Below are 72,089 nucleotides of genomic sequence, written 5' to 3' on the forward strand. Positions count from 1 at the left end.
AATATTCTTTGTTGCTTCGCAGGACGACAGCAAGGATCCACAGCGTCCAGTACCCCGGCCCTCCTCCCTAGTTTATAATTTATTTCTTGTTGATAGTACTAATAAACCACAAGTAGTAAGTTAGTAATATGGGAAGTTGGTCCATTGCATCCCTGCGAAATTCTACGGCATCCATAGAAGACACCTAAGGTAAGGGACGTCGTGTTCTTTGACACACTCCCTCCCCCCCCCCTCTCTGAGCAGGAAAGTCTCTTTCTGGCGCAGGGCTTTAGAATATGATGCACCTTCCATATGCATCACATTGTAAATATCAGGTACTATGGTACATCTTTTGCAACACCGCAGCATCACAAAAGTGACGGAAAAGATGTGTAAAAGAGGTACAAGGGGGTTGTAAATTTGCTCCTAACACATACAAATTTACCCAGGCAGTTTCACTAGCAGTGCAAATTGAAGTATAGACTTCTAACATATTTATATGGATGTGTTACATTGGAGTGCTTCGGAGGTACTACAGTATAGTATAGGTAAACACCTTATACATTTATGCTGTAGCACTCTCTTATACTTTTTGCACTTTCACATTCACCATACACTACTAATTCATTCGTTCATTTATGCACTACACATTCATTCTGACAACGTTTTACCCCCTAATATAGAAATATAGTTCTTTTTTAAGCCAGTGGAGGTAGTTCTGAAAGAAGTTTTTTTTTTCTTTTTAGTTATCTATTTTTTTTTATTTTTTCAGGAACTTTTTAGTTGTTTTTTAAACCAAAAAAATGAAACTGGAAACAAAAAAACTGTGGAACAGGAAGAAAAAGGAAACATAAATATTGTTTGTAGTCAACAGTGCTCTGCTTTGCTCTTCACAATGAGGTGAATAGACTGCTCATTGTAACAAAGGAGTTCTCTGCAAAATGTACAATGAATTGTAAGATTTGCAAACTGAGGTACAATAATAGGATGCAGAATGTTCGGAGGAGTGGTGGTGCTTTTGAGGTAAAATGAACTGCAGGTTGAGGGTTTTCCTGGAACCTTTGTGTTGGCATCCTTCCACAATCATTTGGATGCAAATTTTTGACATGGTGAACCATTGAGACTTACCCGAAAGAGTACTTTTTAGTGGGGTCAGCCCTGGAAAGCGTAACCTCACAGATCTTGCATGGTACTTTGGGTACATTCACGTTTTTTTTCTGTCCCTCCAGAAATGAAGAAAACTTCCAAATGAAAGCTTCTGTTCTCTTTTTCTGAGGTGACTTAGTAACAAAATGTTTCTTAGAGGACTGTATTGATGAAGTCTCTAAAAGAGCAGCCATTGTAGAGTTTGGTTGTAAAAGACTACAGCTCCACAGAATAGTTGTTTTTCCTGGGAAAGTCGAAGTAGAATAATCAAAATGAGAGGGGTCTTTCAACAGTTGGAATGGGAAGTATTATGAACTAATCAAAACTCTCCTTTTATGGTCAGATGATATTGCGTACGCTTACAGTGCTCTTACAGTGCTCTTAAGATGCGAGTATGTACGACGTACCTTTGCGATTTGCGTAATTGCTTTTAAAAGTAATATTTGCTTATTAAAAGTTTAAAAAAGTATGTTCATGTTTTTTTCCTAGATACTGTCTTCTCTCAATATGTACATTAAATACATAAATATATGTTATTGAGCAATTAGAAACTTTTGCGCCGTATATGACGTCACGCAGAAGCACTGATGCGATGCACAAGGTCAAAGTGTATCTGTAACGAGTGCTTGGCTATGCGCAGAGGACCATTTGACGTACAAAGTGTGGTGTGATCACTGTACGGGTACGGTGTGATTATCCCCAAAAATATGAAAAGGGAATTATAGAGATTCTAATTGTAAAAAATGGAGAAAAACATTTTGGGATTTAGGGGCTCATTATGATCGCGGACGAACTTGAGTCCGTCCGCGACCATCCCTCCTGTCCAATTAGGATGTGACCGCCACCCTGGCGGTCACATCCCCTATTTTTAACATTGCGGCGGGTGCAGCTTCAAGCTGCACCCGCCGCAATGTTAAAAATGCATACATTGCATTTGTATGCAGAAAGCGGCAGGCACCGCGCGGTGCCTGCTGATTACTGCATACAAATGCAGGGGGGTACCATAGGTACCCCCCATGTGCACCCCCACCCCCCTTCACCCAGGGGGCCCCCGCAGTGAAGCTCCGTATGCTTTTCCACGGCGGAAAACCCGCAGTGGAAAAGCATTTCTATTTGGGCATCCTAATATGGCTGGCGATGTCTGAGAGACACCGCCACCATATTAGGGCTTTTCCGCCGCGGTTGTAAGCCAACCGCGGCGGAAAAGCTGCAGACGTAAACCTGGACCCACCAGCCATCCTAATGTGGCGGTGGGTCTTTGGTGGGTCCGCTGCGGTTTTTCCGTATCCTCTGGGCCGGCAGTGGCTTCCGCCGGCCCGGAGGATATGGAAAGACCGGTATCCTAATCTGCCCCTTAGTTTTGTTAATATTTTACATTAGGAATATGAAATATAATTTAAAAAATAACATTAATATAAATATTTTTCATAAAAATTAGTATAAAAAGAAAGAAATGTAATAATTTATACGTTTAAAAATTATCATTTACTAAACCTTTGAAATTCACTGAAAAAACCATAGCTTTCAGTCACTTTATAGTTAGGAAATAGTATTTAAAAAACCTTGCAAATTCACTGAAAAACCATAGGTTTCACACATGTTATAGTTAGCTGGAGATTTCATTCATACAAAACTATTGAAATTCCCCCGTTATAGTTAGTTCAGCAAACTATAACTCGCGCGCCTGCAATGCACTGTTGATGACGTCACATATTACATCACTCATGACATGGTCAGTGACATCACTCATGACATCACTGATGACATCTCAAATGACATCACTGATGACATCACTGATGACATCATCCTTGTGAAAGAATGGCAGACCTCCTCTCACCCTAACATAACCTTTGATAGACACATTCAAAAATAGAAACTAAAATTTTCCAAAAAATGGAGATACCAATACCAGTTACAACAACCTATTCAGTAATTCCAACATCTACATACACATCCACTCATTCACCAACAGTTCTATATAGTCACTCATACATGTACTCACTCATCATATGTACTCATACACCTATATATCCTGTTACACACCGATACTCATCCATAGAGTTACTTACATGCATACTCACACATGCAAATAAACTATCAAACATCCATTTAGTTGCATATACAGCTATACTCACACGACTACACTTACTTCTACAGAAACGTACACATACTTACTCTCTTAAAAAATCACTTATAGAAACACATACTTATTTATACAGGAACGCTTCCAATCTCTCACACTCATATATACTCACTTATAAACATTAATACTCACATATAGTAGCTTAAAACATATGTACTTACTTATAAAGATAGTATTGAGAGTCATTCACTCACTAACACAACCATACACACACTCATCCACCCATACAGTCCTGCACACATGCTGTCTTCAAAACACATACAAACAGTGAGTCACTCATTCATGCATCTATCCGCTAAGTAATATTCCCCACCAAACCATACAATCATTCATACTGATAGTTTAAAAAACAACTAATAACCCATATAGACACTCATGTAGCTACTCACCAACCCATGCAGCCACCTATACACAGTGTGAGACACTGATACAGATATCTAAATATTTAAAAATGACTCAGTAATACTTGTATTCACTAAGATACACTTAATCAGTCCGTTATACAATCAATTTTACAAAAAAATCATCCATTTAGACACTTATATACCCATGTATTCTTCCATCAACCTTGAGATGTACATATATAAAACATATTTTATTTTCCGAAAAGCACACATTCACTGGATGATGTCATCAGTGATGTCATCAGTAATGTCATTTGAGATGTCATCAGTGATGTCATGAGTGATGTCACTGACCATGTCATGAGTGATGTAATATGTGACGTCATCAACAGTGCATTGTGGGCGCGCGAGTACAGTTAGCTGAACTAACTATAACGGCGGAATTTCAATGGTTTTGTATGAGTGAAATCTCCAGCTAACTATAACATGTGTGAAACCTATGTTTTTTTCAGTGAATTTGCAAGGTTTTTTAAATGCTAATTCCAACTTTAACATGGCTGAAACCTATGGTTTTTTCAGTGAATATATATATATACATATATATTCAAGACTAGTCCTAATCTTAAACATGCTAATCTTATGCTTTAAAACTCTGCTAGAAAAACATTTGAAATGAGCAGATTTAGAGTGTTGCTGTTTTTGTAGTTTCTGCTCTCTGCATAAATCTTGGGCACTACCAAAGGTTCCTTCCTCCCTTTTGTGCATAATTTATGTGGCACTCTAAGTTTGAAAGGGCATTGTTTTGATTTATTCTGGATGCACTCTTGTGCCTGGACTAAACTATAACTCTTTGATGAGCTCTAATAAGACTGAAACATGTCAGGGATTGCATTTATTAATTCCAGGTTGGCTTGACTGATATTTCTCAAATCCAGAACTGTGATACTCCCCCTGGAGTAATAAAAAGGCTTTTACCATTTTTCTGTTTGGTGTGGATAGTCTTTGCATTTTCTATGTCAAAAGTCATTGCTGATTGCCCATTGTGGGTGGTCCCACAACTGTTATGCGTGTCCTCTTGTACACCCCCCTAACAATCATTTCTGGAGATGCTGCTGGATAAATGTACATATTAGTGCTTACATTTGCAATCTCATGATATTCATTTGGCACATTATGGTATTGGAGCTGATGGGTGCAGCTTTGTAAAAGAAAGGTATGCAAGGATTACAAGACAATAAAAACATTCATACTTTGAGGAGAGGAAATCAGCCGGGTGGCAAGTAGGCATGGCGGTCTGAAAATGTTCAACTCCGTTTTACAGCAAAAGAATGTTTGTTCACACTGAAAATAAGTTTCTCCTAAAACGACTGTAATCAAGGTTGTACCAGAATTCCATCACCATGGAGCCTGAGTGGAAAGGGCACCAGCACTCAGCTTTCACAGAGTGATTTACCGCTTTATGAAATGGATTGGAGAATAATAAAAAGGGTAACATGAGGCGACACCGTGATGCCGTTATCTTGCTGAGCCAGATCAGAAGACTGCTGTGGGCTTCATCTTGGCGCATTCAATGCATACATTATCATGCAAATCTCCAAATGAATGCAGGCTTTGCTGATAGCAGATCTTGGAAACACAGGGCAGTGACTGTCTCTTGGTGTTTCCGAGTTTTTACTGTCAGCAAAACATGCATTTGAGTTGTTTCAAATTAATGTGTGGGCTACAGAAGTCAAAACGAAGTGCACAGATACCCTTCATCGCTGCGCAGCTGGGAAACCGTACCATCGTTAGTATGTAACAAAAAAAAGGATATTGGACCTACCTTCTGTCAGTGTATAAATACCTATCGACACAAATGATTTTAAGCAGCAACGTGAGGTAACTGCGCATCTCAAAGTTCAGCGTTTGGCACTAAAAAATACCGCCACCTGCATGCACATTTTGCAGAGTTAAAAGGAACACAATTCATGTGAGACTGTGGGGCAGGTGTAAAGGAGAACAGCAGGAAATGCCCTTTGGGAGTTGAAAATGAAATCTGGAAGTTTAGCTTGAGATACATGTGTTCTTTTAGCTTGAAGCAGGCTCGTGTACCTGTGTCATGTCCATAATAATACCTGCGAGATGTCATTTTGTGGTTCACTTTATGACAGTGTTTTTCCTATAATATTCAGTAATGCTGGTCCTATTTCCTTTTGTAAGCATATAATGCACAAGTAGCGATGTAATTGCTTCATAGGGAATGCCAATTTTTTAAACAAAATAAACCACTATAAACGACGCTAAGTATACGAGTGTACTAACGAAGCTCTCTTAGTTCTGCATTTAAATGAATACAGTGCATCTCAGTCTAATGCCAAATGAACAGCAGTAAGGCGAGAACCACGGTCTCCAGTAATTGGCACACATCTGTTGAAGTCCTCTTTCTGCACCTCTACTGTATTTCACACGTTTAACAATTATTCACACATCCTGTCATCACCACCATCACTGTCAAATGCATTCTCCACGTCCCCATCTGATACATATGCTAAAAGGCAGCGCTATTTTAGACTTTGCAGAGATGCATGGGTTTTACCTGCTGCCATCATGAAACTCTTATTGCAGATATTTCAGGCATTGCGGCAGGGCATCAGTGGGCAAATTGTGATGTATTCTTCTTGCCATCTGGCTGTTTTCACCTTGCTTCAATAGGGGCACGGGTATAGGGTTGTCAATGGATCAGATCTGGCAAACGGACTAATTGCTTTTCAGTTAAAAATAATTGAGGGTCGTCTCACTTCACAGGTCAATTTTAAAACAGGCTCCAAAATGGTGATTCCTTTTCTAAGAACACATATGTTTTAGCAATACCTTTACTAGCAGAGGGAAACGATGGAATTGCAACTGCCCCTCCCCAGCTCTATAAGATAATTGACATTCTAAATGTCCACTAAAGAAGGTAGCAGGCACGGCCCGTGCAGGGCGTTATACCCGGGTGGTGAGGTCAGGAGGGGGAGGGTCAGGGTGGGGGATTGTAAAATGCGGGATATGGACCATTACAGGTAAGTCCCGAAAAAAAAAAAAAAACGAATTTAGTTACCTGCGCTGCATCGCCAAATGTGATGCAGCGCGGGCAACAACATTTCTTTGAGGTCAGGATAGTTTTTGTGGAGTTACTCATAACTTTCTTGCCCCACAACTATCCTTTGAGGCAGCACAGATACAAAGTGGAAAAAATGAAGAAAAACTAAGATATGTTATGTTATGTTATGTTATGTTAAAAACGCTTATATAGCGCATGGCTACCCCAGCAACGGGGCGTCCCAGCGCTTGCGGACAGTTTGAAACAAAACATCTAGGCCCCAGGAGAGAGCATGTGGCGATACTTCGAAACCCTAAATAAGTCGAAACAGCCATGTTTTAATTTGCTTTCTGAATGACAGGTAGTTGTTAGTAGCACGCATCTCCAGGGGGATCGAATTCCACAACTTCGGAGCCAAATACCTCAAGGAACGGCCACCAGCTCTACTCCTTCTAATTTTAATGGTACATGCGAGATGGAGATCTGCTGAACGGAGAGCACGTGTGGGAACATAGGAGGAACACAGACCCTGCAAGATTGGGGGGCCAGAGCAGTGGAGGATTTTATGAAATAGACAGAGGGCCTTAAATTGAATGCGCTGTTGCACCGGAAGCCAGTGTAGATGCCGCAGAATGTGAGACACATGACAATGTTTGGGCAGAGCAAACAAAATGCGAGCAGCTGCATTTTGGGCCCTTTGAAGTCTATTGATAGCTGTCCAATTAGAACCCAACATTAGTACATTACAATAGTCTATATGTGATAAAACAAGGGCTTGGACTATTGTTTGTCGTACAGAATGGTCAAAAAAACCCAAAATGGGTTTAAGCGACCGAAGACGACCATAGCACACTCCAGCCACTCTTTTTGCGTGCGACTCTAGGGTGAGGGAATTGTCCATAGTCACACCCAAGTTTTTTACTTCTGTCTTAGGGATGGGGGAAGGACCTAAGATGGAGGGCCACCAGTGATCATCCCACTTGTGTGTTTCCTTGCCAATCAGAAGTACCTCAGTTTTTGATGAATTCAACTGCAGGCAGTTCGCGTTCATCCAACTAGAGATAGCCAAAATGTAATCTTGAAATTTGGTTAGATCTGTTTCGATGTCATTGGAAAAGGAAAAGATAAGTTGCGTATCGTCCGCATACAAAGTTAATTTAATATTACGTTCTCTGGCCAGCACTGCCAGAGGGCGGACGTATACGTTAAATAACGTGGGACTGAGGGCTGACCCCTGCGGGACACCGCAGCTCAATGGAAACCTGCTGGACGAGAACGGTGGAGCATGAACCTGAAAGGAACGGTCAGATAGAAAAGACGCGAACCAGTCCAGGGCTCCATCTCAAACTCCGATCTCCCATAGTCTTCTGAGTAAAATCCTATGGGAGACCGTGTCGAACGCCGCACTCAAATCCAACAGGACAAGAGCCGACATGCCACCCAGATCTTGTGTCAGCCTCAGTTGTTCAGTAACAGCCAGCAGAGCAGATTCCGTGCTGTGGTTAGGCCGGAACCCATTTTGTGACTCATCTAGAATCTTATTGCTCTCCAAATTGTTGGTCAAGACGTCATTCACGTGAGCTTCTGCCAACTAGGCCAAGTAAGGGAGCAGAGAGATGGGTCTAAAGCTTTCCGGCCTAGAGGAATCTAAGGTGTTTTTTTTAATAAAGGGACAACCTTAGCGTGTTTCCACGATTTAGGGATGGTGGAAGACTGAAGGGATTTATTAATCAGCTCCCGACCCTCCTCCAGAATGGAATTTTGAAATAGATTAAACATTTCAGGTTTAACAGGGTCCTCCGGGGACCCAGACTTGACTTTTACCGCCAGAAGTTCCATATTGTTCTGTGAGATAAGAGGGAGGGTAGGAAGGGAGTAAAGGAGTTCAAGTGAATCTGGAGTTTGAGGTGGAATCAAAACGGACTCTTCAGATTTAAAAGAATTATAGATCCCTTGAACTTTACTGACAAAAAACCCAGCAATCTCTTCACATTGTAGGTCAGATGTTATTGAACAGTTACATCCCACCGGTGACTTATTCATATCCTTTACCAAGGAAAAGATGGTCTTAGAACGGTTAGTACTAGAACTGATCAGTTCAGTATAGTAGTTAGCCTTAACTTTCTTTATAAGTTTATGATAGGCTTTAGTAGCTGATCTGAAATTGGCTTTTGCCAGGGGATCATAAGATCATCTCCAAGTACGCTCTAGTAGCTTACATTGCTTTTTCTGGTCAGCCAATGCCACGGAATACCAAGGATGGGATTGCTCTCGCTTGGGTCTGGACAGTTTCTTAGGGATAAAGTTGTCAAGAGACGAATTAACCCAGTCTCTATAAGCTATGTCGGCTTCCTCCGGGTTTTCTGGCCAATCTGGACGGGAATCAATCAGACTAGTCTCAAACAAGGCACCATCTAATTTGTGCCAAGGACGCCTCCAGAGAGGCGGAAGGGACTGCTTCTTGGAGCTAGCTGGGATCTTAATAGAGATTTGGACCAGAAAGTGGTCCGTCCAGCCAAGGGGACTAGGAATGGAGGCCAAGACACCAGGAATGTTTGAAAATACCGGGTCAAGCAAATGACCAGCTAGGTGTGATGGCCCTCTGACTAGCTGAGTGAGTTGGCAGGCTTCAAGATCACCCAGAAGCTCTCGTACAGTAGGAGACTCACAGCACTCGAGATGGAGATTCAAATCCCCAAATATGCTGAAGTTCGCAGACTGCAGCGCTAGCGTAGACATAGAAGAAACCAGAGATTCCTGGCAAGTGCTAGCAGGGCCAGGGGGGCGATAAATCAGAAGCCCTGTAAGGGTAAAAGTGTCTGAGACCTTTATTTTGAAAAGGGCGCATTCGCAGTTAGTTATGTTCATAGGGGAGAGCGAACAGGAATAAATGGATTTAAAGATCACAGCCAATCTGCCCCCTCTTTTCTTGGGTCTATTCTGGGTCTGGATCAAATAGCCAGGAGGCAATGTCAGGGTCAGAATGGCCGAAGAATCATTTGTGAGCCATGTTTCTGTTAGAAATAGTAGATCAGGAGATTGATCTACCAGAAGATCATGGACATCCTCATGATGCCTAACTAGAGACCTACAATTCAGGCTCTGCACCTTTAACTTCATAATCTTACTAGATGGCGAAGCCAGTGGAGCTTCCATGGCCGTATAACCACAGTGTGGACATCTTAGGCAGAGCGCACCTGGGTACCGTACATGGGTCGCACATGCAGCCACACGCCGAAGAGCCAATAGCTCCTCCCTGGCGTAAGAGGCCATGTGCTATAAAACTGACCAGGGGTTCTGGCAACGGGCAACGGTCTAGCGCGGACGGGCGCAGACGGGCTTGCCTTCGGTGACCCGCCGGCTACCCGCCGCACGCGTCCGCTGCGCGGGAAGGTGTGAATTAGCCTAAATAGCACCGTCCCCACCTCTGGCAAAGAAAACACCCTCAAGGGGCGTGCCCAAGGTCGTGACCGCCCTCCACAACAAATGGCACTTGCCGCGGTGGAACGAGGCGCCGACCGGAAAAGAACAGGTGAGGAACAGGTAATCCCTGCTAGTTCAAGTGAAGTGAAGTTTAAAATACACCCCACTTATACACAGGTAACAAATTCTAAGCTTTAAAAGCAGTGCGAACACGAGCGCACACTTCACCAGCAGCCTAGCGCCTTGTGATTCAAGCGATATAGCTCCTCAGTATGCCAACCTCGGGTAGGCTCTCTATGTTGAAGCAAACCCATGTTTACAAATCTTTGTAAATGTGGGTTTGCATTAACATTTTCTCTGCTAGGCCTGTCTCCCTTGTGCTAAACCTTTCTTTGGGCTATTTGGGGTAGTTTGTGCTTATGCCCCCAAGACGTTTTGTCCACATAAGTTATCCATGCAACATTTGGGTCCTTTTCTTCGAACATCCTGTGGATTCTAAAGGTACCTAGGGTGTGTGTATTCCCCTGGTGGTAATCGAGAAATTAGCCAAAATACAGATAAAAAATGTGGGGGGCGGGGGGTGAATGGGAAAAAAGTGCTGCAGAAGAAAGCGTCCAGTTTTTTTCCATACACATGGTAACAATGCAGGGTTTGTGGTGCTAAAATCATCATCTTCCCAGCTTTCAGGAACAGGCAGACGTTTGCCAGAAAACCAACATTTCCAACACAGTTGGGGCATAGCCTATTTTTCTCATTTTTCATGCTTTCAACCTTCTTCAAGTTAGTAATAATAATGAATGTGAAACCAATAATGGATACCAGAAAGCTACACATTTCTGGAAAGAAGACACAATTCATAATTCAGCAAGCAATCATTTTTGTAGATCTTTCCAGGTTTTTCCTATAGAAGGTAACAGTTGAAATAAAAGACTATTGAAATTGTGATGAAAATAGAAATATCCAATCGTGCCTAGGTTTTCATCTGTAACTTCTTCTAACTATGGCAGATTTTTTAAAGCAACATACAAATTACATCTGCTGGACCCTTCTGGTTGTAGGGATATTTAGGACTTGTAGTGTCACCAAGAGCCCGATGTACCTGGAGCAAATAAATGAGCTGCACCTTGCAATGGTTTTTCAGTGTGTACTGGGTACACAGCAATTTATTTGGTAAAATATAAAGAGTGAAAAATAGGCATCAATGAAGCCTATGAATTTCCGAAACGGTAACAACAAATGGAGTTTAGAAGCAATGCTTATTTGCACATCTCTGAATTTGTGGATACCCATACTAGAATGTGAGTTAGAGGGCATTTTTAAAAAATGACCTTTTTTACACACTGTCTTACATTTGCAAGGCAGAATTGCATAGAAAGACAGGTGGTAATAACACTTGTTCCATTATTCTGTTTTCCCCTTAATCTCCCCATAAAAATAGCAACTCAGTTATATGGTCAGGCCTAGTGCCTGTGACAGGAAACGTCCCAAAACGTATTTGGAGACATCACATTTTTCCACTGAAAATTGATCCTTTTTTTGCAGTGTGCCTAGACATGAATTTTGTGTCCTAGCTCAGCCGGTACCTAGCAAAACCTAGCAAACCTGTACATTTTTGTAAAACCAGATAGCCAGGGAAATCCAGGATGGGTGACTTGTGTGGCTTTCACAAGGTTCTATTACCCAGATTCCCTTGCAAACCTCAAACTTTGTAAAAAAAAATATTTTCCTCATATTTCCGTGATGGAAAGTTCAGGAATCTGTTGAAAGTCACAAACTTCCACCTACCCAGTATTCCTCCAAGTCCTCTGCTAAAAATGGTACCTCAATTGTGTGGGTAGGCCTTGTGACCACAACAGGAAGTGGGCCAAAACGCAATGTGGACACATTGTGTTTTTCCACTGAAAACGGACTCTTTTTTGCACTATGCCTTTCTGTGAATTTTGGGCCTTAGCTCAGCCGGCACCTAGGCAAACCTAGTAAACCTGCACTTTTTTTAAAAACTAAACACCCAGTGGAATCCAGGATGGGGTGACCTTTGTGGCTCCCACTAAGCTCTGTTACACTGAATCCCTGGCAAACCTCAAACTTTGTAAAAAAAAAAAAAACACATTTTCCTCACATTTCTCTTATGGAAAGTTATGGAATCTGTGGGGAGCCACAAACTTCCACCAACCCAGCATTTCCCCAAGTCTCCCAATAAAAATGGTGTCTTACGTATGTGGTTAGGCCTTGTGCTCGTGACAGGAAATGGCCGAAAACATACGGTAGAGACTTCAACATTCTCCATCAAAAGTGAGGTATAATTTGTATTAGGAGACCTGAGGGAACACTGGGCGGTAGGAAATCTGTGATGTGCCGGTGATCCCACTGCTTTCCCACACAGAAATCTGAGGTTTGCAGGGGATTCTGAGTAAGAAAACATTGGGTGTTCCACATAAACCCCACCTCCCCGGACTCCACAGGTGTCTAGTTTTCAGAACTATCTGGGTTTGGTAGGTTTCTCTCGAAGGCCGCCGAGCCGGGACCAAAAATGCAGGGGACCCCCTTCAAAACCAGGTCGTTTTGTGCTCAATCATTTTGATGCCTCCACAATCATTTTCGGGCCCTTCCCTGTAACTGGGACTTAGCCCACCGACACAAGTGAGGTAGCATTTTTATCGAGAGACCTGGGGGAATGCTGATTGGTAGGAAATTTGTGATGGCCCATGTGATCCCACAGCTTTCCCACCCAGACATGTGAGGAAACTGTGATTTTTATTAGCTAAAGTTTCAGTTTGCAGGGTATTCTAGGTATGAAAACGTTAGGGCAGTGGTTCTAAAACTGTGTGCCGTGGCTCCGTGCGGAGCTTTCAAACCTAGCCAGGGAAGCTGCGCACCAAACACTTTTAATGCATTTAATGTTGATGGGGTTGTTGGCCTCAGTTAAACAAATTAGACTTCTAGGTGTGATGTTAATGATTTTGTAAGCAACATCCCTAAAGCTGTAAACATAGTGCTTAATTGATTGCATGCCAAGGGAGCTGACCTCCATATTTCACTGAATCCCCACATTCCAACACTCCCAAAGTAAGTGGAAGACGCCTGATTTATTTTGTTAGACTTGTTAATAGTTTCTTTTTTTTCCAAATGAATTTTACACCAATGCAAGTTATCAGGAAAGTACAGCTGGGTTGTCTATTAAAAACACTAAGTATTATTAAGTATTGACATTTGTATTTGAATCATAGGTACTTCCAGTACACAATTCTTTCAGTACACAAATTTCCAGACTGTCCTGTTCTGTCCTTGAACACAGGGAAGTAAAAACCATATACAGCCTGATGCCAACATTTGGAGGCAAGAAAGAGGGACACTTAGAAAAAAGAAATCTGAGGAATTGATTTTACTTGCATTGATTTGAAGGCAATTTTAGGGAAGAAACAGCAAAAATAAAGCTGAATGTTGTTTAAAAAATTGTGAGTCACCATGCTGAGAGAGGTGTGTTGGCACGTATGACATGGGTAGAAATTGAAGTGCATGCAAATATTCTTCAAGGGCAGAAACACTTTGGCAAGGGGGCCTACGTGCATAGGGGTGCTACCTAGCACTGTAAGTGGTATAAAAATGTTTGAGAGGGTACTCTAAAAAAGGCATGGGCAAAGAAGTGCAACTAGGAATCTTTTATTAGAAGCACTGCCTTAGTAATAGGAAACACCCTGCGTATATGATTATAATACCTCTATCAGCTTCATCCCAATTATTTTCAGGGACGAAAATGCAAGTAGTCCTGAGGCTGGGCTTACATCTCCCCCATCCTCCAAAAAGAGTAACAGTCGGGAGCCACGGGCAATGGGTAATGGGTCAAGGGAGCCACGAGTAAAAGTTTTGGAACCACTGCGTTAGGTGGTCAATGCAAGCCACACCCAGACAGTGAGATTGCATTGTTATGGGGAGACCCGGGAGAACACAGGGTGGTAGGGACTTTGTGATGGTCCTGTCATCCCACAGCTTTTCCACACAGAAGTGCAAGGCAACTGTGATTTTATTTAGCAAAATTTGATGTCTGCAGGTGATTCTGGGAAGAAAAAATATTGTGGGATCCACTTGTGCCACACCTCCTGGACTCCCCCGGGTGTCTACATTTGAGAAATGTCTGGGCTTAGTTGGATTCTCTAGATGGAAGTCAAGCCCAGGACCAAAAACACAGGTGACCCAAAACCAGGCCGTTTTGTGATCAATGATTCTGAAGTCTCCACAGTCTGTTTTGAGCCATTCCCTGTCATGGCCACTAAGCTCACCCACACAAGTGAGGTAACATTTCTTTTGGGAGACCTAGGGGAACACTGGGTGGTAGGAAATTTGTGATGGCCTGGTGATCCCATACCTTTCCCTCACAGAAATGTGGGGAACGTGTGATTTGTTTAGCTAAATGTGAGATTTGCATTGGATTCGGCGTAAGAAAACTTTTGAAGATCTAGTTTTCAGAAATGTCTGGATTTGTTAGGTTTCCCAAGATAGCTTCAGAGTCCGGGCCCAAAACGCAGATGCCACCTTTGCAAAAAAACAAGTTGTTTTGTGATCGATAGGGGGTACCTGGCCTCGGGAGGTTGGGGGAGCTCCCAAGGCTAAAAAACAAAAAACAAAATCCCACTGCTGTAAGCAGCAGAAGGATTTCCTGGTTTTGTGCAGAGTATGGAATGGTTCCAACCTAAGTACACAGCCACCATGGCTGAGGACAGGACCGTTCTATCCTCAGTACTGAACAGACCCCCCAGGATATTGCAGCATAGATTTGCAAATTTAGCGGCACAAAAATGGAAATTTATCGGCACAAAAGTGGAAATTTAGCGGCATTTTTGCAGCACCCTATTTGATTTGTAATCATTCTTTTTCAGCCTTAAATCAATGTAAACTGATTTAACAGGGTATTCCACTGTGAAACTGGCATTGTTAAAGTGTCTGCGGCTCTACGGAAGCACAGCTCCAATCTGCACCTCATGAGAGGGGGCCCTATTTCTCCCTGGGATGTTCTAGCACCCATGTATGCACCCCTGTCGGGGCACCGCTGCCTTCTGGACCCGTCCATTTTAACAAACAGTAATTTCTATCACCCTTTTTAACATTGAAAATATATTGATAATACAAATATGACCCATAGAGGAAGTCCTGATTTGCTGCTAGAGCGCTTTACTAGACACTTTGTGAGTGGACAAAGACAAGGAAATTCATTAAAACACTTATCCTTTTATTCTGAAACCCAATGGTCTAAAAGGGGCCTTAAAATATCCCCAGCAGTTCTGAAGCACTGCTGCAGGGTACATAACTGTCAGGGTTTCAGATTGCGTATGTATGCCGTTCTCATGAATTCACTGTAAATAAGAGTGACATTCAATGACTATGAGTAACACTTTCTCCTGAACAAAATCAAGCAATGAAGTTTAAGGAAACAGATAAATATTAGAAATTACCCCAATTTGAGAAATTAGAAACTCTAAGAATATCTTGAAACTGCAGCAAAGTACCAGAAATGGAATGACTCTAGCCTAGTGCCTTTTTAACCTGATTCACGTACTTTGCAACAGGCATAATAATCCTCTCACCTATTTTATTATATATCACTGAGCTCATTGTCTGTTGACCAGTCTAGAGAAGTTAGTTACAATGAAGCATGGCTGTGTTGTTAGTAGATATGACATGTGGTTGCTAGTATTAAAACGAAAATTGCATTTGATTCAGGAAAGGCGCACACTCACGTGCCATGGGTCTGTACGGTTGGTGACCCCAGCAGCATCCAAAAAAGAATTGTCTCCTGATATGGGATGCTGTGATTGGCTCAATGGGTGTTTAGTGCCAGTGGAACACAGACAGAGGATTTGGCAAAGCGTGATGTTTACCTATCCGGGTCCTCTGGAAAGAAAAATGAATAACTGACCCAGCACTGGTAAATCTGGAAAAACATATAACTGAAGGTATTATATTTATGTAGTATAACTGACAACTATAGTCAGTGGCAGGTGTATCATCCTAGGTTGAAGGGGAAACAAGTATATTCTTGAAATGTTTTAAAGGTATTGTATTTTGATTCAGGACAAAGAGGACGAAGATGTTTTTGCTTCTCTCGCCTAACTGTGGTTTCACAATCCATGAAAGTAAACTCAGTGACATGATGAGCTAGGAAGTTTGTTTTACGTGTTAAAAACATACCTTATTTAAACAGCGGAGGAGAGACACTGACGTGCCCCAACTCTTACTATAGCAGATAAAACGGCCAAGTGCATGTTTTAGTGCTCCCACGTTATTGCCTTTAAAAGTGAGAGATTTGTGATTTAGTGCCTGGAGCCACGGCTGGAAACGTAATCCAACAAAAATGTCATTCATTCGGGGGGACCAGGTGTCTTGCATTCCTCTGGGACCACCTGTAAGAAAGTGCTCCCACCAAAAGCAGGGGAGATGATGGATTTGACCTCTCTGCGGATGCTGAACTTTTAAAGTCTCCCCCGACAAGTCATTCTATAGACTTCCACCTACGAATGAGGAATGGAAGCGCTGCGCTTCCACAGAGCACCTGGGAGGCTGGAGAAGGCCTGTTCAATAGCAGGAGAGACACGTGGCCTCAGGGATGGACCCAGCTGGCCCGGGCGCTCGTGCCTTCTGCGTGCGTGTCAAAAGCCAGCCGTGCAGAGGTCTTTGGGGGGACTGGTGAGTCTGGGCACCGGGCAATCCCCCGGTCGGCTGGAGGGGGTGGGGGGCCGGTTTTTGAAAAGGGGGCCGGTTTTGTGGCTGGGGGCCGATTTTCAGTCCGCTGTGACGGTCGGACTCCCCCGGCCCCAGCCACAACAGCGTGCGTCACTCACGTATGTCCATCATGTCTGAGAGTTCACTTTCAGTCAGACTTCCAAATAATTTACAGTTCCCGCCGGCCCCCGTATAATTCTAGGGCCGCCGCCAGCAAGCTTGATAGGCACAACAGCACTGCAGCAAGTGGTGCTGGCAGAATGTGCAACCTAACATAAACAAACGGAACAAACGGAGGAGGAGGTGCCTGTGCGCAGAGCGCGCAGAATTATGCCCTGTCTCCTCCTGTCCCCGCATGCGCATTGGGCATCTAACAGCGCATGACTGACGAGAGGAGCAGAGGTCAGGTGCGCACTTAAAGCGGTCATAATTTTATAGCCAGGCAGTGGCTAGCGCCGCCGACCGACCCCCCTGTGTAGTGTGTCTGCCACAGTCAAGAGTGCCACCCCACCACCAACAGCAGTCAGACAGCAGGCCTGAGTGAGGTGAGTCCGTTTTTCTGCCCCCGCCCCCCCTCCAAGACTGAAAGAAGCAAGCAGCGCGACGTGACCAGGCCTGGCCCTGCCCTGGTCTGGACCGTCGAGTGGACGTGACTAAGTTATAAACGAGTCTCGGCCCGCGACTGAGGTTATAACTTATCAGGTGGTAGAGGTACACCTGGTCACGCATGTCGTGCTGCTTCAGCTTGCTTCTTAAATTCAATTAGAATGCAATTGTCGTCGTCGTCATTCCCTGGCAGGCAGTCGCACTAGCAGAAAAAATCCCAAACATGCTTGAAGCTGCCTGTGTAAGCATAAAAAAAACGGCACTTGAAGCGGCCATAATTTTATTTTACTGGCTACTGGCACAGTGCCTAACGCCGCCTAGCCCGACCCCCCTGTGTCAGCCACAGTGCCACTGCCACCCCACCAACAGCAGTCAGCAGGCCTGAGTGAGGCGAGTCCGTTTTTCTGCCCAGAGGCCCGAGCGAGACTGAAAGAAGCAAGCAGCGAGACGTGACTATGTACCTGATAAGTTATAACCTCTCGGCTCAAGAAGACTAGAGGTTATAACTTATCAGGTACATAGTCACATCGCGCTGCTTGCTTGCTTCTTTCACTTAGAAATGCATGCACTTAGCTGATCATTCCTTTCCTTTTCGCACCAACACACTCGCAGACAAAATCCCACACAAGCTGCCTGGGCTGTAATAGGCATAAAAAAAACGGAAGCACTGCCCGCTGAGAAATCAGGCCTGCGTGAGAAATGCATTCAAACCAGGACACGACCTTGTGGAAATGCACACACACACACGTCTTCCTTTCAACTCCCAAAGCAGGTCCTTTTTAATCAGTGATGATTTCTTGATTAAAACATTAATACAGAATTGCTGGAAAATAGGTTGATGTTCAAACTCCTCTGAAGCGCAGGTAGGGAAAAAATGCAGATACTGACTTCGGTGGCCCGTAGGAGTAATGGGGGGTGTCCTTCTGCCTGGGAGGCAGGGGGGGTGATGTTAACCCCATGTCTCGGCTTTGCAGGGGCTGAATGCAAGTTAGACCCGGGCCACTTTAAACATTGTTTTTTTTGTTTGTCTATTCATTTTGTTTGTCGTTGTTCCATCTTTAGCTGGAAAATAAGGCCCAGCCGACCTTCGGAGGTTTGCTGATGTCACTGGTAAATGGATGGGTGAGTGGATGGATGGATGAGTGAAAAGGTGGATGATACGTGAGTTGATGGATGGGTGAACTTATGGGAGGATTGGTGAATTTATAAGTGAAAGGATGAATGTATGGATGGATGAGTGAAAGGGTGGATGTACGGCTGGATGAGTGAGTGAAAGGGAGGTTAAATGGACACAAGGGTGAATAGATGAGTGAAGGAGTAAAAGGGTAGATGGATGAGAGAATGGATGGAGGATTGAGTGATAGTGAAAGGGTGGATGGATGAGAGAAAGGATAGATGGATAAGTGAAAGGATGGATGAGTGATAGGGTCAATGGATGGATTCATGAGTGGATGAGTAGATGGAAGGATGGATGACTAAGTGTTAAGGGGATGGAGAGTGAAAGGGAGGATGGGTGGCTGAAAGGGTGGAAGGACGAGTGTCTGGGTGGATGAATGAGTAAGTGAAAGGCTGGCTGGGTCGGTGAAAGGTTAAATGGCTGGATGGATGAGTGAATGGATGGATGAGTGGAAGAGTAGATGGATGAGTGGATGAATGGGTAGGGTGAAAGGATTAATGGAGGGATGGATGAGTGAAAGGGTGGATGGAGGGATAGATAGATGAGTGGAATGATAGATGGATGGATGGAAGGATAGATGATGGATAGGTTTGCAACAGGTTGAATATGGTTATGGATGGTACATAGATAGGACAGAATGAATGGTGAAAGATTGAATGATGGGTGAAAGAATGATTACACCTTGTAACCCCCATTATCTTAAGTAACATTTCCTATACATTGACTTTCACATGTATATGGGTCATTGTCTCTATATAAGATGTGTGTGATGTAACACTCTCCAACACCCTGTCCTACTTACTTGGGATGAGTAGCACTATAAAAGAAATTAAAAACACATGAGAGAGGGTCTTTGTGAAGATGAGGGGCACCATTGGAGGGTGGTTGCAAGGCCGAACTGGCAGGACTGGATATCAGGCGTTTTCCTGGGAGGCTGGAAAGGTAGGGGCTGTTTTGTTAGCACAAAAAGACCTGCACATTTTCTCAAAGCTGCATACATACTCAAAAACCATGAAGTGCACAATTTTCTCAACCTAATATAAACTTATTTTCCCTTGTACTTAAGTGGTTGTCTGTTTACTTACTTATATACTATTGCGCAACCTCCTCTGATGTGTCTTTAAAACTTACCTTTTGTCCTGAATTTCAAACTCCCGTCCTGAAATTTGACCCTTTGTCCTGATTTTTTACACTCACAGTCCTGAATTTGTACCCATGCCAGTTGGTCACCCTACTCACACGGTTATTTCCAGGTCACTTCCTGTAGGTTGACTGGTGAACAGACGGCACACTTGCAAGGTGGCTGCAGTGAGGCAAGGACGCCCTGGGTGGGGGTGTTGCAGAATGGGGGCGTGGTCAGTAGCCAGGAAAAGATGCCCCTGGCTCGTGCTTCGGGTCGACGCCTGGACACTTTTAAGCAATCGCCGGCTACACTTTCCAAATTCCACACCATTTCCCCCTCAAGTGGCCAGCGTGCGCCTGGATGTGGCGTCCAGCCCAGAGCCTCCAATTTTCAACGGGTTCTTAATCTTTTCATAATGTGAATTATAAATGCCCGGCTTTAGTGTTCTGAATCTGCGCGAGCAGAGAGAGCGCGCGGGCATCTGATGGGCACCGCTCACTCACTCACAGCTCACAGAGAAAGTGGCTCCCTCCATTATTAATGCATGGCCAGTCAGGCGCATCAAAGATTAATACCTTTTAGGCCGGTGGTGCGTGCTTTGTTGTCGAGCAAACCAATAACGTTGAGCCGAGTGCCAGGCTGTGGCAGGGGGCACCCGCCCCGCAGCTGAACCCGCCTTCCACGTCGGCTCGCATCCATGCCACTTTATGGCAGCCATGTTATGGTAAAATAATGATGCAGCTTCGACTGCCATGGTTGCATTGTGATAGTACGCGTATATACGTCTAGAGATATTGTAATTGTATTTATATAGCGCTTACTACCTCTGGCGAGGCATTGAAGTGCTTTTCAGCGAGTAGCACGCTACTCCTGAACCCAAAAAGGATTATGCTGGATTAGTAGTGGGAAATATAATTTGTTAAGGCGAATGGTGGACATGAGAGTCTGTTAGTTGGATTGAGTAGGATAACAGCATGTCAACAATAGTGCATACAAAGTAGTCCCATTGTGAGCAATCCCCTAAGAAAGACCTCATGAACTTTGTTTGTATGCACCTTACTCTTTCCTGCACTAGAATGTAGGCTAGAGCCCTTCGTTCAAACATTTTCAGATTGTTAGTCACATTGCATTGGGTCTACCGCGAGCATACCATATGCCTGCACCACCATTCTGCTTGTCTGCTGATTCTCCTCCTGAATGTTCAAATCGGTAGATATTTGGAATACAGGCTCTGTTCACTGTGGCCTTTCCGAATTTCACCACCAATACCCTTGTCAAAAACATTTGATAATGCACAATCCCACAGCTACTTCGGTCTCAATTTATACCAGCCTATTATTAGTATGATCGCACTTTCCTTGGCTTCAAGAACAAAGGGAAACTCCCTACTTTTCTGGAGTGCCTGTCAACTATTCCCCCTTGTAATTTGACCACCCAGAGCACTACTCCCAGGCTAGTTGCCTGCCAAATAAGGAGCTATCCCACTTATTACTGGCGATCCACCATCCAGTATGATCTGTTTAGTAGCACACTGCACTCCTTGTCTTGCAGGCCAGCACTCTGTGAGAGGCTGAGCTGAGCACACAACCCAGGCTGAGGGGCTCGGGGCCCCCTCCGTATATGCACAGCTCTGTGTGTACATGCTGATGACAGGACCATCGCAGGTGCAGGCAATACATCAGAAATGTGTAATTATGATGATGAATCATTCATCATCATGATTACAATTTTTGATTTGTTGCGCTGTGAGCATGGCGCGGGCGGCCAGGCCGGCAGGCCGCGATGTAAGTAGGAGATCTGAACTAAGTTAATGCGGCAGGCTGACTGGCTGCTTTGTTCGTTCTCCTACTTTAATCACGGCCTCTGAGGAGGATAGCAAGTCAGTGTTTTTAGAACCCCAAAGCTCCGCCCCTTAGAGAGCCGCACTAACGGCTCTAGCCTTATAAATATCCAACACAGGGGCAATAGGCCTAAAGGACGATGACCTCTGTTCCTTAAGAAGAGCCCCCACCACCCTCTTGTGACTCAATAACATCTTTTGGATGTGAGAATCCCACCGCATGGTGTCACTAAGGCGAATGCCTAAGTAGTCAAACTCCTTAACCCTTTCCAGGGGCACAGAGTTTAGTGCAGGGGTCCGGCCAAGCTTTTTTGGGGGGTTCAGGACCAAATATTTGGTCTTATCTGTACTGTTTACTGTGCTTTGAAGGTTGATACAATTTGAATATTTAATGAAAATGTGCTGTAAAATTCACCATTTTGGTCTGTCGTTTATCAAAAATTTCTTGAGGGGAGAACCCCACCGAAACCCCACCTAGTGGCCGTCGGGCTCGCTCGCTGCGCTCGCTCGCTACGCGCCGGACGGGGGCTGGCTTGCTACGTGCCGGATGGGGGCTGGTATGGCTAAATTTGCCAGGGCTGCTTTCAGTTCCCAGTCCGGCCCTGATGTTTCCGGTATTTGATTAATGAAGCTTGGCCTGGGCGCGTTAATATAGACATACAGGCCCGCCTGCCGAGGATCAGGGTTAGATACAGGCACTGGAGCTCTAGTGCAGAGAGGACGTAAAAGCATCGAAGCGGAGGGCTTTGCCAAAGCGGAGTTGTGAAAAAGTTTATTAGCAAACCTCAACAAGATTGAGAAATTGGTCAGGAGGAAGCAGGTATTGGATGGCTGGACGGCGACACATAGTGACGTGTGCGCGAACAGCCAATTAACGGGCATTGTTTGTTTTGCAGACACTTTTTTGCAAATATCGCGGCAATAATTGTAAATATCGCGGCCATTGCGCTAGTCGGCCATCGCGCTAGTCGGCCGATTTCCTGATTTTTTCATGAATCACGAAATAGCGAAATTCTGGATGAGATTAAAAAATACATGGGTGGATGCAAAGGAACACCCATGCTCCAACAACGTAAAACCCACCAGATGTAAGGCGAGTTACATTTTGTCTTACAAAGCCACACAAAGCCATGCAAATTTAGTTTTGCATGGCTTTGTAAATCCCAAAATAGTTTGGAGTTGAGGCTGCACCAAAAAGTTACATAGTTAGAAAATCTGGGTCTTAGATTTGATTGTTGTTGTCATACTGTCTGAGAGTAGTCATAAGAACCTAAGCATGGCTGCTGGAAAAGCACATGGAAGCTTTTTAGAGTTTCTCAGCAAGCTGAATTTAAAATGAGGCAGCTTTATATTTAGAATTGGAGGGCACTGGTCTCCAGGCAAATTCGATTTTGAACACAAGCCAGTGTATCGTAAAGACTATCAGCAGGTGAATGGAGTCACTCAAAGGGCAGTCCCTTGAAATACTTCCCTAGTATGTCTAGTATAGCATACACTCAGTAAAAATACACATTTTTCCATATATCTAGAACAGCTCTGCAAGGACACAAGGAAAAAAATGTTTTTACATACTTAATAAATCAACTTGCATATTGTATGGTTTCAATTTTGAGCAGGCCCTCCTTTTCCTCACCTTGCATTTACTCATACACCAGCCAAATGATCATCTCCCTTTATGTCCATTTCTGGGTGCTTGAGACAGATATTGCCTCAGAAATTGATCCGGAGAAGTGCCACCCTAACCCCTTGAGGAACCACTGATTTCCTTTAGATCAGACTAAATAGCAAGAGTGCTTGCCCTTTATACCCCCCAAGACATTGAAAGAGATATTACAGATAACAATGGAGCTGAAACTGATAAGAAATATTCATTCATGGGACAAATGGAGTGTAGGTTCTTGCTGACTGTCAGACCGCCCAGTGAACTACCTGATCCATAATTCACTGCAGCTGATAATCTTTATCCCCTGCAGCAAATTCAGAGAAATGATGACCAATCCATATGATAAATAAAAAAAGTATCTGACACAAGTAAAGAAGAATGGTGTCAGACAGGGCCACCCCCACACCAAGGACGGATTCACTGAATCAACCGTGAATGGCTCAAAATAGGATGTGACAGGTAAGGGTGCAAAGTACGAAGGAGCAAGAATCATAGGAATTCTCATATAGGAGAAGGAATAAAGTAGAAACTGAAACAAGGTCAGTAAAAGCTGGAATGAATGAGCACTCTTGTGCTTAGAAATGCAGCCTACGAAGTCCTTCCAACCACAAAACCATTCTTTTCACAATGTTGATAATTAAGTGGCCAACTGCTACAGGGAACTTTGGATACATTTTACTGCTTTCGAAATTGAAGCATATGGCAAGCTAAAAATGCTTCTGTTCTTCACAGATCACTTTGATAAAGGTTTGTTAAACATAAAAACCCTGATAAATGTATGGGTTTTCCTAAAACGGACAAAAGGTTTTATTTAATCATGTTTTAATGTCTGGCTCACCTGTGGTATGGTAGAAGGTTTGTGTTTCAGTTAGAGCAGTTTGTAATTCTTCTTGCGAGCTTTTCCATACTATAAATATGTCATCTATATATCGTATTAATAATTTCAGATTGTCTTGCCACGTTGTTTTGGAAAAGATATGGGTTTCCTCATAGTCTTGCATAAAGATGTTTGCGTATGCCGGGGCTGCTGAATTGCCCATCGCAATTCCTACTAGTTGCTGGTACCAGGTTCCTTTGTATCGAAAGTAACTTTGGTATAGTGTGAATATCAGTAATTCCATTAGAAATGTTTGAAATTGAATGTCCAACTCTGTGTTGAGTGGGGCTTTTTCTACTGCTTCTAGACCTAGAGAGTGGGGAATGGATGTGTATAAAGAACAAACATCAGCAGTACAAAGTATTAGGCTTTCTTCTAGCTCAATCGTTATTTCTTTCAATTTCAACAAAAATACATTTAAGACCAAGGGTTCGAGACCAGGGTAATATACTCCTGTTTTGATCAGATTATCTCATCATTTTTTAGTCTTATCTAATTAATAAACACACAACACAATATAGACTGTAGTGTACAGTATTTAACTTGCACACAAGTTCAGCAGCCTAGTTTTTCTCGTTCGAGACGATTTAGTCACGTGATCGGAACGGTTAGAACCATAATGGCGGAGTAAAAATCATACCCGGCAGACGCCCACGGCGTTCCCACTTAGACGGAATTATACTGAGAGAAAGCTTTTCAGATAAGGTTAGTTCACAGTAAATGTGGAGAATTAAGACTGGTACAATACCGTACCACAATAGAACCCTCTAACTGATGCTTGATCATTTACGTTTTTTTTATAGCACGCACAGTGGAAAAGTACGAACAGATGATTAATTCAGATATGTAAGTGAGGCGCGGGTCGCCATTTAGATTTATTCATCCCATTTCTAGTTATAAGTTCTTACTGAGACAAATACAAGTTCTATTACTTCTCTATTACTTTAATTACCAGGTGCTGTTATATGATACCTTGTGCTTAACATATTTTTTTCGTAGGATAATGATGGTATGTAATGGTTTATTTTCTTGTTATTATTTTAGTGTTATTCCCTGATGAAGGGCTAAAGACAAAGCCCGAAATGCATTGGATGTTTCAGTTAACAATGTCGAATGTCACATATATGCAAATCAAATAATCTTGAATGGAATAAGATACAACGATTTAAACAATCAAAAGTGTGGAAAAATAAAAAATAAACAATAAAAACATTGAAGAACTTTAATTAAAACAGTGTTGGAACCCTCATTTCGCGCCGAGGGGAATAAGGAGTGCTCACAGGGATGGGTCTAGTGACTCACTAGAAATGCGAACCTTCTATTATATGTTGACGTCCTGGGGCGTTGGACGTTTCCTATGTAGCACCCTGAACTTGGAAGAAATATTATTTAAAGATATTTAATAAATCAGCTGTGCGTTTGCCTCAAATACATTTGTTACAATCACCTGTGGTATGGGACAGAATTGTATTATTTTATTTGGATAGCAAATATATTATGCACAAGTTATGGAAAATATATTTTTTGGCATAAATAACCATAAAAAGTAACAGTGCAGTGTTCTACTTCAAAATAATATAGATTATGGTTGCCACGTCTTTTTTTGGGGGTGGGGGGGCAAATAATGATTTTATAAAGGTTCCAAGTGATCAAGTGACGTGATGCATACAATTTCGGTAGACATAAATTCAATAGAATAACAAACACCCATCTTTTCTTCAATAGCCCAGAGTAAACACAAGAAACATTATACCATAACCCTGGTGTTAACCTATAACATACAGTGCCTCGGCTTATATCACATTTACAATTGTAATCGCATCAAAGTTATCGTGTCCTATTGGATGAACAGTTATATGGTTGTCACTTGTAAATTAAAATGGCACATACTGAGGTAAACCTGTAAAAAAGTAGCTGGCAACTCTCATATTAAATAGACCTCTGGACTGGAATGGCCTGTGGAGTTGCTGCTGAGATACCAAACATGTTTTCTCTGTAAAGAGTTTGTGAAAAGAAAATGAGTACCTTAATCAGCAATCTTTTGTAAGTCAGCTAACTAAAATGGGCTGTCCCCTATTTGTGAGTATAACAAAAGTATGGCTTATTAGGAGAAACAGTATGCCAGTTGATCAAGCCAATGGGGATGATGGCTTCGACTTTAAGGTCCCTTAATCTTACCTAGCACAAAACGTGCGCCTAGGTTTGGTTAACTGTCTTTTCCCAATGGGTGCTTTGCTACTCAGAATATGACTGTACACCCATGTGATTCCAGATCAGTCCAGACTACATTGCACTTTATCCTTTTTTGCAAATTGTACAAGCTCCAAGCTCCTTAGACAGAGATTTTTTAGGCATTACCGATTTTCTCAATGAAGACCTAGTTTTCATTTTTTATTTTTTGCAATGGTCAAACACAGCCCTTTAATATGTTTCCGTGTCTGTCGTGTTTCTATGTGCTACAATAAGGTTAGAGTACAACAAGTTGTTTTCTGTTTTTTTAATGATACTTAAAAGTTCACATGAGCGGATATTGTTTGATGATTTTATGTGAATACTTTTATGGAGTTTTTTAAAGCGATTAATTTATACTTATAATGATTAATGTTACTATGCCTCCAATGTGAGACTATACCCTGCATCATTTTATGATGGGCATACATAGGTCTTCTTCATATAAATAAAAAGAGCATCCAGTGGAGAACTTATAAGGCTGTCAAATGTGACGAATGAGAAATGGTTTGGGTTGTGGAGTGAACAGTTATTGAACATAATTCTTCAAACTCTATGATAAGATTTTATTCACTGGTTGAAAGACCTTCGACCATGTCTGTGAAAAATTAAGTGAGATCAAATGTTAAACCAGAATCTTTGCCACTTGTTAGTACTATAACTGGGTGTAGTAATTTAATGAACTAGATAGATTATGTCGAAGTGGTATCTTTCTGCTCCCTTAACCATGGAGGCATTGATCCAAAATTGAATTTTGGAATAAAATCAGTTAACAAAGACTATGCAAGTTTCCCAGCAGCAGGACAAGGTAGATAGACAATTCCCTTAATAATCATTGGAATCGAAAGGTGAACATTCGCTGGCAGTCCAAGAGAAGAATGAAGCGGCAGCGACCAACTAACTGGTGTGATAGCAGCGGGCGCCAAAAGTAGTTGGTCAAGAGGCATTGAGAAAAAATAAGCGGGTGCAAGCGGGTGTAAGCAGGAAAGCTCCTCTTCTCCTCTTCTTTCTGTCACGGCACTCAGGCTGAGCGAGCGAGTGGGTAAAGCAGAGCAGAGCAATTTGGGCCACTGTTGGTCCTGCTGAAAACGGGAGCACGTTCAAAACTCTGCCGCTTTTTGCCCGCAATTGCCCGGGGGAGCTGACAACAGGATGGGGGACTCCAACCCCCAGAGGGACTCGCTTCAGAAGGTACTCTGCAGACGCGTCACTTCCCCCCCATGCAGCCGCATCAAGACTTGAGTGCCCTGAGAAATGGAGGGGCCCCACACCGGTATCTGCCTCACCCCTCAAGTCCAGGTAAGACTTAGCGGTGGGTGCTAAGTCCCCGCGGGTCTTCAAGCACCAGGCGGGTTGAGGGCTTACCGGACCATGTGGGTCGTGACATTGAAGAGCGGGCCTGCCAGGGACTACTCGGGAGTACTTGTGGACCAGAGACCAATGTGGAGGCATTCATTTAACAACCATTATTTCTCTTTTTATATCTGCCCCACTTGATTGGTCACATCCTTACGAACTGTCTTCGAACACAGTGTGCCCTGAACAAGTACTCCGGGTCTTGCTATATATTAGCGATAGTAACCCGCTCACATGTACTTTATCGCTGAACATTGATTCCAAGCAATCTGCATCTCTGCCCACTGAACTGGCATATTTTTAGCCCTGTATTTCCTAGACTATGCTCATACCTTCTCTGTTTTGCTAATTAGTTTATGTATGGTGACCTTTTTTGACTCATGTTTGTATCTCCTCTTGACGCTTAAAACTGCTAGTAGGTTGCACTACTCACTCTTCTTAAGGGACAGGTTCTGCTGAGGACTGCGGCCACACAAACCTTATTTCTCCTCAATATGGGGAAGCATGGCTGTGTACTTAAAAAAATCCCCCGGTTCTAATGCTGGCCCCACTCCCTCAACCCTCTATCGATAGGAAGCTCCAGAGAGCTATTGGGGTAGTCCCAACAGAAATTGAGCTAACAGAAAGGCGGCTCTCTTTAACCACAGAACTCTTCCCTAAATCTACTGAACAAATACTCTCTGCACAATCTAGTCCCGGAACATCTTTCAGCCCAACAAGATCTCTAACCGGACATAGCGACCCCTTGACATCACCTCTACAACCTTGTTTAGCAATTCCAAAAACTGGTAAAGCTAGAACAACCACCACTCTACCTAAAGCTATGAGACAGAAAACGAGCAAAGGGAAAGGTCCAATTAAAATGACTAGTCCAGTAACCATCTCCACCCAGGGTGAAATAACTAGCCGAGGTTGAGAAGGAGATCCCTCCCCCCCCCAAATCTTGTAAAAATCCTGAATGTCCTTCCTGGGTGAGGAACCTGGTAGTGGAACTAGAGGCACAGATGAGAGCCATTGTTAAAGAAGAATTAGTGCTCCATCTTGGGGACCGTTTAGCAGCTTGACACCTGCCACGTGTGCATCAAACAATCCATTGGTAACTGCATTGCTGCCCCCAATAGAGAAGAAAGACTGCAGCAAGCAGACAATCAGAACAAAGCAATCACTATCTCCCAGAGATTTGTACCCTCCCGGCTCATTGTGTCTACCGCCTAAGAACGGTGAAGGCTTGGGGCTTTCAATTCCAATAAAAATCCCAACAAATTTACTGTAAGCTCTCATGCTGCCCCAAACCATGGAGGCTTATGTAGCAATGAGCCCTTAGATTCAGTCCAGACCCCAGTCATGACAGAGTCTGTCTAAGCACATTCTGAGCCCCCAGTCCTGGTTTCAACAGCTTTACCAATAATTAATTTAATTTACCTCCAGCCTCACTTCCATATGACATAGTTCTGACTGGTGTGCCTGAACTAAAAACCGGGAGGGAAGAAACACAGCTGGAACTTAGAAACAAATGCCTTCTTTGGCTTACCAGGCATGGTCAACTCTCTTATGACAGGGCGGGTGAGATACTATTGGTTAGAAGAGTGAGTTGGATGGGTGGGAAAACCAAGACAATCAATGGTAACTGCATGGTCATCAACTTTAGTAACCCACGGATAGTTCTATTTCTGGCCCATCAGTTTCACAGTTTCCATGTATCTCTCACAGGGATCCAATTACACACCTTGGATTTTTTCTATACCCGTAATAATCCACCACCCTGAACCCCAGGTACAAGAGCTCCATCACATTGGTCCCCTTTCCATTTCACAGCTGGCCCATCTACTCAAATGCAGTATAACGTTCCAGTAAATAATAGGTTTGGGGTTCTTGAGGATATGGACTGACTCTAAATCTCACTGTATTACACCCCTAGTTTGGGCACAGGGGCCACTTTCAGGCATTTTGATCGAAACACTATTGGGTCTCAGACTATGAACTTTGTGGGTGCGACCCATGCAGCCCCATTGGTGTCACCGCAAGAATCTCAGCTGGGACAGCAAGGCCCCATGGGAGTAATAGCAGCAATCTTAGATACCCACCCTCCTGAACCTATAATTACATCTGCAGCCAAAAACAGTTCTATAATAATAATAATAATAATAATAATGAATTTTGTAAAGCGCATGGTTACGCCATCTCGGTGTGTCCCCGTGCTGTAGTGAGTAAGGAGGGAGATAGCCCATCCTGCGTTAAATGGCGGCTGCAATAAATAGGTTTTAAGTCCCTTTCTGAACTTAGCTTCAGAGGTCTCCATCCGGAGTTCCTGCGGGAGTTTATTCCAGTTCTGAGCCGCCAGGACCCGGAAAGATCTGCCCTCCATTCTGGCTTTCTTTACTCTCTGTACTGTTAGCAGACCGATCCCACTTGATCTCAAGGACCTCCATGGAACATAGCTGGTAACAAGATCCCACAGGTAGGCTTGGCCAGATCCCTTAATAATACGGTGGCAAGTGCAGAGTCCTTTGAATATTACTCTTTTCCTTACTGGGAGCTAGTTCAAGGTGTCAAGGGCTCTTTTAGAGGCAGCCCTCCTTGGCTGCATGAGAACAAGTCGAGCAGTATCATCCTGCATAACCTGCAGTCTGCTGAGACATTTTGCAGTGGCACCCAGATAGAGTATGTTGCCATAGTCTATAAGAGATGTTATAAAGGCATGTACCAGCGTCTTGCGTGCCTCTATCGGTAGGAGATCCATTGTTTTGCGGAGGCTTTTTAGGACTCCAAAGCATTGCCCCACTACGCGCCTGGTGTGCCCTTCATAGGAGGGAGTGGGGTCCAGCCATACCCCAAGGTTTTTCGCCTGGGTACACGGTATAGGTGTCGGGCCCAGACTGGAGGCCACCACGCCAACGTCCAACCCGCCGGATCACCCCCACCACAAGTATCTCAATCGTGCTACCATTTTGCTTCAGGCAGTTCTTAGCCATCCAGGAGGCAAGCTCCTGCATGCATGCCCTGAAACTAGAGGCTGCCACATCAGGTGCCTGAGACAGGGAGATCACCAGCTGGGTGTCATCAGCATAAGAGACAACCTCCACACCAAAACCCTGCGCTATTTCCGCCAGCGGTGTTACATACAGGTTAAACAGGGTAGGGCTTAGTGCAGAGCCCTGGGGCACACCCTTCTCAAGTTTAAAATCCTTGGAGTAGTGTGCTCCCTGTCTAACCTGAAAGCTGCGATCAGTCAGGAAGGACTTCAGCCATTTCAGGGCCGGGCCCGAAACACCGCCCTTGTTCAGGCACTGTAGCATGGTGTAGTGAGCTACAGTGTCGAAGGCGGCACTCAGATCTAACATAATCAGGGCCATAGTGTGTCCTGCATCGGCCCCCTGCCTGATGGACTCAGTAGCACGCAATAGTGCGGTCTCTGTGAAGTAACCAGTGCGAAAGCCCGATTGAGATGGATGTAGGAGACTAGAGAACCTCAATATACGTCATGAGCTATTGGTTTACCACCTTCTAAGCTACCTTAGCTAGATAAGGCAAGAGCGAGATAGGCCTGAGATTCTCCAGTATATCCTGGCTGATGTTAGGCTTCTTCTGGAGTGGTAGAACTACCGCTCTTTTCCAGCTCACTGGCACCATATGCGATGTAAGCAAGGCTTCCAAAACATGCCTAATGTAAGGTTCAAGTGTCTCCATACTCTCGGCCAGCAATTTAGGTGAGGCGGGATCTCTCGGAGAGCCAGACTTAATGCTGAGACAGATTTTACTGAGCATCTCGGGGGGAGGGATGGTAAAATTGCTCAGTGTCTGACCCGTCACAGCTTCATCCATTATTTCCTCAAATTCCAAACCCCTCCTTACCGACCCAGGGAAGGATGAGTAGATTTTCTCCACTTTTCCCGAGAAATAGCTCGCAACCCGGTTGCAAGACTCCAACGAGCCTTCTATTGGAGTGGCCCTGGTTGAGTTGGAGGAAATCTCCTTATAGACTTGAAAGAGCTCTTTAGTAGTGTTCTCGGCTGTCCCAATTCTTCCCTGATAATAAGTGGCTTTAGCTCGTCTAATAACACCATAATATTTTTTCAGTGCCACCTTATACTTTGATCTATTTTGACAAAGGAGTCCCTTTCTCCACTGTCTTTCCAAGCGCTTACATTAAGCTCTTGCATCATGTAGAGCTGAGGTAAACCAGGGTGCAGATTTATGAGCCCTCCCCATCGATTTACTAGGGAGTAGCGGGGCCACTTTATTAAGAGCATTAGCTATCCACCTCTCTAGGTTAAGGCTGGCGGATTCGCTATCTAAGCCCCTGGGGGGCCTCCCTGAGTCAATGCCGTGTTGAAGTCCTTTTGCACAAACTGTTTCCATTTTCTGCGTTGAGATATTCAGGTAGCCTTTTCCTGCATTTCCGTCTCTGGCACTCTCACTAAAAAAGGGACCAAGAAGTGATCAGACCAAGGGACAGGAAAGGGAGTGGTTACTTTTATATTCTCCCAGCTGGCAAACACAGGATCAAGTAAATGCCCATGCTGGTGAGTCGGGGCATTTGATTTAAGGCTCAATTGAAACGCCCTAAGATCCTGGCATAGCTCTGAGGCCTTCATTTCCATGGGATCCTCCAAATGAAGATTGAGGTCACCTAATACTAATAGCTTGTCATGTCTTAAAGCTAGAGGAGCAATACCCTCCACCAGACTAGATAAGAAACATGTAGGGGGCCCAGGGGGTCTATATATCAGGAACCCTTTTATGGTGAGGTTAGGGTTAATTTTAATTGAAAAGAGGCCCGTCTCACTTCCACATATCGTGATAGGTTCGAGAGAACATTCAAGGGGGGGTTTAAAAGTAACCACTATCCCCCCTCCTCTCCCTGTCGCTCTATCTATTCTGACTATCATATAGCCTGGGGGGAATGCTTCAAGGATGTCAGGCTCAGAGTCAGGGTCAAGCCAAGTCTCCGTAAGAAACAGGAGATCCAGCTTTCTATCCAGAAGCAGGTCATAGATTTCACTTCTGTGTTTACTCAGGGATCTGCAGTTTAGTAACCCACCACAGAGTTCCCTGCTCTCTGACTGCCGTATGTTGTTAAAGTTCCACCTAAACGCACAGTGTCTGCAGGCTCCATCTTTGATAACCATCATACTGTGCCTGCAGTCCCTGGCTACGGGCGGGCATAGTTCATGTAGTTCTGCCGCATTATACTTTATTCTTGCTACTGTTAATCGACATGGGGTACTGGCCCCATCCCCCGTCCGGCCGCGGTCGGGCGCAGACGGGCTTGCCTTTGGCGCGCCCGCTGCTCGCGTCCGCTGTGCGGTCGTTTAAGCATCCGCCTTTTGTCCCTCAAAGCCTCTACAGGTCGAGAGCACTAGACCGCTAACCAACGTCCCAGCCCACCGGAAGTGTCTGTCTCTACCCTTCCTCGCCCTCCGCGCAACGGTGCTAATCACTGCGTCGTACCGGGGCGGGGAAGGAGGAAAACGAGAACAGCCTTCAGGACAGCTTTCAGGTACGTTTCCTAAGTTTTATAAAAAAGTTAAAAGTTAAGTGCCTTAAAATATAGCTGACCCCTGAAATTGAAGCCACACGCACCAAACAGTTATTTTAAAATCAAAAGCGTGATTAGGAATGAAGATGCCGAACGCAGCGGCTCAAAGACACTGCCACTGCCCACTCACCACCACCTATAATGCAGGTAGGAATTGTAGAAAAAGGGCATGCACCCTTACTAGTACTGAACCCTGAGGGTCCTATTGTGCAAGTTGGCACTGCAAGCCTGGGCATCCAGTTGACGGTGCAGTCTTGGAACATTGCCGGGATTAAAAACAAACTCCATAACCCTGATTGGACGCAATTCATGCAAAATTATGATGTATAAATGTTTCAGGAGACCTGGGCTAAAGAGGACAACGCAATGAGGGGTTTTGCAACATTTGAAGTGCTAGTCACTATGAGAGGTAGGGGCAGACCCTCGGGAGGGCCAGGCACCTGGCTTGCTACACATCGGGATTGTATTGTCGAACTGTTGGACACCTACTCGGATGATATCCTGTGTACCATTCTTACCTTTAGTGCCTTGATTAAGATTGTTTCATTAATATCTACTCCCGTCCAGTTATTACTGGTCAGGAATCAAAGACCATAGGTATCCTTTCTACACGTGTGCCCACATGCATCAAGGTAATTTGCATTCGCAAATGATGCGAATCGCAAAATTTGGGGGTTTGCGAATCCAATTTCCTTTTTTAGGATGCATTATTTTTTTTCATTTTTCGCAATTTAAGGAATCCCAATTATGTTGCAATTTCTTAAATTGCGATTGCATTTAAGAAATCGCAATTTGTGATTTCTTAAACGCAATGCATTACCATTTTTTTTTTGCGAATTCGCAAATTGGAAGAGGTACATTACCATGAAGTTGAACTTCATGGTAATTTGCGAAAACTTTCAAAAATGCACAAAAGTGCATTTTTGAAAGTTTCATTTTACACATACACATGCCAGTGCATGTGTTTGTGAAAAATGTTCTTAAAGTTTAATTTCAGGGGTGCAGGGGGGGCCTTTGGACCCCCCCTGCACCCTTGAAATAGCATTCTCATTTTGCGATTCCTTAATTGCGAATCACAAAATGAGAATAGCTTCCCATTCATTCTTATGGGCCTCTGTGCCTATAGGAATCAATGGGAAGGGATTCCTTAATTGCGATTCGCAAATTGTGAATCGCAATTAAGGAAAATTAAGAAATCGCAAAAAAAATGCGATTTCCTAATGCATACCATTTTGCGATTTCTTAATTGCGATTCCTTAATTTTCGCAATTAAGAAATCGCAAAATGTTACAATGATTTATGTGGCTGTAAGTGATAAAGTTCCATTGAACACTAGAATAGTGATAGGAGGCGATGTAAACTGTCAATTTGAGCCTCTAGCTTTTCCCACTGATCCTCTGCTCACTGCTTAGGACTCTCTCCGGCTAATTCCTGTCCCACAAATTCCGGCGGTTAGAGCTTGGACCCCCCTCGGTTTACAGTTAAATGCAATTACTCGAACACATGCACTGAGGGCTAGTAATGGGCATACCAAGTCAGACCAACCCGGTAACCATATATTTAACAGACCTGGCCAATCATCTCTGCTTGACAACATTCTAGTAAGAAGTGGGCACGTGGCAATGGGTGATTGACTTTGCTGTTCCGCCAAGGCATGACAGCGACCTTCATGGTCTTCCTGTTAATGGCCCTCGTTCCGATTCCACTTTATCTTTAGAGACCAGCAGAAGGTGAAATGGGTGGGAAGTATTTAGGAGGTTGCCCTCTATTCCCTAATTATTTCCCCTTTGTTGGTTCTGGAAACTGTCGCGCAGACACTTAACTCTGCTGATTCCATCACCCAAATTAAGGATGTCCATACAGCCTTGATCACCAGTTTAAGCTACATTTTTACCCCCTTGATGCACTCTAAGGGCAAAAGGTCCCCGAACCTGACATGGTATAACAACTCGTGCCGTATGGCAAAGAGTGCCCTTATTGACGCCATAAAAATCAATGATACACCGTTGATAAAAACCAGGAGAGTTCTCTATAGAAATAGTCTAAAGTCTGCCAAAGAAGAGTGGTAGTCCGAAAAATGGGATGCGATTAAACAGGCCCTTATCAATAGAGACATGAGGGAGTTCTGGTCCCTCGTCAGAACAGCTAGTTCCACAGGGAGCTCACCTATTGAGCCAAATATAGCTGCAGAAGCTTGGCAACTTCATTTTCAATCATTCTACTCCACCCTGGATTCCACGGAGCCCATAGATGGCATCCCGCCAATTCCCATGGAGAATCCCACAGACGTTCCTGACTGGTTCACCTTGACTGAGGTGTTAAGTGACATTGGGAAGCTTCCCTTTGGAAAGGCCCCTGGACTTGACAAATTCCCAGCGGATCTATTTCGGAAGGAGGCCAATATCTGGGGCCCATATCTATGCGTAATATTTAATGCCATACTATCCAGTATGAAAATCCCGGATACCTGGCTAGGGGCTGAAATCTTTCCAATATATAGGAAGGGCTCCCCCTCCTGCCCACGAACTATAGGCCAATCAGCCTGATTGACGTAACACAGAAGCTGTTTGCAAGGATTTTTTTAGAGCGCCTTCAGTCCTGGCTGGACAAGCATGAGGTTTTGAGTGTTTATCAGGCAGGCTTCCGTAAAAACGTCTCTACTATTTACCAAATCTTCAGGCTCCAATTGTTATATTGGAAGACGGTGACAAAAGAGGGTGGGAGCCTCTATTTTTTCTTTGTCGATCTTAAATCAGCCTTCGACCTGGTCCCCTGTCAAAAGTTGCGGGTAGTCCTCGAGGAACTGGGCATTCCATCTTACTTACTTTCCCTGATTAAGGGACTGCATGCTGGTAATTTTGCCCAGGTGAGGTTTGGGCGTACAGCAGGTGTGTGTTCTGGCCCCCACACTGTTCTGTCTTTACATCAATGCTTTGGTGGAATAATTTAATAAAGTCGCCAATATTGATGCCCCAAAGCTTGCCTGTGACAAGGTGCCAGCAATGATGTTTGCGGACAACACCTTGTTACTTTCTAAATCGCCGATGGGTATCCAAAGGTCTCTTGACTCCTTCTCTCTATTCCGTAAAAACAGGGGGCTAGAGATTAATACATCAAAAACCAAGTATATGGTATTTAATCCTAGCAAAACTTCTCGCCCTAATCCTACTCGAAATAGCGTCAAGTTGGAGAATGTGGTCATCTTTGACTATTTGGGTGTTACCCTGATGGAAACCTTTGGCTGGGGCCCGCAGCAAGAAAAGGCAGGCTTGAGGCTAGCACAGACGACTGGGGGACTAGTAAAACTATATAGGAGCTTAACCTCTAGAAAAACGGGCTCATTGATAGAGATCTATAGAGTTCAAAACAGGAGTGCCATAAAGTATGGGGCTGTACGTTGGAGACACCGCCCTGTAGGTGCACTGGTTAGCTCTGAGAACAACTTCACGAGGCAGCTCTTGGGCCTACCACCTAGTACCCCTCTTGTCCCCCTACGAATGGATCTTGGGCTTAGACCCATAAATGAGGAGATTGGACTATGACCCGTGACCTTTTGGCGCAGGTTATGGGCAACCCCAGAACTAGCAGCTTATCAGTTGGAAGTAAAGGTGATACTTGGACTCCCTGGGGTGGGAAAACTACCCTGGTTTGCACATATAAAAGACCTGTGCCCTAGACTAGGATGGACAAATTTATGGATCTTTCCCGAGGAAGCATCCTTGACAATCTCACGCCTTGACCTAGTTAATTCCTACAGATCTTTTAGACTGGCTGAACTCCAAGTGGGCACAAAATCTGTCAGTCTAACATCTGACTTTTTTAATTTTAAAGACCAGTTTCTATTTGAGGCTTTTCTTGATGAGGTCTCCCCGCACATGGCAAGGAAACCTTATGCCCAGTTTAGGTGGAGCTGTTTGCCACTACATACATTTACAAACAAATGGACCAAAGCCACCCTAATGGGCTGTCCTGTTTGTGCGAGTCAGGAAGAAACCCTTATGCATGTCTTTTTTTTCTGCCAAGGCTACAACACACCAAGGAGGTACTGGCTTTTACCACTATGCAGGAACATGAGCTTTAACCGCATGCGTGCGGTAGGATTTCCGCCCGTACGCTGGGTTTTAGGGATTCGCACTTTACATGACGAGCTGGGCTCGTCATGAGCGTGCGAGGAGGCTACCTCATGACGAGCCCAGCTCGTCATGAGCGTCGAAGGGGTTAGAGAGATACCAGTGGCCATTAGAGTTATGCAAACTGCAACTCACCCCCGATTGTTTACGCTGTGTCCCGCTTCCTAATTTCCATGTTGCTTAGGCATCGCAAGTTTTTAAACTCACCAAGAACATGCTAAATATTCAGTCCGTTTTCCATTGCTTTGATCTTTTTAATACTGAATTCAATGTTTTACATGTTTTTAAACCTTACCAAAATTGTTATGAATTTGCGTAACCTATGGTTATGGTAATATTTTGTAATGTCTAAAATGTTGTGATGTTTGTAGTTTATCTCTGCTTTTATGGTCTTTTATGATCGAAATAAAGCTTGGAAATGGAAAAAAAATGGATAGCAGCAGTTCGGTTAAAATCCAATTACAAGCCACAATTTTACAAGATTATACACCTGAGGATGATCCAAGTTATTTCTTCGTGTGTTTGAATGAGTTCTCTTGAATTCTTCATGACTTCTATATTATTGGGGCCACTACGTCACATCACTTATGACTGTGGAAATTGAGGCTTAATACCACTCCATTAATTCTGATGGGACAACTGGTTATGATGAGATGAATAACAATATATCAAGATATAGTATAATAGTTAGTGTACTTTGAAGAAACCTACCAGCAAACATTTGGGAATTCACGTTTAAGGACTATGGAAACAGCCGCAAAATCCTTCATTTTAGGCTAATTATCTGGCTGATCAGCAGTTGGCCACTCTTTCATCCACTAAACAAATCGCGGTACAAAGTGTTAGAAGAACAATGTATTTATGTCCATCCTTCCAACATGCAAATGTGGGTTTTTCAACACCCCATTCCATCATTGGAGGAAGCCATAGAAGCTGTGGATTTAGCAACTGCATTTCATAAGGCGAACAACCTAACAGGGGAGAGGAGGCAGGGACACACCTACAATTCCACTCGATAGAGCTACAACCTAAAACATGTTGGGAAGAGGCATCATCCCTTCTACCCAACGTCTGTGCTTTACATACAAGGACTGTGGTCATTTAGAGTTTCTGATGTTCATACAGACAAGGAGTTAATATGCAGGCGATGCAAGTAGATAGTTATGGACCCTAGATTAATGTCTGCACCAGTAAAAGTGCCTGTAAAGATTCCTGTGCCTATCCAAATACCTCTATGGTTTTGAAAATAGGAGAGTAAAACATCCCTCTCATTGTTTTTGAGATACTGAACCTTTCTCAACCCATAGAATTAGGGACAGACATTATCAAGTTCCCTGAGATATTTTTAGTAAGGAAGGAACTTTCATTATTATGATGAGAGTTAGGGGTAATAATTATCAAGAGCACTAAAACTAAGATAAGAAGAACAGTAAAAGACAGCCATTGGTTATGACCTTCCAAACTGAACAAAGGAAAGTATACCAGGATGTTTTAGGTAAGATCAACAACAGGAGAACTCTCCTCTTACCTATGCTATTCAAAGGTCAGAAAGAGAGGAATACCTTACCCTCTTCCTGTTTGTCTTTATTTTCAGTGGGATGGGGTCTGGATTATAGTTTATTGCTTCAACAGACCAGACCCTCCCCCATCCAAACTGACATTTGTTGGTTCCTAAGACAAATATGAAGCAATTCTGAAGCCTGACCACAGTCAGCTCAGCTTAGTAGAGGGCACAATGGTGTGGGCAAGACACAACAGGATTTAGCACAAAGATGTTTTTGGGCAATTGCATGTGCAGAGACAAACACATACAGTGAACATCACCCGGAGTGTCAGTTAGTAAATCAAGGACATATCCCTAAAGCACATTTGCATCCCCTACCTGTGCCTAATTAACCATATCAGAGAACTGGAATGGATTTGATTTGACCCATGGAGCCCTCAGTGAGAGGATATAAATATATGCTTTTGTTGTCGGAATATCCTATTTATTATCCAGAGACTTTTGCTTTAAGGTACACACCAAGTGTGGCATGTTATTATTCCTTTTTTTTAGCTTCAAAGGTTTTTCCGAAAATACCAATAACAATTGCCACCATTTTTTATTGAAAAAACAACGCACCATTTTCAGAAAAATGCAAAACCAGAGCCTGGTAGTCAAACCCCTTTGAAATTTGTTAGTTGAAATGCCATGTAGCTAAATAAATGAAATGTCTTTAATGTGCTCAGTCGAGTGCTGCACTTTTATCAATTTAGGAATGTATTTACATGTTTATTGGGCTAACATGCATAGTTGCACCACATGCATGTGAACTTGGGCAAGGAGATACACGACAGCTGAGTTTTGAAGATTATATATATTTCTTTGTCTCATGGCATTGTTCTCTTTTGTTCCATTTAACTTTCCCTTTGACGGAATCAGTTGCACATTTGAAATCACAAGTAGTAATTCCTCTATTCAAATATTACACCTAAGAGTCCTGATCATCATCTTTTATAGGACTTATTCAGAAAAACTGATGGCTGTTTGTGATGAATTTGTGGCATTTTAGGTTAACAGATCAAAATGTGGTGATTGTTGGACCTGGCCCTTGGTCTCCCAATGAATTTTATCTTCTGTATCTGAACGCGCTTTTGTTGGCATTAGGACTCTGTGAACTTGTTTCCTGCTAACCAGGGGTAAACTGCATATGCTGTCCTACTAAAACATGGTACACTCGGCATATACTTGATTAGCACATTTATTTTACTTGTAAGTCTTGGGTATATTGTACTACAGGTACCCAGGACCTGAAAATTAGATGCTACTAGTGAGCCTGCAGCACACATTGGGCCATCCACTCAATTAGCACAAACAAGTCACAGGACTGCCATGGCAGCCTGTAGTGCAGTTTTAAACTGCTATATCTCCCAGGAAAAATATACTTTTTGCCAGAACTAAACCTTCCATTTTAAGGCTTGTAAGTCACCCCTTAGAAAGGTGCAAAAGGTCCATAGGGCAGCGTGCATGGTATTTCTAAAGTAGGACATGATTTTAAGTCACAACTCTGAAAATGTCACTTTCAGAGAGTTGCCATGTTCGTGCTCTAACTATGTGTGCCTTCTGTCAGTGTCCTGGGTCACGTTCCTGTGAACTGCTTTGCTGCTGGGGTTTCTGTATGTGTCACAGACAGTGACACAAAGAGGACTAAGTGTGGGAAGAATGGGCCATCCTGCCAGGATGGCTGGGGGTGGAGCTGTGCCTGCCCCATGTACACTTCAAATGGCTTGCCTCCAGCACACACAAAGGAACCTGATACCAGCTAATTGGCACTCCAGGCCATTTGCAGCCTTGACATAAGAAAAGAACCAGATTTGGGGGTAGGATAGAGTGTTCACCAGGTATAAATATTGAACCTCCAGAGCCACTGATCAGAACATTCCTGGAACTGTGGACATTACAGAAGAAGGACTATCCTGCTGCATGAGGACTGTCCTGCTGCTTCAGGACTGCCTTGCTGTCTCAAAAGGAAGACTAGACCTGCTTACCTTCAACACGGGCTAACCTAAGTGACACCAAGGGTCGGTAGTCTGCCCTCCTATGTGAGCTACAGAGACGCAACAATCTTCAGCGGCAGCCCTGTAACTGCCCAACTTACCTGCTGTAATTGGCCCTGCCTAGGCCTAGAACTGGACCTGAGTGAGCCATGCTGGCCTCTGCTGAAGTGAGTCTCTGATCCCCAGGAGGTGTCTCCCTAGGTTCTGGATCCTTGGCTGGCATCACAGTGTATTCTTCTGCAAGAAAAGGTGAAAATCCTAAAGTCTGGACTCTTCCTGACCGCGAACGGGTTCGCTCGTGTCAAGACTCTGACACTCACAATGACCGATAAAGCAAAGCTCTGGTGAGATCTACTCTTCTAAAGACAGTGACTGCTAGTGAAGACTAGTAACACAAGAGTTGCACTTTGCGCACAGCAATAATATCTCACAGTGAGCATCAAAGTGAAGCTTACAGCACTGAACGTTCATGACGCCTGACAGGCTCTTTGCACTACAGCAAAAACAGCATGCAACGCCTGGCCTACACTTGGCACTTCACCGATGACCATCCACGAAGCTTTGCCTGTTCTTCTGACCTCCGCCACTGTAAATGGGATTCTTCATGCATACTTGAAGGCTTATTTTCAGCAGGGCTAACTTGGTCCCTGTATCTGACCTCACTCCATCAGGTCAGCCTGAGTTAGTGCTACCACATGACTATGGGCCATATGTATCAAGCAAAATTGCATTCGCAAGCGCCGAAAGTTTGCGAATTTCGGCGCTTGCGAATGCAATTTTGCCAAATGGTATGAATTAAGGCAAATTAAGGAATCGCAAAATTTGCGATTCCTTATTTTGCGATTGCATTTAAGGAATCGCAAATTTTGCGATTCCTTAAATGCAATGTAAGAAGCACCAAAAAAGTGCATTTTGGCCTTAAGGAATCACAAATTACCACCAACTTCAAGTTGGTGGTAATTTGCGATTTCTTTGAAAAATTCACTTTTTTGCATTTTTCAAAGTGAAATGTGAAGCACATGCATGCCCATAGGGCATGAATGTGTGCCACATGTGCACCCATGCTTATTTCAGGGGTGCAACAGGGTGTCCTTTTGACACCCCTGCACCCTTGATATTGCATTCTCAATTTGCGATTCGCTAATTGCTAATCGCAAATTGAGAATGTCTTCCCAGTCATTCCTATGGGCCTGTAGGCCCATAGGATTAAATGGGGAGGTATTCCTATTGCGATTCGCAATTATGGAATATGTAGGATTCGCAACATTTATTGCAAATCCTACATACATAGCATTTTGTGATTCTCAAATAGCGATTCGCAAAAAATCACTATTTAAAAATCGCAAAATGACTTTTTGATACATATGGCCCTATGGGTGGTGCTTTGGGACTTTAGGTGCTATTTTCACCAAAAACTTTAAAATGTAATTTCTCTGGTTCTGCAGATTGGACTTTTTTCTTACTGGTATCATTTAATTTTGTAAAATGGTTTGGAATTTTGCTCCTGTTGTTTCACTTCATTACTGTTTTTGTGCTGTATAAGTACTTTACACATTGCCACTAATTTAAGCATGACTGCTTTTATACCGATCTACCAGACGTTAATTACGTGAATGTCTGTTGTTCACCTTGACAAGGATTATGGTTGTTGCCTGAGTGGGGCCTCCAAACCCCTCAACCAATACCCCAGTTTCGGAAAAGTGCTTTTCTAGTGACTAGCAGTGTACAACTGGCCTACAGGGCAATCTGGCAGCAGCAGTTCCACCACTAAGGCAGGGGACGGCATACACACTGCCTTTTGAGCAGTGGAAAAAGGACAAATAGAATGATAATAACACTATGTTATTATGATTCTATTGGGTGGTGGGGCGGGGCTTGGGTGTCATCAAAGCAGCAGGGGAGGAGTGGTTGGGGCACTCAAGTGAGCATGGCGGTGTGGCCAGACGTCTTGGGCCCCCCCAAACAGTCATGCACACTTTGCATGTTACCCACCAGGCTGCAATAAACAGCCGGGTGAGGATCATGAATAGGGTTCCTGTCCCCGTCTGAGCCCTGAACCATGGCTCCAGACCCATCACAACACAGCATTGGAGCATTTTGATTGGCTTAGGAGGAGCTTGCGTGTGCTTCCTGCTTCAAGGAGGGACATAAGAGGATAGATGAGAGGCGAGGTTGTGTTCCGGGAGCATGGTAAGTAATCTACTTATTAATTTTTTAACCCCCCCCCCCCAGCAGTGCTGCTCGGTGGCAGCCACCACTTCAATTTGGCCGTACACAAGGGGTGATCTGACAGTTCTGTTTTTTTACTGTTTGTGGTCTGCTGGGCCGGTTTATATTGTTGATTTCCCTGACATTAAAACAAGCATTGGCTGCAGCAAGCACAAATTCACACATTCTTTCATACCTTGCAAAACACTTATATATCAAGTCTTTACATTTCAAACCTGCTCCAATTTGGAAAAATGGGCCTCTTTTTATGCTATCTCTTAGGGTCCACTTTTATTTTAGAGCTAGGGCCTATTTTTAGTACATGTCCGACATTGACAACTAGTCCTCTGTTGATGCCAGTCTCACCTTTTGGCAAAGAGACCTTCTTCACCCTTGACATTTTCGGGAACATAAATGAGTCTTTGTATTGGCTAATGGCAACGGTTAAACGTGAATTTTCTTAATGGAGCGGTTACCTTTAAAGAAAACCATATGAATAGACTAACCAGAACCTACTCGCCTCTAGTTCCCTTGCATATATTCCTATGCTGTTGGTGGGAATACTGTAAACGTGCTATTCAAAGTCAGCTGTATAGCTACTCAGAAGATTTAATTCCCACCACAATATGAGGATGTTCCCATGGCAACTAAATGTGCCCTTTTTGTCACATTTGGCAGATACAAAGCACCAATAAACAATTATTTAATGTTTTTCTAAATGCAAGAGTGCTGGTTTCCCAAACACGTATCTGTGTTTTCTTTCCAGAATAGTTACGGAAATGCTGTTACTGCTGGGATTCTATCTACAGTATAAGCTTGTTCCTTCAATATAATTGCATATTTTGCCCCATAATTGTTTTAGGGTCCGTAGTCGGCGCTCTTCAATGTGTTTCAATTTGCCCGACGACGCCATTTTATAAATAGAGCTGTGCTTCTGATAACCTTATGCTCCTTCATTTGAAATCATAGGGATTTTATGTGGGTTTTTTTTTTCCAGAATAAGGTTCATTCGTTACATGTCGGGTTTTAGTATCAGAAGGCACCAAAACAATTTCCGGAGTCCTACAATATTGCGGGTGTGACACGTTTCGAGCTGTCAAAGGACAGTTAGCAGCAACATGCGCATCAACCACTTTTTCGATTGTTCCAATTTTAAAATGGTTGAATGTGTCCAAAAGCATAAAAAAACTCCTTGAATCAACCCGTAGAGGTGAGTGCATTAGTAATGAGTGCGGTGACTTGGAAAATGTCAAGACTGAATCTGTCAGTTCTGTTCCAGGGCTCCCTGCCTGTCTAAATTACATTGGACAGACTGGACGTATTATTTTATGATGAAAGTAATACTGCAGAAATTACATAGCAAGCAGAGCTCTAAGGCCTATAATTTCACAGGCACTTATGTGAAACATCGGCTTCCTTCTGACCAGAAACCATCACTGTTCTGTGTTTGGTTAAGATTTTCCATACACAAAAACTGTAGGTGACGATAATATAGTGGATGAGGTGTGCAAAACCAAATGAAAATAAACCATTTAGGCAATCGAAGGTCAAGTACTTCAGAGATGGTATATATACAGAGCTAGTTTTACTATGTGATGGGTGTAATCTGCTTTCTCGCAGTCAAACATTATCTAACATTTACATAGAAAAAGTTGCTGTGAGCACTCATTAGCTATCTGATGCCACTCAGAATCCCTCAGTGAAAAGCCATCCTGGTATTCATTGTTACCCAGCTATCATTCGATATATAATTAAATAGCACCCACATACATGTGTGGACAATTATATTTGATAACTAAGTGTAAATGCTTAGGGGATTGCTGTGGATCAACATTCACGTGAAGTAGTGATGATAAGCATACTTCATTGGAAGATGGAAGCTGCATTACTGGGACTCGTTTCTGCCCCCACTATGTGGAATAGAGAACGTCTGTGTCATAGCCTGTGCACTTCTTGTTTAAACCATTATTTGTGAGGGGCATCTGACCGCACGACTGGAAATGCTAACAAACCGCTGCAAAATCAATCTCCGCCCATCCATAGCTGGGTGCCATAAATAGGCTGGAATTCCCAGCATTCTCGTGTTTCTGGCATAGGAATACTACTGGGGCCCAGCTGGGCCCCGACCTTCACCCCCTTTGCTCTCCTATCAGGCTTGGGGAGAGTGAGGAGGGGAGAGTGACAAGAGAACGATCAGCTAGAGTTTTCAGGCCTGATCACTGCCTGTATATGAAGGCTTGATGTGTTGTGACATGTGGAGCGCTGTCATCTAAGAAATGTATGTTGTCATTTAGTAGACTCCGGCTGGCAGTGATGGTTTGTTGGCTCATTGCCGGAGGAAGTCCAGATCAACTGTTCTTGTTTCTTTTTCAGCTTCCTCTGCAAATTCATTGTGAAGGATCAGTGGCTGACAACACATGCAAAATTGGACCATACAAAAGGAGGCTGCTGCATATTTACAAAGTTCTCACTCTCCTGTTAGTAAAGTAAAACACTAACATTTGGTGCTTGTGTTACCTGTGAATTTCAGGAAAGTTATTCACTGCAGTGAGGGCTGGAGATACAAGATATTGTTAAAGCACACTGTGCCTTGGATTGTGTTGTGCCTATATATATATCTGCCTTGCTCCTTATAATTCAGTATAGGGAAGCACTCAAGGAAGCACCATTTTGTGTAAAGTTTCTCTTCTATATCGGCTCAATATACCCTTTTCCAGTTTACAAGGCGCCTATTGTAATTCAAGGGGGATTTAGGGTGAGAGGCTAAGATGCAAAATTGTGAAAACAGTTGCCCTTTTTTAAGGTGGTTCCTTAGTAACTGTGGGGCAAGTATATTGGGAAGGATATACTGCCTGGAGTTTTGTTTCATATTTTGGAGATATCCTGGGATGCCAGTATCCAATGAGTATGACAGTATGGGACAGAGATGAAGGTGAGCCCAAGCTGGAGGCAATGTGGCCATGTATGTTTTTTATGTATTGTAATTCTTATTAAAACTTTTGCATAAAATGTCATCATGAAAATAGTGACTTCATCGCAGTTTACAATAAATAGGTAAGTAGATTAATAAGAAGCAAATGTGACTTAAGACCAGCCGTGGTCGGTAGTGGGAGTACCTGCCAGGCGGTGACATGGGGAGGGGCAGGGTGGGGGGTAGTAAACTATGGTTTACGGAGGTTTACAGGTAAGTAAACATATAAACAAATACATCCAATTGTGTTGCGCGCACTGCATCACATTAGGGGACGCAGTGCATGCAACAATATTCGTTTTATTCATTTATATGTTTATTTACCTGTAAACCTCCGTAATCCATAGTTTACTACCCCCCACCCTAGCCCTCCCCCTTCCCAAGTCATCGCCTGGCAGGTACTCCTACTATCGACCGCCGCTGCTTAAGACTCTTAATGGTTAACGAGAACATATAAATATACTAATATATCAGTAAGTAAATAGTTAATGAGCCCAGAAAGGAATGGAAAAGAGAAAGGGAAAGGGGGAGTAAAAGAAGAAATTATGTGGACTGCTAAATATAAATATATCAATAACAATAATATCAATACTGGCCTAGGGTTTAGAAAATTAAAAATGGTAATTTATAAATGGTAACTTATTAGATGATACATATCTAATGAAAAAATACTTCTAATAATTCATTTTAAAACACTGAAATATGAACAACATTATGAGCCAAATGTGAATGAAAATGTGAGGGCTTAATGTGTCTTATATGTATTAATATTTCCCAACAATTAAAACTATGCATACTTCTAATGCCGATTATGGAACAGATATAGCAACTGATAATTCTGAGTGAATACTTACCATTCTCTAAAATGTAAGTACTAGCCTAAAGGGAAGGAGGAAAGGGTTAAGTCTCGTGAAAAAGAAAAGCATGGTAGGTCTCTTTCTGTGAGATTACTACCCAGCCTCTATGTAAGGTATGGAGTAGTACTGAATATTTCTACCCCGTTGTTGTGATGTTGTGGAGCCAGGGGGGAGGGTAAGAGGAAAGATTGATAGGGCGTGATCATGATATAGAAATACATGATGTGTAGTAGAAAATAAGGTGTTGTCAAGACTTATTATTGGAGATGCAAACAATAATATATATAAAGAATGCATGATAAATGGTTAAAACATTGCTAACATGACTATATAGAAGTAAGAAGAAGATAAAGATGGAGATATATATATGTGGGCCTATACAAGTGCTAATGACAAAATGTGAAAAGTGATCTCTGAAAACGAGTGGTAACAACTATTATATATGTTGGGACACATCAACGGTCGTTCGATATTGTCACTGTTTAATTTGGGTTATTCACTGTCAAAAGTTAATTATTATAATTTCTTGAGCCTAGGAAGGGCGACCACACTTGAAGAAACAAATATAGTATGACAGGTACATAAGAAGCCATATGAATCATGGCTACCGTTCATGCTTCCTGCGACGGTGGGTTCGGTGATCTCCACTGTCGCAATATATATATCTTAGCTGTGGCTAAAACTGTGTGTAAAAGTCGACCCTGCGGTTTAGAGTGTTTGTGATTGATGCAAATCGTGTAAAAGAATACTGACAGAAGTAAGTAGAAGATTCAAAGGCATCGTAGTATGTAAAGTCTTACCCACTTAGGCCCAGAAAGGTTTTAGCAAAGGACATTCACAAATAAAATGGGTTATGTGGCAACCAGCATTATCACGTCTCCAGCAGTTAGCATGAGAAAGCAAACCAGCGCTATGTTGGTGACCAATGCCAATCATGGAGGATTTTGAATAGACAAAATTTCAATCTTGCTTCACGTGTGCCCTCATCAAACCATCCAGGATCTCTGTTGATACATCATCCTTATATGAAATTGATAATCTGGTTTGCCCTGGGCAGCGCACCCAAACCAACGGACCATGCACGAAACCTGGGCTTCATCCTGGACTCCTCCCTCTCCATGACCAGACAAGTCAACACCGTCTCCTCGTCATGCTTCAACACCCTGCGCATGCTACGCAAGATCTACAGGTGGATCCCCACCGAGACTAGGAAGACGGTCACCCAGGCCCTCGTCACCAGCCGACTGGACTACAGCAACTCCCTCTATGCCGGAACCACTGCCAAACTCCAGAAGAGACTCCAGCGGATCCATAACGCCTCAGCAAGACTCATCCTAGACATCCCCCGACACAGCCACATCTCCGGACACCTGAGAGACCTGCACTGGCTCCCGATCAACAAGAGAATCACGTTCCGACTCCTCACCCACGCACAAAAGGCCCTGCACAACCAAGGCCCAGGATACCTCAACAACCGACTCAACTTCTACACCCCGACCCGCCAGCTTCGATCGACCAACCACGCCCTCGTCGCCGTCCCCCACATCCGAAGAGCCACCACAGGAGGAAGGTCCTTCTCCTCCCTGGCCGCCAAGACATGGAACTCCCTCCCCACCCACCTTCGCCTCACCCAGGACCACCTCTCCTTCAGGAAGCAGCTCAAGACCTGGCTGTTCGGACAGTAGCGGACCCCCCCCAAGCGCCTTGAGACCCTCTGGGTGAGTAGCGCGCTATACAAATGCCTTGATTGATTGATTGGTTTGCCATCTGGTGCGCAACTCTTGTGATACAGGTTGCAAAAAGAGGTGGGATGAGAGTATGTCGTATACACCGGACATAACTCCATAATGTTTTCCCCAGGTATGCATATATGTTACTACTGAAGAACTTGTAGCAACCAAGGTTGTGGTCCTAGGCTCCTCCTCCAGCATTGCCAGAGCTGTGTATATTTTCCAAATTGTTGGGTAGGTAGGCCAAATTTCTCTTGCAATTGTGCAAATGTCTTAAGATCACCATCATAGAAGAGTTGGTCTAGGGTATGAATGCCTGCTGTCTTCCATAGGGGCCAAGATATTATTTGTCAAATAATGCGTATGCTCACGTTATCCCATAAAGGGGATTTTCCATGGATTTGGGGGTTTGAACAAAGCAATTGGTGTGCTTGTTGCCAAGACCTGAGCATATCTGATAAGATCGGATTAGTGGGATCATTAAGACTAGTCCCTGTCCCCTATAAATCAGAGAGGCCTGCTTCTTCTGTAAAAAGATGCCTTTCTATGTGCATCCATTGCGGCACGTCGGGAGCTTTTGATATCATGTAAGCCATTTGGGATAATTGTAGTGCAAGGGCATAATGCTCTACTGAGGGAAGGCTCATTCCTCCCTAAGAACTATGAATCTTTAATTTCAGTGCTGCTAGACAAGGTCTAGCTGAGTTCCATATAAAGGCGTTTATCTTAGAATCTATTGAGCGTAGTGTGGTTAGAGGAATCTGAACAATCATCGTCCTACGGCACCCTGGTTCATTGAAAAACTAAAAAAAGAGAAGGCCAAATGTAAGGCGGTGGAAAGATGTTAGAGGAGGAATTATGCATCAGACTCCAAAATTGTTTATAAAAGGGCAAAAAAAGAATAACATAATCTTTGCAAGTCTGCTTGTGTGGAGTATGCATCAACAACCATTTTTGGTGCTCTGAACTGCTCCAAAACATTATTTAGCATAGTCAAGGAACTTTCTGGCTCTGAAACTCAATCTAGGCCCCCTTCGCTAAATAATCAGCAATGTGAAGATCTTGCTAATTTCTTTCTCTAGAAAGTAGAGAAAATATACTCTGAAATAGTGAGTTTGCAGCGTAATAGCTCCCCTCCATTGCAAATTGCGAATTTCCCCCAATCAGCATCCGCACTGTTCTCAGTCGGCAATACCTACCTGACCAGCATAGGGTGCCTTGTGCACCTATAAACAAACTGGCTACATGGCCCCTATTAAACATGGACTCTTTTAAGTGTTTTCTAGACAGTGTCAAATCAGGTTCTCCCAGGGACCCTCTTCCTATTTCAGCATTCAAGCAGCTTGAGCCGCCATCATTGCTGGTAATTATGGACCTCTTGAACGCCTCCTTACAGGAAGCCATAGTTCCACCGGAGTGGAAGCATGCTATGGTGTTCCCCCTTCTGTAGAAGGCCAACGCGGACGTTGATTTGCCCTCCAATTACCGGCCAATTTCTCTATTACCTGCCTTCTCCAAGATTTTAGAGAAGCATATTTACTCACAGCTTTCTAATTTTGTAGAGTCACAAAAAATCCTTTGTCCATCCGAATTGGGCTTTTGAGCCGTTTTTTCGACTGAAACAACTCTTCTTGGGGTCACGGGAAGACTAGGTCACCAACTGGATTCTGGAGATACAGTGGCTCTTATACTGCTTGATTTAAGTGCAGCATTCGACACAGTGTCTCACACCTTGTTAGTGGAAACCTTAAGATCATTGGGCATTTGTGGCTCAGCTCTCAATTGGCTTATTTTATTTCTTGCCAATCGGACCTTCCAAGTCTTTTCTCCAACAGCCAGTTCCGATACCTATTCTTCACCCTTTGGGGTATCTCAGGGCTCCATCCTTAGCCCTCTACTATTCAATCTGTATGTCAGACCTTTGGCTGATGTTGCTGAAGAAGCTGGGTTGTCCTTGTTCTCTTACGCAGACGACACTCAGATTATCTTCTTTCTTTCAGTGGAGAGTGCGGCTGAGATTTCCCCCCTCCAGTTGGGCTTGGGTAAAATTGCTTCATGGATGCAGGCTAATTACCTTAAGCTCAACGGAGAGAAGACTGAAGTCTTGGTTTTAGTGAAAAACAAGGATCTCTGGGGCCCCCAACACTGGCCTAGTGAGATGGGTGTTCTTCCTCAGCCCTCCCGCCAAGTTCGCATCTTGGGTTTCATCATCGATATCTCACTAACTATGCAAAATCAAGCTTTTAATGTAGCCGCCACATGTTTTACCATCTTGAAATGGCTAAAAAAGATTATTTGGATGCTGCCGGAGCTCACACAGAGAACAGTAGTCCAGACGCTTGTCACCTCTAGACTGGACTACGGCAACATTCTTTATCTGGGGACCAATAAGGAGGTAACTTGTAGGCTGCAGATGGTTCAGAACTCTGCTGCAAGATCACTTTGCTGGGTTCCTAGAGCTATCTCTGTTTCCAGTCACCTGCGGGACCTGCACTGGCTCAGGTTGGAGAACCAAATTTAGGGTCCGATTAGGATTGCGGTGAATCCGCATCCTCCGGGACGGCGGTGGCTGCGGTGAGTGAAATGACCCCCTGCCGGATTAGGATGGCAGGGGAGTCATCTGCGCATGGGGAGACCGTCTGCCGCTTTTCCGCCGTGAGACCGCAGAGGAAAAGCTCTAATATGGTGGCGGTGTCCATCAGACACCGCCAGCCATATTAGGATATGCAGTGGGATATGCCTTTCTGCGGCGGCAATGCCGCCACAAAAAGGCATACAGTCTTTTCTTTGGGGGCCCGTTGCGGGCCCCCAGGGTGAAGGGGGTTGGGGGAGCACATGGGGGGTACCTATGGTACCCCCCTGTATTTGCATGCACAAAGCGGCAGGCACCGCCCGGTGCCTGCCGCTTTGTGCATGCAAATGCACTGCATGCAGTTTTAACATTGCGGTGGGCACTGCTTCAAGCAGCACCCGCCACAATGTTAAAAATAGAGGATGTGACCGCCAGGGTGGCTAATTCTCACGGATGGACCACCGTTGCCCCTGCGGACGGTCCCTCCACCTCTGGGGTGGCGGACAGACGCAGGTCCGTCCGCCATCCTAATAGGGCCCTAAGTTCAGAGTCCTGAGCTGTATGTTCAAACCAAAATAGGTGTGGCTTCTCAGTATCTGCAGTCTTTGGTCTGCCCCTATGTGCTTCCTCATTGTCTTCGCTCATCTTTTCAAGTGAAATATTCTGTGCCTAGAGTCAAACTATCCTGTATGGGTGGTCGATAACTTGCATATCTTGGTCGCTTCCTATGGAACTCCCTCCCTACATCAATTTGAAATTAAACAGTGTATGTCCAATTCCGCAAATCCTTAAAAACCTGGCTATTCAATCAATAATCATTAAGCTGTTATCTATTCCTTGCCCTGGTCAGCACCTGGAAACCCTTTTTGGGTAGCTGTTGCGCCTTATAAATTAAATTAATAATAATAACGGGGAGCATAGCTAGAACATATATGAAAAGTGGGAGGGTGACCGTCTTTATGGCTTGTACTCTACCCCACATTGAGAGCCCCAGTACCTTCCATTTTTCAAAGTTGCATTGCATCTGGGTAATCAGGGGATTTAAGTTATCTACAATGATCCCTTCCAGCCCTTTGTTCACCAATATACCTAAGTATTGAGGCACAATGATTGCCAGTGAAAAGGAAACCCATTTATGGCCACTTTTGTGGTCCCTTCTGAAATGTCCCAATTAATTTTGTAACCAGAAAAGGAGGAGAAATCATCTATAATTTGAAGTATGGATGTTAGAGAACTGGTCAAGTCTGTGAGTGTAAATAGAATGTCATCCGCGTATAATTAGAGTTTAGATTCTCCCATTGGAAGGTGTATGCCCGTAACATTAGTAGCTTGACATATTGTGGCTGCTAAAGGCTCCTTAGCTAAAAGGGAGAGGAGTGGAGAAAGGGGGAAACCTTGACGAGTTTCTCTACGGATCGGAAATGGTTCTGACACAAAGCCCCCACAATTTACCTGTGCAGTAGGATTATTGTATAGTAGAGGTATTTTGGCTATGAACGGGTCACCCAGTCTAAATGTTTCTGCTACTTGAAAAAGATATTCCCATTCAATATGGTCAAATGCCTTCTCTGCATCGAGTGACAGAGCAAGTGCGTAATTTTGGAGTCACTTGGCAGACCATAGAATGTGTACTAAAGTGCCAAGGTGGTTCCTAGAAGAGCGTCCTGGAACCAATCCCACTTGTGTATGGTGAATCAAGAAGGGTAAAACTTTACGTAGGCGAGAAGCTAGGACCCTAGCCAGAATTTGGATATCACAATTTAATAGCGATATGGGACGGTAACTGCCACAGAGTAGGGGATCTCTCCCAGGTTTGGGTAAGACAGCGATTATAGCTTTATTTGATAAGAGACCCAAGGAAGCATTATGCTCTGCTTCTTAAAACGCAGATTGAAGAGAATTAACCACTTCCATTCCTGCCCATTTGTAGAATTCCGCAGGAAAGCCATCTTCCCCCAGGGCCTTATCGTAAGGTATGTTGGCTATTGCATGCGAGATCTCCTCCTTGCTAATCTCTCCCTCTAGCAATTCTCTACATTTCTCCGAAAGACAGGCTAAGCTAGCCCTACTAAGGAAGATATCTAACTTATCACCCTCAGCGAGAGATTTATAAAACAGGGCAAATTCATTGATGATGTCTTGAGGTCCAGTTAATGTGACTCCTCCAGCTGATTTTATGGCTGGTATGGCCATGGTTGCTTTTCTTTGTCATAACTATGCTGCCAGTAGCCTCCCTGCTTTCCACCTCTGCTCATAATGTCTCCCTTTCATTGGTTGCAAGGCTTTTGCAAAATTCAAAGAGTGGCCGCTCTATTGTTAGGTTGCCTGCATTCACGACCGGACAGAGTTTCAGGATGGATTTGCGAATTGAATTGGAGACAGGTGAGAATGTGGTCACACACACTATGTGGTTTGTGTTAGCATTTCGCAAAAGCCGTAACCTTAAGGACCATTTGGTATGGGCAGCACTACCACCCAGCAAACCAGCCACTACTATTGATGCATTTTGGGTCTTGGAATCGTTAATTGGTCATGCTAAATGTGGAAATTGCACTGTATGTGAGACAACCATTGAAGGAAAAGAGTTCATTTTTAATAATGTATCTATCAAATTGAATTCCTTCTTGAACAGTAACACCTGTAATGTTATCTATTTGATTGAATGCCCTTGTCATAAGATATACATCGGCCAGACAACAGAGAAAGTGAAACTACGGATCGGGCAACACAGGAGTAGAGTCTGTTGCAAAACTGCGAATGCCCCCTCGTTAAACATTTCTCTGAAGCAGGGTACAATAAGAATCAGATCAGATGGACAGTTGTCAAAGTCATAAAACAACCGCCCATGGTGGTGACCTGGTTAAGATCCTCAACAAAGAAGAACTGATGGTGATACTCCGTACAGACAGCATCAGAACTGGCGTTAACCGAAATGAGGATTGGGCTAACTTTTTATAAGAAGCAAGGGTGCCACACCTTGCTTAATGAGTCGACAACCATTCCAACTACAAGGGACAATTTTCACAACAGCCTTGTTCCAATTTGCACAATTTAATGTTCTTCATGTTCAATTGTATGTTGTCAAATTACTCTGCTGTATTTGTTATATAACTGTTAGATCTCCTCCCCTGATCCGCTCACCAAAAGCATGCACTTTGAATATTAAGTGGCGTTATTTTAGAAATCGTAAATGCAATGCACAACTGTTTTATAAACTCACAAAGTTTTCACTGTATTCTCCAACCCATGGCATTCCCAGCCAGTCTCCCTTACTAGTTTTTCCTCTGTTTCTTCTTTCTTCACACCCAAGATGACGTCGCGGTAATCTTCATGCACGCACTAGCTTCCAACACTATTAATTCAACTCTGTCCTGCTCACACACTGTCACTCGACAGATTTCTAAGAGGAAGTGACATGTTATCGGTAATGTTTGAGTCAGGATACCTTGTGCGGTTGTTATACATGTGGCTCTAGGTCTTGTTGACTCATAACTGATTCAATTTATTGGACCGGTATTTCTCGTTATCTGAAGCGACTCGGTTTTTTCCTTCTCCAGATTAGTGCATTGTCAAGAGACACCAATGCAGTCTTCGGATTGTTATTATGGCATTTTCTGGAATTATAATATCTTTGAGGTGAGCTTACGCCCGTCCCTCATGCTTCTCAAAATTTTCAATGTCATATAGTTCCTCACAACATGGCATTCTCTTTCGTTCAGATTCAACCATCACCCCCAGCACATCCCGGCAATCCACTCGCTTGTAGCGGACGCCGCAAGTTGTTTCATTCTAATTTTGAGGTTTGTTTATTTTACTGAATGTTCCTACCTCATCTCCTGACAATCTAACAGTAATTGATGACGGAGCTTGTCCTTAGTTGGGACTATAATTTTTCTGTGATAGAGCTTCATCCACATCACAATGGTTATTTTAATTGTACACATCCATGGATAGCTTTTTAATATGAGCTTTATCGTGACTCCTCACAAGCAGGCGCATGTTCATTAATCCTCCAGCCTCACTTCAAAATGTACCCCCTCCTTGAGTCTGCATCCATTATTGAGTAAGCTTCCTTGATCAGTTCTAGCTGTTTTCGCGCCACCACTTTCACGAACCAACTTTGGGTTCAGCATGGATTGGTCTTAAACCCATATTTTACTCCCTGACACAACAGTTTGGATGCTTAATACTTGCCACATCAGTACATGCTTTGATTTTAGAAATTCACTATCAGGTTTTCTAAACTTTTTTTCCCCCTTCCCTCCCCCCTTCCTCTTTCACAGGCATTTTTTTATCATATCAGGCATGTACCTATTAATGTCCTGAAGATGATCCTAGCATCTTGCTGAAAGGATCGAAACAGTGTTGACCCATGTTAGATAGTTCTGTGCATTAATCCACTGTGTAAAACAAGCACATTGACTGTCTACACTAAGCTTGATAGCATTTGCAATTTGACAAGCTAGACTTGTCTTGCCTGAAATGTCTTGTGTGTTTCGTGTATGTTATGTTCCAGTGGGGATACAGGACTCTGTCCCACTTAATTGATGCTCTCAAATTTGTTTGTTTTATTCGTTCGCATTATTAAATTACTGTCCGGCTGGACATGTATAATATAGTTCTGATTTCAGTCCATATTCATTCTACTTACTATCCGTTTACTTAAGGACCACTATTTTTGTTTTTGCATGATACCCAAGGTCCTTACTTACCTTGAGGGTTCCCTTGTTACCTTTGACACAGAGAAGAGGATGTGGCGTAATACAATTTGTTAGAGGGAAAAGGAAAAAAGTTTTGGGAATAGGAGGAAAGGATAAGGAATGGTGGTTAGGGAATAAGGAATACTAACTGTTGTGTGGCACAGGGGATCTTAGACTTTTGACCACTGGCCCGAACATGCTGGAGCGTCACCAAGAGGAGGGACTCCATCAGGAGAACGGGGCTATGGTTAATTAAGACCAGAAGGGGAATTACAATGTGTAGATCAGAGTGTGTATTTGTATTGACAAGAATGGAGCACTATGTTGTAACATCAAAACATATTTTTCACCCTCTGACTTAAAATAATTGCGCATATGTAGGTAATGCAATCATGATGATATGAAATTAGATTGCCTGCAATAATAATAATTACTTCACATAAATGTGTAACAACACCAATCTTAAAATTCATTACTGTAAGGGACATCTATAATTTGTGTTACTGTTAAAATAAATGAAATAGTCTACATATTTCTCAAAGTTAATACAATCATACATATACAAATCAGCATATATAATACTCAGCTATCAGATGGCTGGGCATCTTTGTCTTCTCGGTATCTTGAATTCATTTCAGTTCAAGAAGTCTTTATTCGATTGATTCATCATAAAAGACATAAATACAATTACACAAAAACATATAAAACCAGTATTAAATTATCAGCATCGAGTTGACTTCATACAGAACTATACAAAAATTTAAAATATTGTCATGTATACCATATTATCACAATACATATAAAAGGTTTAAGCAGTCTCTGCTGTATTGTGTTTAATAAACCTGCATCTAATCACCCATGCCCACCCAAGAAACTTAGCAACCCCCACAACAATAAATGGATCCAGATTAGTTTTTAACAGTCTCAAGGCTTCAACAGCTGATCTGGTACCTAGCAGTCTACATATTGGTATGAGCCACTTAGTTCTAGGGGCTGTGTATAGGGGGCACACATACAAAAGGTGAGAGAGACTTTCCCCTGTGCCCTGACAGTTAGCACAGAGCCCCAAACTGCCCGTTCCCCACTTTTTAGTGAAATCCCCCAGAGGGAGAGTACCACATCTGAATTGAAAAAAAAGTTTGCGGTCCAATGGTTTGGTGATGGTTTCCCAATACCTTTCTAACCTAGGAGAATCTTTATGAACCATAAATTGGCCAGAAAGACTGCTCGTACTCGTATTTAAGAAAATGTTGTGCGTCACCCATTCCCAATAGCATTTTTTGAGCTCATTTTTTGATGGGAATTTGGCTGTCTCGGGCGAAAACCACAACTCGTTAAGGCCCAAAGATAGTAAGGTGGCCCTAAGATCTTTAAACCAACCAATTTTGGTGGCTCCAGGACTATTTTTTACCTCCAGGCATGCTTCCGCGTAGTGGTGTAAATCAGGCGTTGTCCACAGGCGTCGCCAGAATGATATGGGCCGATATTTGGCATAGTCAACCACCGAGTGGCAGCCCAAATCAAATAATAAAGGGAGTAAAGGAGTTGACTGGGGCAGACCTGTTGCCATCCTTATAAACCTATTTTGGGCATGTTTCAGGGAATCCAGATTACTTCCACCCCAGAGCTCTGCTCCATATAACACCGCTGACAGTACTTCCCTCCATAGATCTTCATCAGCGGTGACATGGGCTTCGTGAATGACCCCTTGTGTTCCTTAATCAAGGCTCCGCCCAGCTGCTGATGTTTCAGGGTCATGAGCTCAATCTGATGAGTCCAACTAAGGGTGTCACTGAAAGTAACACCCAAATAGGTGAAGTACTTGGTCTGCTCCAGGGGGGTGTCCCCCATAACAACCCTAGCGTTGACCTGCTTGTGCCCCCTCATCACCATGAATTTGGTTTTGGCTACGTTCACCTCAAGCTCATGTTCGCTGCAGAAACTCTCAAACCTCGACAGTGCATGCTGGAGGCCCTGTCGGGTTCGTGAAATCAGGAGAGTGTCGTCAGCGAACATGAGCAGGGGGATTTTCATGCCAGCCAAACTCGGAGCATCAGTGGGAAATCCGTCGAAGTACTTGGTAACTCTATTAATGTATAGAGAAAACAAGGTTGGTGCCAAAACGCATCCCTGTCTGACACCTTTCGACACAGGGAATTTCTTAGTCACCTCACCAGGTTTGCCCCATCTTACAAAGGCATAGGTCTCTGTGTGGAGATTAACTATAATGCGGACCAAAGAGGGAGGCATACCCATTTCTAGAAGGCTATTCCAGAGCCCAGCCCTCGGGACAAGGTCAAACGCAGACCGAAGGTCTACGAATGCCGCAAATAAGTTTCCTTTGCCCAGGGTGACCGTCTTCCAGTGTAAAAGCATGAAACGAAAAGCCTGGTCCAGGGTGCTTACGTGAGGTCTAAACCCAGCTTGGAGAGGAGTGAGTACATTAAATTCCTCAATCCATGCCTGGACCCTAGATAAGACAAGGCGAGAAACTATCTTCTGTACCGCATCAATAAGGCTGATCGGCCGGTAGTTGGAAGGAACCGACCGATCACCCTTCTTGAAGATGGGCAGAATCTCAGCACCAGCCCATGAATCAGGAACCTTTGCACCCCTAGCCAAAGAGTTTGCCAAATACAGAAGATAAGGAACCCATAGGTCCCGGTCCTCTTGGAAAATATCTGCTGGGATGCAGTCCGGGCCGGGCGCTTTGCCCCTAGGGATGGCATTCAAAACGTTTTCAACCTCTTTAGCAGAAAACACAAGGATGTCACTAGTCAGTGGCCAGCCAATGGGAGCAACCCCCACCCTAACACACCTAAACTGTTCCTCAAAATAAGACACCCAAGCACGAGGGTCAACAGAAGCAGGACTAGGACGATCGTCCTGGGACTGTCCCCACTTGAGGAGGTGCCAAAATTGCGTGAGGTTCCTAGAGCCGCAGGCATCAACAAGGAGAGCCCAGCGCTCATCATCCCATGCGGCTTTAGCCCTCCGTTTAGCTGGGTTATAAGCCTTCCTGCTGGATTTAATAAGGGCTGGATTCCTAGATTTTAATGCCTTAAACAAGATTGAGTGGGAATTGGCACAATTTTCATCAAACCAGTTCGCAGGCTTCCTCGTCTTACCTAAGCCCTTTTTAGCTACAATTTTAACGAATAGTTTCTTTAGGGATGCAAACAGGCTTGCATGAACGTCTAAAATATTAGGATATGTCTGATTCGAATCAACACACTTCTCTAGTTCCCTTAGCGAACTTGAAACCAGTGTTCTTATTTTACTACGTGCACTCCCGTCAACGGCAACCCTTGGCCAACGAACCCTCCTCATATCATTAGTTAATGCAACGGCCCCTTGGACGGGATTAGAGTGTCGCACAATAGGCCCAGCAAAACTAAAGTCCTTCAGTTCAGCGATGAGTGGTTCGTGATCACTTTCAGGACGTGGTCTAATTGCCATGTCCGTCACCAGGGGCCACAGGGACATATCAACTAAGATATAATCAATTCGACTACTATGCCTGCCGTTGAAAAATGTTGGGCTGCCCAATCTGTCCGATCTGGTGCGACCGTTTAGAGCGCGCAACCCCCAATTCAGACATAAACCTTTGACAAAGGTAGCACATTGGGACCACTTAGCAATAGGAGGAAGCTCAAGTTGGGGAATACCCCACATCAAATCTTCGTCCTCAGTTAACATCCCGTCTTCTCCACTTAAAGGTTCAAAGCAAATATTAAAATCACCCATTACAACCACCTGACCCACTGAATTTGTAGAACCAAGGAATTCATCTAAACGTGTTAGGGTGGAAGATACACGACCACCCGCGGTTCCTCTGGCATAAACATTAAACAGCAAGACATCCAACCCACTATTAAATTTCAAATTAACTATAAGGATATCAGGACAGTCAATATAAATTTCCTTCACAAAAACCCCTGCAGTTTGGCGAACCCAAACGGTGAGGCCCCCCATTGCTCTACCTCTTTGGCCTCTAACTGCGGGTTTGTTAAAGCACAGAAATCCTTGAAAATAAACTGGATGGGTTGACCATGTCTCCTGAAAAGACCAAATATCACCATTACTGATGAAGTCAGCCCAGTCAGGTATACATAAACAGGATTCTATACCCGCCACATTCCAACATCCCAAAGTAGTACCCTTGACACACGCTTGAGCACACTGGACTGTTGTATCCTTGGGGAGTTGTTCACAGGGTTGCAGGGAAAATTCAACAAATGAAGAGACCTCATTGGACACCCCTTTCTCAACAGCATAGGATGGAGTACCCAGAGCTTCTACCCCCCCCCCACACTCTGAGTTAGAGACAACACCCCCAGGTGGGGGTGCTGGTCAATCATTGGTCGCCAGCCAGGATAATGGATCGTAAAGGTTTCTCAGAGGGATCTTCTAAGACTCCTTAGGCTGAGTAGACATATTTGAAGAGAAATGTGTTGGGAAAAAACTTGGGTACTGCTGAGTCTGAATAGGAACAAATGCTCTGGAAACAGGTGGATACTGAGGCCTATTGGGGAATAAAGAGTCGGGTAAAACTGGAGGGCCCTTAAACTGGGTATTGATCTTAGCCCAACCCGGCGTCTGGTCAGGGCAATTGTAATTTGATTGGATATAAGATCGATACTGCACCTCCGGATTAAACTGAAAGCCGTGGAAATTTGGGGTGAAATTGGTCCATTTAAGGAGGTTATTGGTATTATTGCTATTAATAACTGGTGGATGATCTGGAGGTTTAAGCAAAGTCTCAGGGTAGAAATAGGTGAGGTTCCTAGTTGAGATCCCACCCTCATTGTTACCTACATACCAGTCTGAGAGATGGGATACGACTTTGTGGTCCCTAAAGTTAATAATAACTATATCCCCCTCTATGTCCTTGGGGCGTACCCCTACCCACCGGCATCTTCTGACTGTAACAATGTCCCCATTTAGATGTGAAGGAAGGGGCCTATTTGTTTTCAGCCAGAAGATGACTTTATTTTTTAAACTAGCATAGTTTTCCCTGTCCCCTTCCGCAAGTGGGGGCACACCCGTCAAAACGATAACATAATTCGAAGAGTCCGGGGGCAGATCAACATTTTTCTTATGTGGGAGGGGTCTACTAGTTTTGCTAGTGGGAATGGCGGATTTAATCGCCCCAGTCCTTTGCTGAGATACACCCACCTTCTCAGGGGGTTTGTTATTAACACCCACCCTAGCGTGTGTTATAGCAGTACTAACTACAGGGGGTTGTTTATCTGCTGAAACCAATGCTTTGTTATTTGCAGAAGCATTCTCATTAGTAGAGGCATGTTTATTAGCTCTATTGGAAGAGGTAATCACGTTAGCAGCAACATGCGGTATACCCTGAGTTAACTTGGAGGGTCCCTTTACCTTGTCTCTGCTAGGAGCGTGGGTGGGTTCGACTGTCGCCAGCAAACGATCCAGTTTGTCCCCCAGTATCCTAACACGCTCCAACACAGGAAGCATGTACGATTTAATAAGCTTCTCTAGGTTTGCAAGAGACACCTCCTGAACCCCTTCACTACATATTTCATTGGACTCCAATCCCTGTGTGTCTAAGGCCTTAGGCTCTATGATAGATGGAGGGGCCAATTCTACTGCCCGTTGTGGTGATAGTGGTGCTGGTGTGGGAGGTCGACCACTATATCCTTTTCTTTTTACTCCCCCCTTCCTCCTTCTTTTTCTAGGTGGTGATTGCGCAGCCCTTTTGGCCACAACAGGTTTGGCTCTACTGTTGCATCCACTCTTGGGGGGTATACCATCACCTGGTGCCAAACCAAACTGTGGAGGGGAGGGCAGCGTGGAGCATGAATCCAAGTCAATAAGATTGGTAAAGGGGATGTTAGACTCCACAAAGCTAGAGTGGTCAACCGGCGGGCAACCTAACCGGTCGCCACTAGTTGCATTAACACAGAGCGGAGAGATAGTTGGAAATCTAAATATACTCGGGCTTTGATTGATGTCGGTGACATCAGCGTCAATTGAACTCTGCCCATCCCCAACCATATCATGGGTGAAATTCGAGACAGTTAGAGACTGCATTGAATTTCTCTTCAGATGCTCAATTGAGCGACGACGCTCGGCTCTTCGTTCGGCTAGGAGTAAGTCCATATCAAGTTCCTTTGTAGATTTTTTAAAAAATTTATCAAGTGGACCGAGAACCGAGTTCCCTACACCAGGGGGGGCAGACTGACTCATAACAGAACCCTTCAACAGTTATTTAAAAACACAATAGGATAGGCTAGCAATAAATACAATACAAAATGTCAATAACCTGGCCCAGCCCGGCCTCCTAGGGCCCCGGACGGCCACAGACGGTCCCGCCCTTGTCCCGGGCTTCTCCCGGCGCTCCCGCGCGCTCCCGCGCCGCGGGTATGTCCACACCTCTTAATAATGACCACGAGTTACCAAGGGGGCGGGGCCGGCAGGGAGAGGAGCCCAGCTGGAAACGGGCGCGCGGGGACTCCTGGTCCGTGGAGTCCACCCGCAGTTTCCTCGCAGCCCTGCCGGTCACCAGCTGAAAGCCCTTGCAAAGATACAAACAGCCGCTGACACCGCGAAGCGGGACCCGCGCAGTGGGTCCGGCGAGCAGCAGCGGTTCAGCAGGCTGATTCAGAGGAGGTCCGTGGTGAGTGGCGTGGCTCGGTCAAAATAACAAATCCGCCGAGGGAAGGGCAGAGAGCCACTAAATAGATGCGATGGATGGGGGCGGGGCCGGCAGGGAGAGGAGCCCAGCTGGAAACGGGCGCGCGGGGACTCCTGGTCAGTGGAGTCCACCCGCAGTTTCCTCGCAGCCCTGCCGGTCACCAGCTGAAAGCCCTTGCAAAGATACAAACAGCCGCTGACACCGCGAAGCGGGACCCGCGCAGCGGGTCCGGCGAGCAGCAGCGGTTCAGCAGGCTGATTCAGAGGAGGTCCATGGTGAGTGGCGTGGCTCGGTCAAAATAACAAATCCGCCGAGGGAAGGGCAGAGAGCCACTAAATAGATGCGATGGATGGGGGCGGGGCCGGCAGGGAGAGGAGCCCAGCTGGAAACGGGCGCGCGGGGACTCCTGGTCCGTGGAGTCCACCCGCAGTTTCCTCGCAGCCCTGCCGGTCACCAGCTGAAAGCCCTTGCAAAGATACAAACAGCCGCTGACACCGCGAAGCGGGACCCGCGCAGCGGGTCCGGCGAGCAGCAGCGGTTCAGCAGGCTGATTCAGAGGAGGTCCGTGGTGAGTGGCGTGGCTCGGTCAAAATAACAAATCCGCCGAGGGAAGGGCAGAGAGCCACTAAATAGATGCGATGGATGGGGGCGGGGCCGGCAGGGAGAGGAGCCCAGCTGGAAACGGGCGCGCGGGGACTCCTGGTCCGTGGAGTCCACCCGCAGTTTCCTCGCAGCCCTGCCGGTCACCAGCTGAAAGCCCTTGCAAAGATACAAACAGCCGCTGACACCGCGAAGCGGGACCCGCGCAGCGGGTCCGGCGAGCAGCAGCGGTTCAGCAGGCTGATTCAGAGGAGGTCCGTGGTGAGTGGCGTGGCTCGGTCAAAATAACAAATCCGCCGAGGGAAGGGCAGAGAGCCACTAAATAGATGCGATGGATGGGGGCGGGGCCGGCAGGGAGAGGAGCCCAGCTGGAAACGGGCGCGCGGGGACTCCTGGTCCGTGGAGTCCACCCGCAGTTTCCTCGCAGCCCTGCCGGTCACCAGCTGAAAGCCCTTGCAAAGATACAAACAGCCGCTGACACCGCGAAGCGGGACCCGAGCAGCAGCGGTTCAGCAGGCTGATTCAGAGGAGGTCCGTGGTGAGTGGCGTGGCTCGGTCAAAATAACAAATTCATTGAATTCTACCATTTTCCTAGAAGGAAATAAATGTGATCATAGCTCTGACTGTGACCAAGATTATGAGTGAGCCCCAACTCTGTCACTTTCTGCATCCGAAGTAGATTTTAGGGTGGAGTGGGATTTGTCCCTATGTTGCTCCTGAGTAAAGGTACATACAGTTTGAAGATCCAAGGCCTTGTCCTCATGAATTTGAATAGTCCTTTCGAGATCTCTGCTGCAATGACGTGCATTGTTAATATTCCATCTTTTATTGCCCAGTGCTTGTATGGAAGAGCAAGGTAGTGCTGGTTCCGGAGTAGAGTGTTGTGTTTCCGTATCCTGTGGTTTCAAGCGTCTATAAATAGACCGAGGTCCTCAGGATCATAAAAATCTTTGGAGATTCCATTCTTGATGATGCGGAAATGGGCAGGTTCAATGAGAAACATACTTAATGTCCATTTGGCGTAGTTGAGGCCTCATGCCTTGGGGCGATCATTAGTCTCTCTGGAGAAGTCAGCTTCCATACGAATTTCGTGTCCATCATATGTGAATTGGCCATGAGTTCATGCTGATGCCAATAGTTGCCTTGTCTGCTCATGCCTTAAAAAGAGCAGGCAATGAGTGGTTGTCGATGCATTGCAGATTTTTTGTGCAGTGGACCACTGCAATGTGCATGCTGTATTTCAAAGTGTAGGGTCAAAAGCAATGGCGACTAAGTTCGGAAAAATACTTCGAAAGAATGCCCCGGCATTTGAAACTTTGTTTTTTTCCGAGAACCTGAAAAAACAAACATTATTCCTCCTACTGTGATCTTCCAAGTCAATCAATTTACTGCAGAGAAACAATAGCTCTTGATCTCTGCTTTGTATTGATTCTAGACGTTTTTCCACAGCAGTCAACCTATGATCATGTCCTTCTGTTTTTGCATGAAACTCCGCAATGTCTACTCATATTGATTTAGCTTCTGCCGCTAAGGAGGATATATTTGTGTCCATTCCTTTTATTTACTGACTGACAGCAGAATTTTCTTGCAATATGTGGTCCATAGTTTCCCCTTGTGTGACGGTTGGGTTAATCTGTGCCGAGCCTTCTGCTGTAGAAGTGGTGCTTTTCATGGACATGTTACCTGATTGTTTAAGTACATCCCTAAAAAGGGGTTGCTTGGGAGGTTTGCTTCCGTGCTTGGTAGAGGACACTCAACTTTTTTAAGTCACAGGACAGTGCACTGAATCAATGCAGGGACACAAAGTGGCAACAGAATCTGCGAAATGGCGGCTAAAGTGATACAATTGGAAAACTGCATTAATTGTTTTTAGTGAGGGTTTCTGGCACAAGTACTTTACATTTGTATGATCCTTTCCTCTGTCAGAAAATCTTTGTGGGTTGACCACTTCAGTATTTTTTCTCACGCCTCCTTTTTCAATTATTAGAAATTGTTCCCTCTTATTTATGGGAGGAAGATTTGATTTGTTCTCGCCGCATGTAAATTGTTGATTTAAAGTATTAACCTTTCAATGTTTCAATATTTTCTTCTTGATATTTTCCTTTTGATATGTTTGTCAGGTGCCAAAAAGAGTTTGTGGAGGTTGTCTTTTCCCTGCTCTTGCGATACACCCCTTAGCAAATTTTCAAACTAGTTAGTATCAATGAGGAGACCGAGGCTTGAAGACAACTCTAGTGCCTTCTAGATTGGAGCGGCCGTTCAAGCAATAACTATGTGTAAGCCCGGAATTCTCCTGAGGACTTCAATGAAGGTGATTGGATCTAAGGTCTAAAACGTAAAATTATGTGGCAGCTGCAAAGTTTGCCCATGGCCCAACATGTGGTGCTCTCTCATTTCATCTGAAGCTATGAGCATTGTCTACAAGAATGCTTTTACTCCTCATACAGCTTCAATTTATTCATCTCAGCGAAGGTTCAATCCCGTCTGTGTGGAAGAGGACGGGAGTTTAAGTGTTATTCAGAGAGCACAAGGGCGGGAATGTGCTATTTTAAGTCTTCTAAGGCTGAGATTGTAGGTATGCAGCATCTCTTCACCTATGGTATCCTGCGTTTTTACTGCCGAAAGGTCAAAATGTTGAATTACACAGCAGTCTCAACACTCACCTGTTTTAGAGCTGCCTTCGCTTCCATAATTTTCCAGGCTTCACCAAACCATTCAGAAACAGCGCAGTCGCTGTCCATGAAACTCCAAGTCCACCAATGTTATGTAAATGTAAATGTGTTTGTATTTATATAGCGCACTTCTACCCAGAGGTCTCGTAGCGCTGTATTCAATCTGCTGTGGAACCCTTCCTGGCTTTCCTGTGAGATGTCAACTCCTGGGCACCCCCAAGGTGAAGCCAGGCATCCAAGAGCTGCTGAGGCCGTTGTGGAGATTAAGCAAGCTATTGCCCAGAGTCACAGAGTGAGACCCATGATTAGACTAGGCACCGAGGCGAGAATTATCAGGTCCAGGGAGATTGAGTCCAAGAGCCGCCGAGGCGGGAATTGAACCCTGGTCCCGGGCATCAGGGTCTGCCGCTCTAAGCATTGAGCCATGCTTCTCCACCGTTATCAGGTGTGCAGGCGTTTCTGCGTCAGAGAGAAGCAAGGTATTCAATTTGTCACAGTGTGACTTTGAGGGTGGGGACATCAGCTATTCCAGAGCCGAGGCTGCAGGCCCAGCATTTCATCAGAGCTCGCAGTTCTCGTTGCTTACGAACCACATGATAGGCATTCGAGGACTTTAGCCCATTAGTTTCCCAGGCTCACTACAACATCTGAGACATCAATGCCATGCCTCCAGCCATATATAGGTAGCCACTGTCTCCATCTGAAGCCCCCCTCACAGCAGAGCTCGCAGATTAAGCGGCCATCTTTGTCTGTGGTCAGACCATGACCCTGTGACAATGTATTTTAGCCCAAACCATTCATGAACCAGAGGCAATCTCTGCAGGGATGAGAACAGATGCTGACGTTTGAATGATCTGGATTCTGGAAGCAACACTGTTCGACTTGGCCCTTTTTGCAGGGTCATCCCTGAACGTTTTGCCTTCCTCCTGGTATTTTTTCTGACCTGGATGTTGTGGCTTTTGGACTCTGGGCACTTTATCACTGCTGTTCAGTGTAAAATACATGTGCTCTCTATGGTAAAACATGGAAAGATTGGTCTACACCTCTTTGGCGTATTTAATATACCTATCAGTCCCTTATAAAGTGGTATCTCATATACCCAGGGCCAGTAAATTAAATGCTACTGGTGGGCTTGCAGCGCTGCTTGCGCCACCCACCAAAGTAGCCTTTCAAACCTGTCTCAGTCCTCTGACATTGCAGGGCCTGCACGCACAGTTTACTGCCACTGTGACGTGGCTCATAAAGTGGGTGCCACGTCTGTAACTACCCTTTTACTACATGTCAGTCACCCCTAAGGTAGGCCCTAGCTAGCTCTATGAGCAGGGTGCATTGTAGGTAAAAGGAAGGAGATGTACCATAACTGTGTGACATGTCCTGGTAGTGACAAACAGCCATTTTGGTTTCTCACTACTGTAAGGCTGCCCTCTCATAGGAATGCATTGGGGATTCCCTGATATATGTGTCAGTGGTAATTCCTGATATGAGAGGAGTAGCGTGATCAAGTTTGGTATGTTTTGATTAGTGGTGATAAATGCTGTGTAATGGTGTACACAGATTTATTATCACTATTTTAAAAATGCCACTTTTAGAAGTGGCCATTTCTTTATGCTTTATGCTATGTGTCTTTGTGCCTACCTGATGTGTATTGCATATCTGGCTCTGGATTGACAGGGGCAGGTGGGCTACAGTGGCTCCAGAGGGGCTGGGTGAGTCAACACTGGGCTGAATAGGCAGATCTGCATTTGGAGTAGTGGGAGGAGTAGCCCCTGACCCTGAATAGGTCTGTTCCTGCCTTGTACAATGCTGGCTCACCCAGTGTGGTGTGTCTGGGGCCAGAGCCTAACCTAACAATGAGGGTGTGTGAGCACTGTAAAGAAATGTTGGAGTGCCCCCAGAACTGGTTTGGACCGAACACTGAGACCTGTGCCAGTATAAGTATTGGGGCTGTGACCCCCCTGGATAGTTTGCTGGCTTGGAGCTAGGAGGACGAAGAGGACTGTTGGGCACCAGGAGGAACCGCCACAAAGTACTCCCCCTCTTTTGGAGAGCCCTGTGAGCTGGCCTGCCAGGGCCCAGCTCTGCCCCTTGTGACTTTGGGGCCTTAGCGTGTTGTGAGAGCTTAATCTTCCCTGCCTTTGAGAAAGATCCACCATGGCTTGGTGGCTTGCCTGGGATGATTGGCAAAAGTGTGTGGTAAGCGCAGTGCTTGTTACCTTCCTGATTGCCTTACTGTGGAGCTAAACATTTTGGGCACATCACTTTGGCCAGTGGGAGGAACGGTTGTTTGCCCTGCTCCCTGCTCTGGGCTTGTAGGGGCGCTTCAGAGGTGCCGTGATGTTGCCATGTGGACCGCGCCTCATGCTGCTGGGGGTGCTTGGCGGGGCCTAGTAACCAGCCAGGACAGCAAGGGGAGAGGGTCCTGCCGGCTAGAAGCACATAGTAGGCGCTTGGCAAATCGACCACCTGAGCCTTCATAAGTCCACAGCGAGGGCAGCCCGCAAACCGGATGTCGGGCAGGGAGAGCCTGACCGTGGGCGGGGCCGGCCAGAGGAAGTCAAATGGGAGCAGGAAGCCAGGTGATGGATGCCTGAGGAGAGCCCCACGTGCTGCTGAGCCTGTTGTGGGTGAGACCGGCAACAAGAGGAAGATGGAGCCTCGCGGGCTCATCTAACAGTCAGAGGAGGAGTGGTAGAGGTCACTGCACCCTCCCTCTTGTGGCCAGAGCATCCAGGTATTTCTTTCAACTCAGGCCGTGGTGGTGAAATGGCCCATAGTGCGGATATTGTGCAGCTGCGCTGCATTGTCACAAGTAACTGCAGCCCTACTGGAGGTTGGGGGCACCTGGATGGCCAGCATTTCGGGAGCACGAAAGCGATCTCCCAGTCCTCACATTGTTGCAGCTGCCCTGCATAGTCACTGGCAGCTGCGCATCTCCTGATGGTTGGAAGCTTGATGTGCTCATAATGTGTGGGCCCAGTGTAAAGTACATGTTATGTGCCTATGAGTTGAGGCAGTTGTCAGGTGGGGGCTTGATATGTTCTTAGTATGAACCACTGGGTAGTGTGATACTGTGGTGCACGGTTATTAAGTCTATGTAGGCATAAGGAGCTTATGTGCCCTGTGACCAGTGGTTACTATGGGGCATGAGGACTGATGGTTTACCTAGTGTGCTATGTGAAATACCATCCCTGGATTTATGCCTAAGACATTGTGCTAGGAACCAACCTACCAGTATATACTGGTCACCCCAACTTTATGTGATGATGATTACACCGGCCCGATGTGCCTAGTAATACATGCCTAATGTCTTGATGCTAAGTGCACCATTGCCAGTAGTTATTGGTTGTTTTCACTACCTGTGAGTGGTAATGAAGTGGCCCTGTAATATATATAGTCCCATGTAAAGTTATTCCTAGTGCCAGGTAGCACACTGTACATATGTGTTTGCGTTCTAATGTGTTTTATGGATAATACAAAGGCTATTTTTACATAACCTTGTGTGGAGTTAATTTTGTGGTGTGTCTAGTGTGTTGCTGCTGTGTGAGTGTGTTGCACAAACGCTTTATACATTACCGCTGGGATAAACCTGACTGCTCGTGCCAAGCTACCAAGGGGGTGAGCAGAGGTTATCTTCAGTGTGTAACTCCCTTACCCTGACTAGAGTGGTGGTTTCTGCCTGCCGTAGGTGCTTGCCCTAGCCAACCAGAAATCCCATTTCTAACAAACACCATATCCAACTCAATCCTGAAGCAAGCCATTATGACATCTAAACCCTGGCATGGTGTCAACTGGCAATTGGGCAAAATGAAGAGACAGTCACCACAGTAGATGAAAAACTGGCACAAATTGTCCAGTGTTTTAGTAAAGCGCTGAGGAGTTGAATAAAGCCCAAATGGCTGCACTTAAACAGACAGCATAGTCTATATACACAGAACTCCAGGAACCTTTGATGACAGTGTTCCACAGAATGTGAAAGTAGGCATTCATCAGGTTTTTTTCTCCAGAGCTTGTTATAGCCAAACTTTACCCGGTGGTGTCAGGTATCAGAGCACCAGTTGCTTTACAGATGGACAAATTCATTTTTTGTTAGGCACAGGGAGATTAACTGGCACATGCATGAAGTAAAAATCCCCTCGCAAAAATTGCGATTCGGTAAAATACCCAGTAAGCGCAAGCAAAACAACACTTTACAATGCATCAACCAAAGTTGCAAAATTTCAAGATAATCGCAAAAAATGCCCCCGCAAATTTAGCGATTAGCAAAATAGCGATTATATAATAGCGAAAAGTAAAACTGCTCCTGCCAATAGCGATTAGCTAATAATGAATCGCAAACCAATGCATCAAAGCTCGCAAATAGCGATTTTCCTCAAAATCGCTATTTAGCAAGAGCACAATAAGGGGAATCACAACCAGGAGGTTAAATTGTGAAAACAAAATATATATATATATATATATATATATATATATATATATATGTAAAACAGGTGCAACAAATCTGAAACCCTTTCAAAATGCATCAGGAGACCCCGTAAGCAATTCACAATGGCAGCCCTCTATGTGCTTGCAAGGAGGATGAGGATAAATGCAGCAGCCCAGTGCAGGAGGAGGATACAGGAGAGAGCATTCCACGTCCGTTTAACATTGCTGGGCCAAAATGAGAAAGAAATATACGATAAGTATCATCTGAATCGTGCAATGACACTGCGCCTAATTGCAGATTTGGAACCCCTACTGCAGCACCAGACCCGTAGGACCAATGCCATACATGCACACGTCCAGGTCCTATGTAGCCTGCACCTACTGGCGTCAGGCAGTTTCCAGGGGGTCATAGCGGTAGCCGGAGGTGTATCCCGAAGCGCACTGTCACGCTTCTTCCATAAATTCCTTGACGCTATGATGACATATATCCATACCCACATCACCTTCCCCACAACCCCACAGGAATTGAATCAGACCAAACTGGAGCACTACCAGGTGGCTCGATTCCCAAACGTCATTGGATGCATTGACTGCACGCATGTCCCAATCTGTCCCCCCTCAGCCAATGAGTACATCTTCCGAAGCAGGAAGTCTTACCAGTCCATCAATGTCCAGGTAGGGTACAATGCTAAGCATATAATAAAGGACATCGTAGATCAGTTTCCCGGAAGCACACATGACTCATATATATTCCACCACAGTGGCATCCACAGGCGTCTGCTGGCCGGTGAATTTGGAGAGGGACACCTTCTTGGTACATACATATACCTATTGGTCACATCATTATACCAGATGTGATTGCATTACTGCGGCTAACCCTTTGCTTCCCACCCTGTAGCTGACAGCGCATACACCTTGCGTGAATACATCCTGACCCCTTACTTCAACCCATCAACACCACAGGAACAGCGCTACAACGCGGCACACATTAGCTCAAGGAATGTGGTTTAAAGGACATTTGGAATACTAAAAAGTCACTTCTGGATCCTTCATAAGACTGGCGGTGCCTTACAGTACAACCCCGAAACCTGTGGCAAGATTGTGGCAGTATGTGCCATGCTGCAGAACATTGCCACAAGAAGAGGCATACCAATCGAGATGGACGACACAATGAGGTTGACATCCAACCACATGCACAACATCGCCAAGCACATGTGGTAAACACAGCCGAAGGCCAGAGGAGACGTGCACACATCACACAACATAATTTCTGAGGTAGGTAAGAATGAGCCACCACAAGATATCGTGGACTGAGAATGTTTTATTGACATGAGCACATGTCAAACAAAAGATTGAGGTATTGAAAATTGTGACGGTGATTGCATAGGTTAATAAAGTCAAAATAAACTAGTTGACAGCACTGGAGTGCAATCACATTGTTGAAATGGACAATGGTTACGCTACCATGGCCTGGAGGTATATATACATGGCTAGCACTTCTTGCCACGTACCCCCAGCCTCCTGTCACATCCTCTTGCATGACTCTTCAACATCAGCTGATGTGTGCTTTTTGATGTTGAGCTGCGTGAACTGCACCTCCTGTTAGAGCTCACTGGCACAGACACACTACTCAGGCTCGATGCCTCCTCACAGCCCTCCTCCTCTTCCAATTGCTGGCAATCACAGTCACAGACTGTAGGTCTTCCACGGCAGTGGTAACTTGGCCTCAGGCCCTTGCAACGTCCCTACAGAAATGGCCCAGATCAAACTGAAAAGACACTGAGCACTGTGCCAATATTGCAGTGG

The sequence above is a fragment of the Lissotriton helveticus genome, chromosome 8 (genome assembly GCF_964261635.1).
Source record: "Lissotriton helveticus chromosome 8, aLisHel1.1, whole genome shotgun sequence".
In the NCBI taxonomy this organism is placed as follows: domain Eukaryota; kingdom Metazoa; phylum Chordata; class Amphibia; order Caudata; family Salamandridae; genus Lissotriton; species Lissotriton helveticus.